At 36.4% G+C, this 72,089-nt stretch overlaps 1 protein-coding gene and 1 pseudogene across 1 annotated transcript; one reads left to right on the top strand and one right to left on the bottom strand.

Moving 5' to 3' along the window:
• Positions 1-35,251: 35,251 nt before the first annotated feature.
• LOC149204164 (uncharacterized) lies at positions 35,252-38,038 on the bottom strand. The gene is made up of 2 exons (XM_089397061.1): positions 36,123-38,038; positions 35,252-35,975 (listed from the first exon to the last, which is right to left on the bottom strand). Exons 1-2 carry the CDS (start codon positions 38,036-38,038, stop codon positions 35,252-35,254), a joined length of 2,640 nt encoding a protein of 879 aa, XP_089253187.1.
• A 7,943-nt stretch (positions 38,039-45,981) lies between these two features.
• Positions 45,982-48,024, top strand: LOC149204163 (L-type lectin-domain containing receptor kinase S.4 pseudogene; annotated as a pseudogene).
• The last annotated feature ends 24,065 nt before the right edge of the window (positions 48,025-72,089 follow it).

Below are 72,089 nucleotides of genomic sequence, written 5' to 3'. Positions count from 1 at the left end.
GTGTGATATCCTCAAAATCATAGCAACAAAAATGTCATCGGCCCTACCCGTTATAGCTCCTTTTCATCAAATTTTCCCAAGTCAGGATGTACTTGAAAAGAACCAACCAAGAAAAGAACTTGATCTTCAAGGGAGCTTCCCATCTCCACATAGACACAGTCCACTCGCCATTAGGGCAGGAACAAGGGGAACCAGATATTTATGAATACATCTCACTAGCATCAATATTTCCATTAGTGGCACGTCCACACCAGACAAGAGAATCAAACCTCTCAAACAACACTATCCCTACCTCGATGAGTTTTAGCCTATAGGACTCCCATTCGACTTAGAAAGCCACGCTGAGACCCAAATCCCAAGAATGAGGCCAAGAAGTGGAGGGAAGCTGATTAGGGAACTATTGCTTAAGATCACCAAGATGACAAATACCCATACGGTGAAGGGAAAGGATGATTTGTGGGGATAGAGTTTGATCACCAAACAAGAATTTAATAGCATCCAGTCCAATAAGGATCTTGTCGCTGTTACCTACAAGCCACCTGAGGTTTCCACAAAACCAAGAACTAGTAGCCATCAAGCTACTCCAAATATATAATTTCCTCCGCTTGAATGGGGCTCCCATAGCAATCCTTTCTTCCAAACTTTGTTGAAATAGGTATTTATCGTGGATGATTTGACTCCAGATACCTTGCTCATTTAAAAACCTCCATAGATTACGAGTGAGAAGAGCTAGATTGAAATGATTCATATGCCTCATACCCCACCCGCTAGCATCTAAAGGGTGAGTGATTGAATCCAACTTGACCAGGTGAATTTTTCTAGAAGTTCATGTTCCGGACCCCAAAAACTTGGCAATCATAGCATTCATTTTATTGATTATTTTCAAAGGCACAAGAAAAAGGTTCATCCAAAACACGAAGATGCCTTGAAGGAATAATTTTATTATGATAAACCTTCCTCCAAGGCCCGACCACCTATGATCCCATTGAGACAGCTTCTTCTGGATTTTAATAACCAGTCACTCCCAGTCCAAAATCCTTTAGTTGTCAAGCTTGAGGAAACAAACCAAATATTTGAAACTAAAGGATAAAGAAATAGTTTTAATCCAAAATAGGGTTGCAATTTGTTGGTTGGCCACTACATCCTCCCCATCAATGATAAGCTCAGTCTTATCTTTATTAATAACAAGTCCAGAGGCCCTTCTGAATTGAGTTAAAATTTGATGTAAAGTTTCCCATTCAGAAAGCTTAGCAGCTCCAAAACCAAGGACATCATCCACAAAAAGTAAGTGAGTAGTTGAGATAGTGGAAGAGGCCCTATATCCAGAGATATTACCCCTTGATTAAGTTGCACTTACACTTCTGCTAAACGATTCCATTACCAAGATAAAGAGTAACGGGAAGAGAGCACATCCTTGTCTCAAACCCCTGTATATTTTAAAGAAATATGTAGGGAACCCATTGATTAAAACTGCCATTGATGTCAATGTCACACAGGCCATTATCCATCTTACATGTTGGAAGAGAAACCTAATTTTATGAAGAATCAGTCACAAGAATTCCCAATCTATTCGATGATATGCCCGTAGAAGATCTATTTTCATGAGGCATGTTTTTTGCTTTTTTTATTTGATCGAGTGTATGCACTCTTGGGAAATTGTAACATGTTGAATTTTTTTCTTAGGAAGAAAACCAAATTTCTTTGGACTTTTATATGGAGAAAGGATTTTTTTAACTCAGTTAGTTATAATTTTAGAAATCAAATTGTATACAGAGTTGCATAAATAAATAGTTTTAAAGCCTAAAAGGGGCAAGAGTTTGATTTATTTTGAATTAAAGCAAGGAAGGTAGCATTTATAGCACCTAATATATATCCGAAACTACGAGATTCTTCTACCACTTGTAGTAGCTCAGTCCCCATGATTCTTATGAAGTTTATTATTAAGCCTCCAAAGGGTGTTTTTCATAAGTCTTCTTTCAAACCTCGTCCCAGGGCTACTCAGAATTATAATTTAATTGAGGACCTTCTCGGTCTCCATCATCTATGTTGACCCTTGAGTTGTTGCAAAACTACCCTGCCCAAAAAAAGGCTTTTCTTTTAGTTATCGGATGTGTGGATACATCATATTCCAACCTAGTTGTTTTCAGTCATGAGAACTATACTCCTTGCCTTCCAGCCTAATTTTATTTTTTATATCATTCAGGTCATCATCCGTAGTAAGAACATTCATCGCTCTATTATGGACAAGGGAGCGTGATTGGTTCACCTCAACTGACTCAGTCACCTATCACATTCAAGTCTTTTGACAAGAGAACATATAATCCTTATGGTATTCTAAATTCCTTACAAGTAGAATTAGTTGGAAAGATTATATCCATAGAAGTGGAAGTTATTTATGAACCTCTTGATTATAATCTTCTATTAGGTCATGCATGGTTTTATGCCATGGCCTCAGTCATTTCAACTTATTTCCGTATGATCACCCTTCCTCATAAGTGAAGTATTATGGCCATTAACCAACTCATCTTTTTCACCATTGATTCTCATGTTACTAGATGTGCCCCACTTGTAGGGGAAGCTCTACATTCCTATTAGCATGTCGGCATTGGATTATTGAAGGATTCCTTGCTCATGGGAACCTTTTTGGTTCCTCCTCCTCCTCTTCCCAAAAAATCATCTTTGGTTGCTTACATCAATATGATATTAGCTTATATTTTCCAGACTGATCCATGGATCGTACCAAATGAAAATAGCATCCATAGTTTTCTCGACCGAATCTTTCTTAGCCCTATTGAACTAGAGTATGAATCTATCTATTCCGCTTGTGTAGCCCATACATTTTCTTTGATCAATTGGGTTGATCAATCATTGGATTATGGCATGTCTTCTCATCCATTCTCTTGTGTATTCTCTACCGATGAGATCGTCATGGAGTTCAAAATGCCAGATGATGCGTCATGGGAGAATCATCACCATCATTCCTCCTTACCAGATTCCATCGAGAATAATCTCAATGATGTGTATCTACCCAATTTCTTCGAATCTTTTACGAGTTCCATTTATATCCGCAAATTCAATTCGGAGAAGAATATCTTGAATATCAAAGAGACTATACCTATTGATATCTATGTTAAACTAGATATTGTCAAAAATCTACACATTTCATCTGAGATCAAGACTTATAAATCCCTATTTTAGGAGTTTCATGATGTCTTTTCCTGGACTTATGAAAAAATTCTAGGTATCGATTGAAAAATTGTAGTGCACGAGATTAAAATGTATCTTGATGCTAAATGAGTCTGACATCGCCTCCATCCGATCCATTGAAAGAAGGCTATCAGGATAAAGAGTGAAGTTGAAAAACTCCTTCGTGTTGGTTTCATCTACCTCGTTCCTCTCACTTATTGTGTATTGACTATTGTCCCCGTGATGAAGAAACAGGGGACAATCCGTGTATGCGTTGATTATCAGGATGTGAATAGTGCTTCTCTAAAGGACAATTACCCGACCCTTTTCATCGACCATATTGTTTATGACTATGTTAGTTGTGAATTTATTCGTTCATGTATGGCTTCTCTAGATATAATCAAATCATCATTCTCCCATCAGATCAAACTGAGACTGCATTTTTTTGTCCCCGGGGTACATTTTCCTATCGTTAACTCCCATTTGGTCGGAGGAATTTTGGGGCCACATTTCAACAGGAAATCTATTATGTTTTTCATGATATTAAACATATCGTGCAAACCTATTTAGATGATCTCCCTACTCATTCAAAGTATCAAACTAATTATCCGATGCATCTTAGGACTATTTTCCTACGATGTAGACACTATAATATTTAACTGAATCGACACAAATGTGTGTTATGTGTTAGTTCTAGTCAAATTCTCAGTTTTTTTATTTCGAAACGTGGATTTCGTATTGATCGTCTGAAAGTATAGTAAATCATCGACTTTTCTACACCTTCTTCACTTGTTCAGTTACAACGAATTCAAGAGAAAGCGAACTTCTTGCAATGTTTCATCCCGAATTACGAAAATTTGACCAAAGAATTCACTTGCCTACTTACGAAAGGGGTTTCCTTCCATTTGGATAATGCAACTCATAAAGTGTTAGATTCCCTAAAAGATATTCTGATTCGGGCATCTCTATTATATCCCCCTAATCACCTATGCGACTATTTCATGTATCTTACTATTTCTATTTCTACTATAGCAATGGTTCTGGTCCAAGAATATTATGTACAGATAGAACACCCCATTTACTATATGATTTGAAATCTCAATAATACCGAGATCAGGTATACCCACGTAGAAAAGTTAGCTTTTGCGGTCTTTCAAGTTGTTCAAAGGTTCCACCATTACATTTTTCTCCAGAAAGCTATGATAGTTTCAGATTGTAACCTTATGACATAAATTTTGTCACATCAATTTTTTAGGGGGAAATACTCTAAATGGATCATCATCATGCAAGAGTTTGACCTTAAATTCATCAAATCCAAGTCAAAGAAACGTTAGTTTTCATTTAGCTTATATGCGACCTTTCTTTCCCTACTACTGAATCGACATCTGACAATTATATCCTTGACAAGTAGTTGTTTCTTATTTCGTCATCTGACCCATGCTATGGAGATATTCTTATTTATCTCCAGACCCAAACTTTCTTCTCTAATACCTCTAACTCTGAGAAATGACATATTAGATACCAAGCCAAGTATTCCATTATCATTGGTGACACTCTTTATAGTCGTGGTATTGATATGATTTTACAAAGGTGCCTCACGCATGAGGAAGTCAAGAAAGTCTTGAATGAATGCTACTCAGGGGCATGTGGTAGTCATTTATCTCACTACTCTACTACAAAGAAGATATTATGTGTTGGTTAATTTTGGCCTGCCATTTTTTGAGACTACATTATTGTTGTACATAAGTGTTATGCATGCCAAAGTTATGATCATAAGACCCGTGCTCCACCCACTCAATTGCATCCCATTATCACCATCGGACCGTTAGTGAAATCAGCTATCAACTTCATGACATATAACCCTCACTCGACCGAGGGACATGGTTATATCATTTTCGTAGTAGATTATTTTACTAAGTGAGTAAAGGCGATGCCTACATTTAACAACATTGGCAAAACAGTTGCATACTTATTTTTCAATCACATTATTGCATGGTTTGGTGTTCTGCAAGCCATAGTTAAGGATCATGGAAAGAGTTTCCATAATAATAAGATGGTCGAACTAACTGCTAATTTGGGACTCTCCCATGAAATTTCCACTCCCTACTATCCTCAGGCTAATGGACAAGTTGAAGTTATTAATAAAGTTCTTAAAACTATGATTCAACGTATGGTAGGAGTCAATAAATCAGACTGACATCTGATCCTTTATGCTTCCTTGTGGGCATACCGAACCTTAGTAAGGAATACTACCATAATTACACCCTTTCATTTGGTTTATGGTCTAGAAGCAATCATTCCAATCGAATGTGAGATTCCATCGCTGAAACTAGCTATCGAACTTCTTCCTGCCACTTCTGTAGAAGAGGAACATCTTTTACATCTGGTTTGATTAAATGAGACACAACATGATGCTGCTAAGGCTAATGAAGCTCATAAAGGACATATCAAGGCGCAATATGACAAAAGTATCAAGCCTTGTGTCTTCTCAAAAGGATACCTTGCTCTTTTATATGACCAAGAATCTGATAAGTTAGGCTCATGAAAGTTCTAACCTATGTGGCCAGGTCCATATATTGTCAAGTGTGTCCTTGAAAAATGGGCCTATGAGTTAGTCAATTTCCATGGGATTCCACTAGCATAGCCTAAGAATGGGTTGTACCTTAAAAAAAAACTATGCTTCATCTCATGCATAGTAACACTGTGTACATACTATCTATAGGTGTGGTGTGTGTGTGTGTGTGTTTGCAGTGTGTCTCTTTAGAGTTTCCTAAGGTTTTTGATGATTCCTTTTACGTTTGGTTTTCATATGTTGGCATCCCTTGAACCAAATTTTAGTTATACTGATGGTGTTAGTCGTAGTACTCAAAAACTATCCTCTGCGGGATGGGCTATCTTTTCTCCAAGTGGCGAGTTAGTGATTCAACAAGGGATTTATTTTGGTCACTCTACCAACAATGTCGTTGAGTATAGCGTAGTGGTCAAACTACTATATGATGTTATTTCACATGGTATCCATTGTTTAGTCGTCACACTTGACTCACAACTCATGGTACTACAAATTGCTAATATTTATTCACATAGAAGTCCTACCATCTTGCGTATGTTTTTAAGGGTTCATCTTCTAGAAAGACATTTCAATTTCATACAATATGAAGACATTTCTAGAAATATGAATACATTGACAAATGCACTTTCTAATCATGTTTTAGATAAACATTTTCAACAAATGTAAATAAATTTCAATACACATCACATCCTTGAAACTACAATAAGAACACAGAAACACTCAAGATATACATATACATACATATATATATACAAACTTTGGTTTTACAAAATTTGTTCCTGAGAGACATATGGCCACACGGCCCATATACAAACTACATGAAAATATATAAGTAGAGTAATCAAGTGGTCATGTAAACAAACCACTACATGAGCTATCTTGTGTAATAGTCGACGAATACGGCTAGGCACTTCGAAGGTGTGTTGTTGAATTCACAATGGAACCTAGTCGATCGCGGTCTCATCAATCCCGTGAGTCGACCCCTCCATGTCACACTCCACCTTAGTTAGGATCTCGGCTACATTTAGATCTCATAGCACATCACATCCTACTCCAATAACCTGTGTTGTCTCTACTACTCCTTGTGTCTATTATTATGTACAATGGAGATATGAAGCACCTATTGGTTGAACAGGCCCAATATTTGCATGATTAATCAATAGTTTAAGTCTTAGAAACATCAAAAACACCAACAAAAAAAATTAAAACTTTCAAAACTTCAAATGGTCGAAATATCTCAGCTATGACATCCTATCGCTCACCCTCAGGAAGCACGAGCTCAGGGTCATCACGGAAGCCCATCCTTGTGTATGGATAATCATTGACCATAATGAACTATATGCGTAGCCATCCAAAGAAGGTTGGTGAAAATACAATTGTCAATGAACCTGCATGTCGGGATATATGATCTATCCACCTCCTCATCTATGGTACCCTCAGATCAATGGGCTCAAGTGTAATATGTTGAGGCTGAAGTAGTGGAATCTATTCTAGGGCAAAAGAGACTAAGATGGAATTGTATCAAACTTTTTTCAACTTTCCCTCTCTTGCTTAAGTAAGTTGTTCTTTCATATTGACCAATACCCCTCACTCCAGTTGAATATTTTTTTCTCTAAGCACTGCAATCTGGGCATAATGAACAAGATCATTCATAAGGGAAAATAGGTTACATGTTTTTTACCGATCTTTCCATCTCTAGTTGGTTTGGATTAAGGTTTTCAATAGTAATGATATATTCTTTCACTATTTCTCCACCCCTTTTCCCACCTAGCAGAGAGATGGGGGCACCTCTCCTAGATAAACTAGTTAGAAAATATGTCATCTATTGTGATCTTGAGAATATGTTCTCCAAACTGGAATTCCTGTGCTTGCGCATCCCATGAATGAACAAGATATTCTAGTAGCTCCATTTTTTTCCTCATACGAGGAAGCCAGAAGAATTTCAACAATCCACAATCCTTTAGTGTCTGATGGTAGTAGGATCATTAGTTGACCTTAAATCCTATTATTTGTATTCTCTTTCTCTCCAAATGAAAGCCATTTTATACTAATGAATACCTCAAACATCAAAGAGAGACTCATTAGGATCCTTTCCATGCAACAAAACTTAGAAAATTTGAAGGGAAACTGGAAAATAAATTTGGTATTTGTGCTTAACGCACCCCAAAGGAAGAAGATAGAGTGTTGCACCTCCTACCTACAATGTATCCTCACGTAGGTGCAAAGTAGTTTTCTACTCCCTAGGCCTGTGTTGGTCCTAGGGAAATTTTTTAGACCCCCATGGCCCTCAAAAATACCAAAAAATTGCATGAAATCATAAAATGGGACCATGAATTGAAAGAGAAAGGTCTTATCTCCTACCTGAAAGTGACGACACCTGAAATGATCAACCAAATGAGCACAATTAGTTGTAGAAGATCGAGGGAAAAAACTACTCAAAAATCTCATTGTTGAAGGTGATTCTGAAATGGTAAATCTGAATAGTCATTTTGGGTATTCATGGTTGTTTCTTCCATTATTTTATTTGCATTTAATGTTTTGACTTAGTAACAAACTATTTTTAGCATGAAACAGGTATGTTTAATCCTTTTGTGATGTTCTGAGCAGGTCAACAACTTTTTGATGGATTTTGCCATGTTTTGAACATATCATTTTGACCAAGGAGTATACTTTTATCACTTTTTTGGACTCCATAGATAGGCTAACTACGAAAAAGGAATACCTTAGTCAAACATGGCTAAGAGGTTCTCTTGGGTATTATTTTCTACCTTTTTGGACCTAAGGGACTATCTACGAAAAGGAACATCTGGAGTTTTCTTTTTTGCCTCTTTTTCAAACTCTATAAACATGAAAAATATGTTGAGTTATACCTTCGCTAGACTCGTTAAAACATAAAACAATGATGGACTCGTCATTCATGACAGGACCAAACCACTCCTTCTCTAGGTTCGTTAAATATTCTCAGATGGATTCATACGAACAATGGACTTACAGATCAAGAATATGTTATCCTCCTCAAGCTTCTTAAAAAATAAAGAGGAATTTACGAGTATGGTTGGGGAAATTGGGAAAACAAGGTACTCCATTTTTCTAATGGCAGTGAGTCGCTCTTGAAAACGACACTCTTCCACTTCATCTCCTTAGTTGTTGGGTTGGGAAATCTACTTGTCTTTTGGTTTATCATACCATTTTCAAAGCCTCCACTTTTGGTTTTGGGTTAATCTTTCCAACTCCACTCAGTGTTGCCACTGTGTTCAAGAGCGGTCATTCAGTTGATATCTGTTATAATACTCTTAAACCTTCATTCCATGTTTGTCTTTCCTGATCCAGTTTTGTATCAACATCATTTTTATCATTCTGTCTCAAATCATCACACTTGTTTCATGTCGTTGATGGCGAAATACATCAAGGACCTCTTGCTATGGGTCACTTCCTATTGACATTAGTTCATTATCTAGGAACCTGACTTAGAAACACCCTTTGGTACCTTGGTTCTTTCATATATCAATGGCAAGTTTCCTCGCTCTCGGTGACAGGTTTTCATCATTGGCCTTCGACTGAAATATTTTGTGTGGTGTTTGACATCAACTCATTTATTCACACCATATAGATTGTATTAGAGTACCTTGTGAGCCATTAACATCATCGTTTGTTTCTCTCACGTCTGTTAACGGCTTACATCATTAGCCGATGGTGTCTACAATGTTCGACTCCAGCTCGTTGATTCACATGGTTAGACACGTACATTGTTTGGTCGTGTGAACAAGATAGAAGACCCCAAATCTAGTTTCATCCATTGGGACTATGATTTCAGGAGTAATTCAAGATCACAATGTATGATGGATATGATCATACAAACATTCATCCAGCCATGGGTCCACCATTAGTCTTCCGTGGACATTTTTGTCATTGTACATGTAATGATTAGCTTATGTGCTGAGTATGGGTATGCCTCCCTCAAAAAATATCCCATGACATAAATGTATTGTAATAGATAATGATCTCTCTAGTTGTTCTTGATCTCGACTTGTCACAAGGTTAAGCATTTCAGTCATTAGTTATCGTTTCTGACTTTGTGCTTTAGGGGGAAATATATTATAGGCCATTTTGTCACATTTGATCAATAGGCCTTCAATTAGATCAATCAAAATCCTGTTATCTCCTTCTCATAATCATACCACAAATCCCTAATCATGACTCATTATTATTCCTGAGTTTATGCCTGGAAACACTTTGATTCAGTCATTCTAAGGACCAACGCTCCCTGGCCTCCTACTGGACAACGTTGATAGCCAATCTACTCCAATGTGTATTGTGTTGATCACCTACAAGTTGCTCCATTATGCAATTCCGTTGGTTCTACAAATTTGGGGAAAAGACAGAGAATATTGAAGCCTCTTCTTCTAGAAGCTTCCAGGATTTTTTGTAACTATTTACCTCACGTAAAACTCTCGAATCCTATCCTATCCTACATTTTAGTTTTCATCCCTTATCCCTTGATCTCATCCTCCCATCAAGAGTGGATCTCAAGCCCTAATTGGTAAAAGGATAAGAATTCATGAACTACCTCCTTCACCTATATATTTACTACCATCCATAGGCAAGCGGTTCAATTTTGGAGAGTGATTCTACCCTTATGTTGCTGATGTGAGAGATATCTTCCCATGCATTAGGGTGATTAGAGGTGAACTTTGTGACAAGGAAAGGACAAGTCAACTTCGAAGAACTCTTTTAGAGGATCAACACCTATTTTTGGTTGAAACTCACTCCATTTATATTAATGACAAGATTTCTTTGTTTTCCTACATATGATGTTATGGTTTCATACATTTCAATACCATGTTCATCTATTGAATAAAGTGATTAGATGATGCTATATATATTATGTGGATTGTTGGCTTGTGTTATCTAACTGTCCATGTTCTAATAATAACATTTAGAGCTAGGATTGGATCATTCAAGCCAAGGAAGGAGTGAAGAATGCGAAGGATCCTAGGTAAGTTTCATCCCATTATCTATTTACTTTTCGGAAAACAATAGTGCCTTTGTCTTTCTGTTGTTCTAGGTCAGTCCACCAAGACTAGAGAAGATCAAGACTAGAGAAGATACTTCTATCCACATTTGTACATTCTGCATAACAGTATTTAAATAATAGACTAAAGATAAGGAAAAGAAATATTCCTTAAATTCTGGATTTAAGAGATTTGTGGTTTGTAAGGACAAAATATTGATAAAGAAATAACGATATAAAAAAATAATTATAATCATAAATGGTTTTTGTGATATTACTACTATGGATTGATACTTCCAATGTTTGGAATTTACAACAAAATCACATAATGAGTCCTTATTGATTGATAAATTGTAACAATATTGCTAACTCTTTTTGAGTGTAGGTTTCTAACCCTTGACGGGTCGTGATACATGATGATCACCCATACATGATGCCTATAAAAATTATTAAATGATATAATAGATATATGTTTGTTTTAAGAAGATGATTGAGGAAAAATATTGTCATCCCTAATAAATGTTGAAGTAGGTCAAGCTAGACAAAGTGTTCCATATCCAATTCTTGCGCATTCTCTACCAGAGAAAAAAATCAGGCCACAGAGGCATGTAATCACCCAGGTTAGAGGGAGGTGGAAGTATTTCAACCCAAAAAAGGCTACCAAGGAGAATGAATATTCTACGTGTGAGGCATGTTCTAATCTTATTTGAAGGCCAAGAAACACCGAGGATGATATTTCCCTTGAAAGGGGGAAGATGTAACACCCCTCGATAAAAAGTTGTAAATATTTTGTTTTACCACATTATTTTGGTAAAATTGTGGGCCATGTGAAAGGTCATAGATGGATAATAAATATTGTTTTATTTTTCTTAAGTAATATTAACTATGATTAGCCAAAAATATGGGAAAGAGTGCTAAAAGAGAGTTTCACTTACCAGATAGTTAGAATATAGTTATTCCTCTCCCTAGAGATAAATAATCCCATTTTGGACAAGGAAGCCAAGAGGGGAGAGGGAATAGAACCTAACGAAACCTTGAAGACTTGGTACTTGGTTGGAGGAGGTCCAAGAGAGGAATTAAAGCTTTAAGCTTTGAACCTGAGATAGGATGCTATTGAGGTAGGAAGGACGCTACCAAGTGAAGGATTCTTGAGTTGCTTGGAGCCTTGTTCTCAGTCGAATTTCAGACCAAGCCTAATTGGGATCAAGAAAAGGGTCTTGAAATAACTTGTAAAGGTTACTACTCAGAAAATTTCTCTGGATGTGTTAACTAGCTCAGGGGGAGTTATGGTGTTAAAAACCATGCTCATTGGTTGGGTGGAGCACTCTTGACCCAGTTGTTTTTGCAGATTAACCAAAAATTTGCAGAAAAGATAAGTAAATCGATCTATTATTGTTTATGTTCTTCTCTTTAAAGCAAAAATTTTCCTATCTATAAGTGATTTGAGTTATCTACCGATCATTTATTATTGTAAAAGTAAGAGCCTCTTTGTGTAATAATGTGTATGTCCATTATTTTCTATAAGATTAAGAAGTTGACACATAATAGTTGTAGAATGTGAAATATGTATAGAAGACTTTAATCTCAAAATTTGTGAAATATGTTCAAGCTGATTTCCTAGTAGTCTAGTCTAGAAGTCCTGAGATTCTAGAGAAAAGTAACTGAAACAGTTCTATTTTCATAAATGAATAAATAAATCTAAGATTGAAGACAACCTTTTAATTACTCGGAAAACTATTTATATATAAATAGTTTTACCAAAGAATTTATATAGCACTAAAAATAAAGACCCAGGATGAGATTTTCTAAAGCATTACCATGGACTATATATGTGCTCCATAAACTTTACTTCAAAAATATAGGCTACATCACCAAACCATAGAAAATAGCTTAGAGAGAAGGAATGTATTATATAAAAAACAATAAAATAACAGATTGTATAGAGATTCCACAATTAAAAGCAAAGGAAGGGATCGTTCCTTGGAACCTCAATGAAAAATAAATTCCAAAAATGGACTTGGAAAGAAAATTTCGGCAGACAGTTGCTTAGGACACTACAGGCATAGACTAATAGAATGGAAATTTTGTTTTCAGTAGGCCACGATGGCATACTCAATTCATGTAAAAATATACATATATACATGTATATATTCTGCTTGAGACTAAGCGGCAAATGCGTACCTTTGGACAAGGATAAGGTAAAATAAATAAAACCCTGGAACAATTCTCCCACAACCATATGGAACCCTTAGGTAAATACCATAGGAGTATACTGGTCAAAGCACACGTAAACCTTCAAGGTTCATACAACTGCAAATCCAATCGGATGATAATAAAATATTGGAGATGGTTTATCTCTTACCTTTAAAACCCTACTATCCATAAAACAAAATAATAATCTATCGGAACCCTGTACCAGGCACCAATGGAGAAAGGTTACCAAAATGATGAGGAAGAAAGTGTATGAGTCGACTCGCTCAGAGAAGGAAAGTTGAAATACATGATCTAGCTTTAACGAGATGATGTTCAAACCTTTTGATTCAGCGTCAGAAAAGCAAAAAAAGATAATTACCGAAACGAGGCAAGTGTGGAAGCCCATCAAGAAAGATGACTGGGAAACCTACAACAAAAAGGGTGTTTGAGTGAGTAGCGAAAAAAGAACTTTGCACTTAAGAGGTTCTTTTTTCGCCTTGAAGTATGAATACAATTTAGTACAAACCCGTGAATGGGAATTTCTTAGTCACACAATAAACTACACGAACCTAATACACTGACCCATAAGCATAACAATTAGAACAATTTTTTTTTTTGCATATCTTAAAACATCATTACTCATGTATATCCTAAAGTCATATAAAGGAGGAAACTTGAATAGAACTTGCTACCAAGGAACAACAGTTGGCTTCGTCACTGTCAATCCTTTTGAGAAATAAATTTAATCTATAAACTTCAATGATAAATTGTTAGAAGATTGGGTATGAGTCAATAAAATATGGACAAGGGTGATTGTACATTTACTTGTAGGGTAGTTGTATAAGAGGTTAAAAACTCCATGATCTAATACAAAAAAAGACAGTTTCAAGAATGCCTCTAACAATTGAATACAATTTAAATCAAGGATAAACCCTTGAGTGTACATAGATTTACCTAATAGAATCGGAGTGGGCGTTGGAATATTAAAGGGACATTTTCCTAAGATATCATTGAGAAGGTCTTTCAAACAAATGGTGATTTCCCATGCCTATCTATAAATTGGTAAGATCATAAGGAATTCATGACCAAGCTTAAAAATAGAACAACAAAAATAGTAGAAAAACCTTTACCCTAGAACGAAATATGGGAAATTAATTCCATAGTTGTTGTAAATGGAATACTCGCAACACATAAGCCATGGAAATTGTAGAATGAGGTTGTAGAGACCGCCTCACCGCCGAAAGAGGCAAATTATGTTTGTCGGTGTTGTGGGAAGGGAGGTAGTTGTTTCCATAATTGTCAGGTTTCTCCATAACCCTAGATGTAATCCCTCATAATTTAGCTTCGTTGAACTATATAGCTGGAAAGTCAAGATGGTGCAGGGAACAAATGTTAACACAGTTATAGTAGATTTAACCACGTGAAATATCAATTGGGTCCAAATACACTCAAAGTGATGAGACCAAAGTTTATGCATAATGCTGGAAACCTAACTTATAAATGATAGGATAACCCTCATGTGAACCATGTGTACTTGTATACCTAGGCGAACGAAAGACCCAACAGCATCAATTTAATGAAGACAAAAGTAAAATGCATGACCACACCTAAATATCCCTAAACCAATTAAAGAATAACGAGGAAATTTAATAGGTGGCTTGGTAATAGATTTTACCCCTCTCAACACAAGTTGAATTTGTGCTTAAAATGGATGTATACTACTAACTACATATTAAAATATAAATGAAGAGATAATCACTTTATATAGTTGGAGAAAATATTATCTAAACAATTTTCATCACCTCATCTTTTATTTTAAATTGATTTAAACATATTGTTGTATTTAAATTTAAGAAATTATGATATATCAAAGAATTAGAAGAGTAATAACTTATTATTAACAGGTGCTAAATGGTAGCTAGTACTTGCCACTTAGTTTAAATATAGCTAATTGGAGTCTAAGTTATCGATAGTCTGTGAGATGATCAATTAAATCGTTCATAAAAAAATAGAAATGAAAGTGAAAATGTTGCGGTAAAATGGTGCTTTTTGGTGAGCACCCTACCTCATTAATTGTAATGGAACTTTATGACTTTATTTCTTTGGCGGTATTTCATTCAAATTGATAAGGATAAACTTAGCTTCAACTGAATGAGATGTTAATTCCAACTATTTGTCTTTTACAATGAGATGTCAATTCCAAGAAACTTATTTTGAACAACCATTTGTATCCTACAAAATTCATGGACATTGTAGATGATTGATATAGAGTTGAAAGCAATTGTGTTTGTAGTAGTGAAGGTAGGGGAATATGGAACAAAACTTTTATTGTTATCTCTTAAATGGTGTCTTGTTCTAAATAGAACTTCTTTCTTTTGCAAAGTTGTAACGTACCTCTATTCATACCCATTTGTTTTTCATTGATACTATATTTATATCACAGATTATACCTAATAAAAGTGACACTCAAGTTAGTCATAATCACAAGGGTAAAATCACTTCATTGTATTTGTAAGTTTTTATTCAATTTTATCCCTCTTATATTTTCAATTAAATCTTTTCACTTTAATATGATCCAATTATGAAACTTATCGATAGCTTATATTACTCACACATCTTTACAAAGGTGTCATATCCATTTTTAATACATATATCTAAAATTAATATATTAAATATTTTGGTACTATCACGCCTTATACAGTAAGTTTTGGTAAAAGAAGTATGACCTTCCCACTTCATGATATTCATTATTTCCAACATACACATCTAATATTAATACCCCTCAATGAACTGTTCACTACCTGTCACATCCTCGGTGTGGTACCCCCCTTTTCTTTTCCTTTTTTGTTTTCTAATTCTTCATGTTTAATATACTTCTTTTATGGTCACTATTTTCTATGTAAACCTAGCTATTAACTTCTATAGTGTGTCCCCTTATAGTTATCATTACACTTAAATTAATACTTTATAGAACCCTCTAAAATTAATCCTATAGAAACGATTTTATCTAAGTCAATGTATCAGTCCTCCTTCCAATGCACCCCACATAAATTCCCAGGATTATTTAGGTTCTCATTTATTTGTGGGTACTTAGCTCTTTCCCTTGAGTATCTCTAAGTTTTGAAATCCTGTTATGTGCCCTGTGATCCATGGTTGACTTGTGAAAAACTTTGTATTTATTTCCCCTTCTTTAATCCATTGCACTCTTGATTTCTGTCTCCAGAAGATCTCCTCTTACTGGCATTTGTTTTCCCATTGTTGTTGAAGAGAGTTAGCTTGCATTTTCCTTTCCTTGGTAAAGCCATCTATGATGAGGATTTGGTTAATTCCCTGTAGTTTCTATTCAACTTCTCTTTTGGCTTTGAAAATATTGTCAAACTCATTTTTGTTCCATTCTTTAAGCCTAAGTTTGATGTGTTTCAGTCTCTGTTGCAGTAGGAACATCTTCGTGCCTTGAACAAGCATGTCTTCCACCCACCAATTTCAAATATTAGTGATGAATTCAGGGTGAGTGAGCCAGACATTTTCAAACCTGAAAGGTCTGTTCCTCGGAGTGCCTATAAAAGAAGCTTCAAGTTGGATAGGCCAGTGATCCAAACCTCCAAAAGGAAGGATTAAAGCAGTCAAGTCAAGGCCAGTGAGACGGGGGTCCTCCGAGATTATGAATCTGTCTAGTTTAGAGGCAACTTGAGAAGCCCCTCCCCTCTTATTGTTCCAGGTGAAGGTGCCATTTATTGTCTCCATATCCACCAGCCTCATGTCGTTTAGGAAGTTCTAGAAGGCAATGGAGTCTCTGCCTAGTATTTTGGTCCCGCCGTTTTTTTCTGTAAGAGATCTGATCATATTAAAGTCCCCTCCCAGAATCCAGGGCATAACAGGATGTCTCTCTCAGCTCCTCCAGTGAGGTGAGAAGCCTAAGTTTATCTTCAAGTTTTTGAGGACCATAGACATTTGTGATCATATAGAGTTCATTGTCACCCAAAGGTTCGATTACCATCGAAGCATCCAGGATTCCAAGTTTCTGGGGATTCCAAAGAGTGAGAATCCCGCCTACTGTGTTGTTTGCTTTAACTTCTAGAGACTCGTACTTCATGAGCCATTTGCTATGTATCTCTCTGATTTTGTCTATTGAACATTTTGTGTCATGTATAAACACCATATCTGGTTTTTCTTCTTTTATTCTGTTGCTGAGATTTCTTTGTTTTCTTTTACTTACTAGACCCCTAATGTTCCAGGTTGTGAGCTTCATTATGAAAGGTTTGTAAATGAGTAGCTAGTAAGATCTTTCATCTTGCCTGAGTTAATCATGTGATTCCCACACTCTATCAGCAGCTCATTCTGTCTCTTCCTTTCTCCTTTCCGGCCTAGGTTCTTGGAAGAGTGACCTGATGTTACCTCCATTGGTTTTACCCCTCTATTTTCCTATCTATCATGGTTCCTTTTGACTCCATAACCCTTTGCTTGAGATCTACAAAGGAAGAGCTGTTGCACTCCATCAAACTCCTCTTGTGGTAGAGAATCAACACCTTTGGTGGTTCCATACTCCAGGAACTTTTCTAGATCGAGATTCTCCCTCTCAAGAATCTCCTGTAGTTCATGGTCCTCCATACCAACTTCACTTGGGGTCATCTCATGGTCCTTGCCAAGTTCCATAGTGCTTGCCAGATCCTCATTTAGTTTGTTGTTCTCATTTATGTCCTCCATGCTAGCATCTTTTTCCTTCTCTACAGGATTATCCTTCGGTGCCTAGTTCGTTCCATTGTTCCCACCTTCTTCTTCTAAAATCTTGAAACTTTTATGACTTGGTTGCTTATCGTTAGTTTTATTCTGGTACTTTTTTCCTCCTTTCCCTTTACCTCCCAACTTGGTAAAGCCTTCAGGATCTTTGCCTATGTTGGTTTTCATATTGTCCTCCAGTTTGTTTAGTGGGCAGTCTCTGAAGAGGTGCCCGTGTTCATGACATTTACGGCATCTGAATGGGACATGTTCATAGTCCACCGCCTGCATCCATTCTTCATCATATACTTCTATAATGATTTCATCCGGAAGTGTTCCCGATAGATCCATTTTTACACATATGCGAGCGAAGGAGGTATATTTACCTCGTAGAGTCGTATCTGATATTTTTAAAAAATGACCTAATTTATTGCCTATGGCTTTTAAGGATTCTGGAAGCCAATAATCTAAAGGTAGAGAGTAGAGTCTTATCCATACCGGTACCAATGTGAATGTTTCTCGTTCCGAGACAAAATTCATCACCCATGGTCGCATGTAGAGGCCTACAGCAATGTAGAAATATGGTCCTCCTTCGAACACTCTATCTTTATCCTCTAGGTTTGTGAACACCACTGGGAAGAATCCCTTGGACCCAAGATGAAGGTTTATATCTCCCTTTGGTTTCCAGTGGTTTCTTATCCATGTGTGCAAAGCCTTCTATGTTGGCCATATTCCCATAAATTTGCATATAACCGCGTATGCCGCCATGTGATCCCTGTGCACCTGTAGCACTAGATCATTTAAAACAACCCAGGGTTTACTCGTTGACTTGGGTTTACAGAGTGCTATCACAGTCTTGTGCTCTTGTGCTCAGTTCTCTGACTGTTGTCTCCTATTCTCTTCTCTCTTCTGACTTCCTCGTGATTCTCTTCCTGTTCATGAGATTTGATGCTTTCCGGATTTTTTATGCTTGTCTTCTTCGTTTCTGCCTCCATTAGTTTCTTGAATTGATTCGAACCAGCCTCCTTGCTTCTGTTTACAACTACATGACTGTAGGAGGGAGTGGAGTTCCCCCCTCCTTGCCCCTCCATGGTTACCAGCTCGCACCCATCACTTCCTGTTCAAAACCCTCATTCCGCTTGCCTCCCATGGTTCCCTTCATTTATCTTAAAGTTATAATAAAAATAAGAATAAAAAGAGATGTTTTACTATTAATTTAACAACTAGATAATCATTACATAGTTATAAATCATTAATAAAATTAAATATTTAAATAAACAAAATTTATCATTAGCCGTTTTTAAATATTTTCCAAATACTAAAGGTTTGTCTATGATTTTTAACTTAATATTAAATTGGTTGAATGTTTTAGTTAATATTAAATTGGTTGAATTTGGCACATTCACTTTGAACAAAACTAGGAATAAATTTGGAGTAGAATAAAGAACCTTTAACAAAATTCACATATTAACTTTTACCATAGTAACTGAGATCAATCTTAACTAGGAATAAAGTTGGAGTAGAATAAATAACCTTTAACAAAATTCACACATTAACTTTTTGCATGGTAACTGAGACCAACCTTGCATGTTTGGTTCAAAGAAAAAAATTAAAATAACTTTAACAAACCAATTGAAACAAATGAGAAATTGAAGAATAACATTCCAATAAATGTCTAACCATATTTCGTTTTCGTTTTGTTTGCAGTCAAAATGTCAAATTATACGAAGATTAAATGAAATTTCGTTTTCGTTTTATTCGAAACCTAATTATACGAAGATTAAATCAAACCTGTTTTAACGCAAACATTTAGTCAAAACTCAAACATGCCAAGAGCTTGCGAAAGTTTCCCATCAATCGTATTTGTCATTCAGATTTTCATGTACGAACCAGGAAGACAGGAAATAAAATTAATCCTTTCATACAGAAAGTGAAGAGGGAAGTCTGTGAACACTAGTTTCAAGACAGACTGGGAACACCTAGAAGATTACGAGTTGTGGAAATTGGGAAGTAATTTTAATGTGTCAAACGACGACCCCGTCTCTTCTAGCCAGTCCACAAGACCTGTGTCGTATTGTATTCTTGGTCCATTATTAAATCAGAATTTAGGGGACCTGTGCCATATTTAATCATTAAACCTTGTCCCTTCTGTGTTGTATTGTATGCTTGGAGACCTTTGCCATATTGTAATCATTAAATGCCCTATCTTCTGTGCCATATTGTATTCTTCGAGACCTGTGCCATATTGTATTCTTGGTCAATCATTAAACGAAAAATTTGGGGACCTGTGCCATATTGTATACTTGGTCAATCAATAAACTACATGTCTTCTAACCATTCCAGGAAACCTGTGCTATAGTGTATTCTTGGTCAATCAATAAACTACATGTCTTCTAACCATTCCAGGAGAACTGTGCCATATTATATTGGGTGCTACATATTTCCCAGTTCACAGTTAGATTTAAACAAATATATTATTTAGGGATGGGCATATATAGCCAGACAGTATTGACGAGCTTATTATCTGTTAAATATTACTTACCATTATATTCTTCATCCATAATTACAGGAAAAGTTGGTGGACCCGTGCTATATTGTATTCCTGGTCAATTATTAAATGAAAATTTAGATGTCATTCCATCTTGATAGTCATTATGGCCATAGGCCTCCCTCCTATTGGATTTGGGCATTTTAATCATTTTTCTAATTAATCCTTTTGATCTGATGGTCTAAACTAAAAGATGCCAACATATTCTTCTGGTTGCCACTCATCCATCACTAAAATTAAAAGCCATAACTTCCTTGCATATAAATAATTTTTTACCAAATGAGATTAAAATTTTACTCTGCCTCTCATTTATCTCCAGATATAAGGATTAACAAAAATAATGTTAAAAAATAAAATAAAAAGAATGAAACGGGCAACCTCCCAACATGCAATTATCCCATCATTTAATCATGAAAGGCTTCACTGTTGGCATTCTCCCAAGCTATATGGGGCTAGGAAAAATGATAAGAAAAAATGAAATTAAAAAATTAATGCCAAAAAGGTTTTGAAACTGATGTCTTTTTGCATTCTCACACGTATGAAACCAGGTTATGCTGTCTCTTTGCATTCTAAAACGTATGAAACCAGGTTATGCGACTACTTGTTATAATATTCTAATTGTGCACCTTTTTCATAAATGTGGCTGTGTAATGGCCCCGTGTTCATATTATCTTTGCGTCCCATGGTCTATTTCAAAAGATCAAAAGTCAGTTTCAATTTCTCAAGATCAACATGTCACGGAGAGTGTCATCGATACATCACAGCATTTCAAGAGATCAAAAGTCAGTTTCAATTTCTCAAGATCAACATGTCACGGAGAGTGTCATCAATACATCATGGCAGGCCACCTTTACCTTGCAAATTCTATTTAAGATTTATGGCCTCATTTTTTTGTCTTCCTCACGTAACTCATAAGCCTCCAGGAATCATGGAATAAAACTGGTCATGTTGTAGGTATTCATTTTGCGAATTTGATTTAAGATTTATTGCCTCATTTTAGTCCTTACTCACTTACTGAGGTAGCTCATAGGCCTTCACGAATCGTGGAAATAAAATTTGTCATATTGTAAGAATTTTTAAAAAGTCGAAAGTCTACACTATTGCAGTGATCACAACAATTGAATGGTTATCGATATGGAATCAATTCCATGTCCCGAGGGTAGTTGATATCTATATGGAATCGAATTAAATGGTTATCCACCAAAATCAGCAACAGCGATTTTAATTATCCAGCAACCGCACCAGCATCCTCGTTTGCAGAGATGGCATCTACAGGGTTTGACCAGCATCCTCATTTGCGGGGTTTGACCCAGGGATTTTATCATAACCCACAACTTAGCATCCCCAATTTTATTATGTTAATCAACGCCATTGTCGAGGCCTATATAGCTACGAATGATACTCATAGTTGCTCAAAGTCAAACTCATTGAAAGTAGCCAACCACATAACTTTTCTAACATTCAGAACGAACCTCTTGCCAATAAGATAATGTCTCCACATCTTCAATGCATGGAACTACCAACTCAAGATCATGAGTCACATAGTTCTGCTCATGCCAATTCAACTTCCTTGACTCATAACATACCACTTGTCCTTCTTGCATCAAGACTCCAGTAAGTCCTTCCCTTCAAGCATATGTACACACGATGAACTCCTTATCAGGATCTACAATCTTCAAGACTAGAGCATTTGTAAGAAAATGGTTCAATTTCTCAAAGCTAGCTACACACTTCTCTATCCATTCAAACTTCTTTTGTTTTCTCTGCAAATATGTGATAGGATAGCCAATCTTTGATAAGTTCCTGAAGAACATCTTGTAATAACCAACTAGTCCCTTGAATGATCTCACCTCATCCACATTCCTAGGATTTGGCCACTCCATGATAGATTTAATCTTTTTCTGAATCCAATGCTATCCCTTCCTTTGAAAAAACATGTCGTAAGCAATGAAATTCAGTTTGAAAGAAACTGCACTTGCTAAGCTTGACATACAATTGGTTCTCTGTCAGCAATATCAATACTTCTACTAGGTGTTCTACATCCTCTTCCTCATTTTTAGAATATATCAATATGTCATCAATAAACACTATCACAAACTTGTCTAGATAAGGATGCAACTCACTGTTCATTAAACACATGAAAGTAGCTGGAGCATTAGTAAGACCAAAAGGAACCACTACAAAGTCATATTACCCATACACGGTATAGAATGTGATCTTGTAGATATCTTCTTCTTTAATGTGCGCTTAATAATATCTGGATCTCAGATCAATATTTGAAAACACTACTTCTCCCTTCAACTAATCAACCAAGTCATCAATCCATGGAAAAGGATACGTGTTCTTGATCGTTGCCTTGTTCAACTTCCTGTAATTAATGCACAATATGAGAGTACCATTCTTCTCCTTCACAAACAACATTGGTGCACCCCAAGGTGATACACTTGGCCTTATGTATCCCTTATCAAGTATTTCCATAAGCTGCCACTTCAATTCCACCAATTCCAGAGTGCTCATCCTGTAAGGTGCCTTTGATGTTGGTGTTTCTCCTACCATAAACTCAATAGAGAATTCCACTTCCCTATAAGGAGGAAACTCTGGAATTTCTACTACAAGCACATATTGAAATTGCTGCAAAACATGATACTTCTTCATAACTTCCTCATTATCATCATCCTTCCCTTTGTCACTAGATATGTGTACTGCAAATAAAAAAAAATATTTCCCGCGGTTGTATTTTGCTTGCATATATGTGACCATTCTTATTGATGTAGAATTCGTTTTTCCCTGCAAGATTCTTCTTTCCCCATCATCATCTAGGCACTCAATAACCTTGCCATAGCAATCCAATTTAGTCATGTAAATGAATAACTAGTCCATGCCCAAAATCATACTATATGAACCCAAAGGAAGAACATTTAGATGTGTTGATGTAGTAATACCATTAAGCTCAAATGCACATATCTCATCCAATGATGAGCTCTTCTCTTGGTCCTTGTATCCAACTATACTAACCAATATTCTGTGTGCACTTTTCTACTTAAGAAACACTTACCCATTAGGTCAGGACTTATATAGCTATAGTTAGATATAGGATCAATTAAAATAGAAACAACTTGATTACAAAGCTTACCTTCGACCTCAATAATAGATTCGTAATGATAAACCTGCCTATTATCCACCATTCCATAGATCTTACGAATACTATGACTAACGTCTCCAATTGTCTGTGCCTCTTGAGCACTGTAAATTTGAGATATTCCACCTTGATGTTGTGGAAAATCTCTCCTATGATGCCCTCCACCACAAGTCCAACACCTCAAAGGTTGTCTACCATCTGCCTTGTGCTACTCCTTAGGTTGAGACCCATGTCCTCTGTCAACTGCATTAAACTTCTTCTGTGATGCTACATTCTCCTTATCACCTGCATATGGAAGTCTTCCCCTCTTTTTGGCCTACTTTCCTTTATTCTTCTCATTCCCTTTCCAATATTTCTTAGACTCGGATTTGTGTTTTGACTGCTCATAATAATGCTTCAAATTTTTTATGGCTTCCTCCAATGATCTAGGCTCATCAAACTTAGTCCTACATCTGAATGCTACTGACAACCCACCAATGAACCTTTGAATATTTTCTTTCTCCTCTTTGAGGTAAGGAAAATACCTCAAGAACTCCAAAAATATGCTAGTGCACTCATCATCGGTCATAGTGTCCATCTTCAACTCATATAACTACTTAGCCATGTCATCATAGTACCTTTTAGACAAGTACTTCTTCTTGAAGAGTCTCTCGAATTCATTCCAAGTCAACTCTTCCTCTTGAATGCCTATGAAATTCTTCACATCTTCCCATCAAATATATGATTTCCCTTTAACACTAAAGGTAGCTATTTTGGATTTTCTATTCTCTGAATACTCATGTAGTTTGAATAACTTCTTCATCCCAAGAAACCACACTTCTTCATCTTGTGACCCCTTCATCTCTCCATCAAATGTAGGAGGCTTTTCTTTCTTAAAATCTTCTGCCAAATATTGCTTCTCACTCATCCTATATGGATGATGATGGTGATGGCGATGATTTATCTCAGAAAAATAACTAGAATATAACCCATAAGTACTACCCCTCCTCTCAGGTGTATCCAATTCTCTGCCACCTCTGACTATATCATATTTTTCCAATCTATGTCTAGATTGAATCCTGTTGCCATATGCCCCATTAGTCCTTTCCTCATGTCCATGAATGATCCTCAACTATCCTTGTCTCTACAAATCTGAAACACTCTGAAGGATAACTGAATTGACTTCTAATTGCTTTTCCTGAGCTATGGAAAGCCTATCTTGTACCTTAATCAACCTGCTATTATCTACCTTGCAACTTTTGAATTCCACCTTCAATCTTCTTAGTGTATATGCTATATCAGGAGAATACTCATCTCCTTGTTGCTCATATGATTTGTAAGGAGAGTCACGCGAACTATAGCCCACCATTCTGCTCGTCATCTTTGGCCTTCTATCTCTGAAAAACATGCCATTTTAGATAGGATAATAGAAACATAATCAAATCATACCTCAGAGGATTTTAGGGGAGGCTATCACATCTACACAAGTCAGTCTAGATTAGCACGATACATATATAATGACACCAAGATATCAACACCATGCATGATGATACAAAATTGCAGACTATATGATGACCATAACCACTACAATGCATGCATATTAAACACGTATTTAACTTACATGCATGCATAATGACCATGTTTACCCATAGTCCAATGTTGCTACCTCACTCTAATACCAATATGTAACCACCTCCTCCCACATTTACCCAATTTCACATCTAGCCAAGGTAAACATGAGACAAGCGTCACTATGATATGATCTTACCTCCATGTTCCAATTATGGAAGTGGGGATGAAATACGGATAACTTACAAACACCCCTCAAGAACTAGAGACCACTTAAGGGCTTGCAAACCATCCCAGGTGCTCAATCCTTGAGTGGGGTTCTTTTCACCAAAGAAACTCACCAACTGCATGCACAACATTGCATGTGTGTAGTTATGAGGTCTTAACCACATGCATAGGCTTGCCTCCATGCAGTTATGACCGAAATCCTCCAGTTCTGAGCCAATGATCTCGAAATCTGAGCCACTTTTCAGGCTAGCCTCCATACCACTTCCTAGTACAAAACGTAACTTTCTTAAATGCAATCAAATATTTTGATAATGCCAACAAATCAAAACCCAAGCATGAACTTGACCTAGACATGCCTAACCTATGACATGTATTTTTTCAAACATATGGTAAACATGAAATTTATAGGTCATGAATGCATATCTAATCATAGACTGATAATATTCATATGAGAATCATCAATAAGTCTCCAAGCCCTCTCTAGCTAGCTGCAATAGCACTTTTCTGACAATGCATTCATTAGCCATTCAAATACTTATGAAAACTTGTCAAGAGTCATAGATAGAATACATCATATAAATAACATATAACCATCATATCGATAGTATAGAAGCATGGAAAATCAGACATAACATCACCATCATAATCAATACAAATGCTCATAGATCACAAAAGGGAAATAAATCTAATTAACTTATTTAAAATTGAACCAAGTCATGGACTTCAACATATCACTCGACCATAGATTTGGTTGATCTAAATCTCTCTTTTAGACAATCACCCCCACACCATGTTCCAAGCATGAACATGAGATCTCATGGAATATACCAAACCAGGGCTTCTAGAGGCCAAACCACCTCAACCCTCAACCACAGTGATTCCACTTCTAATGTCCGGAAATCACTAACATCAACCAGATCAGTCTCTACCCAAGCTGTCCAGGGGTCCAAGAACTAGTGTCTCAATCCACAATCTTTCAGGGCTCAAGAGCATTTGTTCCAACCACGACTCTAGGAACTAGTAACTCAACCCACCAAGGGCTCCAGAGCGTTTGTCTCAACCCATGACTCCGGGAACTAGTAATTCAACCCAATTTGTTCTGGGGCTTACAGAGTGTTTGTCCCAAACCAAAACCATAGGGAAAATGAGCATGAATTATAAAAACAAGTGGGAAACCCACAACACCATTGATATTAAGGAAATTACAAATCAAGGTTGAAACCACTGTCAATCTAGACAAATCTCCATGCCAATGATGACACATAACTTGGGAACCACATGCATATATCATGCATCGATAAACTAGCAAAGAAATCACACACGCAAATTGTTATACCTACAAAGTATCCCTATTGTAGCTGTTGATCCAACTATTCCCTTGCACTTCCTTTCACTTCTTTGCTTGTCCTTTACTTGCTTTCTCCAAATCCAAGTGAATACTAGAGTGCTCCAACCATGCTCCAAGAATTCTCTAAGTGTAAAAGAGTATGAGAGAGAGATTGGACAAGATATCAAACCAAAACTATAAAAAATCTAGCAACTATTTCTCTGAAGCATTTTTATCATTGAGACCTCTATTTTCTTCAATTTTCTTCATTTTTCCTCTAATTTCCATCTCATACATATTTGTGTCTCTTCTCATTCGTTTTCTCCTATTTTCGTTTATTTTCATAATTAAATGTCATTTATTGCCTCCTTACCTTTACCAATGCCTTTGCCAATTTCCATAGCCATTAATAAACAACAAGTGACACCCACTATTGCGTTTTTCCCACCATTCACCTTGGAATACGTGTCCCATGACCTTGTTTTTATTCTCTTTACATGGAAATCAACTAGGGATTGTTACACCATGATTGATCTTGGTTGACCATGGTTGATTATGGATGACCATTATGGTTGACATTAGTAAATTTGGTTGGATAATCATGGTTGACCAGGGATTTCCATGGATGAACATGATTGACCATGGTTGACCATGTTTGATAATGATTGCATTGCTACATTGGATAATTTATGTATATTCCAACATAACAATATTATTTTTAGTAGTTAACTTTATAAATATTGATATTGTTATTATTAAACACTTTTAAATCTTGATTGTGACTAACCAAGGGTGACCATAGTTGACTAAGGTTGACAATGAATAACTTTGGCCAACCATGGTTGACTATAATCAAATAAGGTTGAGTCGTGTTGACCGAGGATGAATTTGAGTGAACAAGGTTGACTATTGTTAAATACGATAAACAACGGGTTGACCAAGTTTGTTCATGGTCAACTATTTAAACAGTCTCTACAAAGGGTGACATTGTTATACCCAATATTGATGAACCATGGTGTATACAAACCACATTAGTAAACGTGGTTGTGCTAGTTACAACCGACATGTGTGGGATTGATTAATTGACTATGTATGAGCATGGTTGATGAGAGTGGATGAGGTTGATCGATGTATATCAATTGTGTTAGTAATTGTCGTTGGCCATGGTTGATCTTGGCTAACCATTATTGTTGTCCATGATTAACCATAGTTGATTATGGATGACCATTATGGTAGACATTAGTGAATGTGGTTCATCTTGGTTGACCATTATGGTTGGCCATGGTTGAACATTCTAATCATGTTCGACCATTCAATCATGTTTATCATGGTTGCCCTTGATTGACCATATTTGACCATTCTAACCATAGAGATCTTGATTGATGACCATAGTTGTTCATGAATGACCATTATATTTTTTTAATATCATTTACATAACTACTATTATTAATAATATGTACATATTTGTAATAATATTATTATTATTATTATTAATTTTAATATCAATGCTCATACTAATATTATTGTTTATATTACATATTCTATTATATTTTTAATAACACAACATATTAAATGTTACTAATAAAATTAATATTAAACTAAAGTTTAATACATATCTTTATTACCTTAATAATGCATTATTGTTATTGTTATAATTAATGTAATAAAGTATTAATGAAACATTATTATAATTACTAATAATAATATTATTAATGTTATTATTTTAATATAAAACTAAAACAATTATAAAATTAACTTATGTAAAAAAAGGTAAGAGAATTTAATATTATTATAAACTTAATAAAACTTATTATTAATATTATGAAAGTAGTAATAAAGCATCATATTATTATAAATGGAATAAAATTGAATATTATTTTTATATGACTCTTTTTTTTTTTAAGTTTGAGTGAGACTACATCATCCTCATGTTCGATATATTACCCCTATAGAGGTGAGCAATTGAACAAGTAACTTCATATTAAAGAGTGACTTAATAGACCACCGGATGACCATCTATCCAAGACCTATTATATTAAAACCTAATAATAATAAAAGAAAAACCTAAAAACTTTATAAAACCAACCTATATATCAAAACATTAAAAACCTAAAAGATATAATGAAATCAAAGCAACCTAATATATTACACCTTTTACTAAACAATAAGTTATTAGGTTTTACCATGATTTATATTAGTATATATTGTCATGTTACATTAAAACAATTATATATATTATTATTATTATCTAATTTTAAGCTATGTTTATGAAGACATACATATTTTATCTTTTGGATTTAAACCCATAACTTCTTAACAGGAAACACGTAATTTTAAGCATTAAAATATATATTAAATGTATATAAGATATTTATATATTTTTTTATTTATTATTTATTTATTTATTATGTGTGGCTTGCAGGTTGTTGCACCTAGCCTAGGTTTATAGTGGCAGCCAGTTGGATTTGATCCTGGGCCTGCTCAGGATAACTCTCACCAGTTACCGATTATCCTAGTTGTTAAAAAAATAAAAAATAAAGTTAAGAGGCACACGTGATCCTGGGCCTGCTCAGGATAACTCACCAATTACCGATTATCCTAGTTGTTAAAAAAATAAAATAAAAAAGTTAAGAGGCACACGTTTTAGTTAACATTAGACACGTTTCAATGTATTTTTTTTTTAAATCCTCCTACTTGTTTTTATTTATTTTTATCCTCATACATGGTGATAAATAAAAGCACCATAAAATTTTAATTTTAATTGGGTAAAAAAATAATAAAAATATTTTAAAGATAGTTTAAATATCTGATTTATATATGTAAAGAAGATATCATTTTCAAATTTAAACTCTTGATTTAGAAATACAAGAAAATTATTATTTTCAATTTTATTCATTGATAAAGTAATAATAATGAAAATAAATTAACATCTTTCATTTTAAATCATATGACAAAAAAAATTAATTAGTAAAATGATTAAAATACACTCTTTCAATAAAATGTAACTGAAAAATAATGTTTTTTTAATTTTAAACTAAAAAACTAATGTTGTTTTTCTTTTTTTTTCATATATAAAAATAAATTAAATTTATAATAATTTTGTTTTCTTCTATAAAATTGTGAAATTATATATTTAAATTACATTTTAAAATTTTAAAATTTTAAAATTTATTATTAAATTATATCTTTTATCATTAAATAATATTCAATTACTTTATATACTAAAAATATACTTGTTTTAATTTTTTTTTAAACTATAATTTTATTTATCTTTTTAAAATTTATAATAATAATAATTTTATATTTTAAATAATAATTTTATTTAATAAATAATTTTATGTAAAATATTTAATTTCAATAAAATATTAAAAAATCAATATCATTTCTTTTATGTATTCACTTCTCTGACTAATTCGAATATATGATTTTATAAAATCTACTATGTATATATTTATGTTATATAAATTTTAATTTTAATTTTTATTTATAAAATCTTATATTATGTATATTATTATAAATATATTCATTTTTTTTTTTTTTTTTTTTTGTAAGCTGGGGTGGGACTCATACATCATACTCGCCTGCCTCGGCAGGATTTGAACCTGGGTGGGGGGTGCTACAGCGCACCGCCCTCACCATTACATCATGCACCGAAGTGCTTTATAAATATATTCATTAAGTTTTATAATATTATTATTTTGTTTTTCTACATATTATTATTTTTGTTTTTCTATATATATATATATATATGATTTATTCCATTTGGCTTAATTGTGAAACCTTCCGGTAATTGCGAGATCTCGTAATAACTATTTTGTCTTGCACATTATTCATGTGCGAGTTTTCATTTCGTACCCATTTATGTCACACCTCTATTTCTAAATACATAACAAAAAAAATTTATTATAGGTCAATCCACCTATAATTAACCACATCAGGTATAAAATCATTTGGGTATTTAACTCTTTACAGCATATTATATAAATGTTTAGCATTCGGTCCATATTGCACTTATTATAATTGTTGACATAAGACGCATATGGTTTTGGTCCACACAGCTGTACTTGACATGCACCCGTTACATATATATATGCATCAAAGGCTATTCAACTGACTTGTTTATATTCCAATGTTTAACACTATATGCGCATGAGTCAGAAACATGCATATGTCTTTTTCCATAATTATTTGCCATGTGTAAAGGTAAACTCCGGTTTCATGTAGTTAGGCACATATTTATGTTACGTTACAGGGTTGGTAACATCAGTCTATTATAAAATCTATGTGTTAATGTGGCGTGACCTGTGATGGTCCGACCACAGTCACTCCAACCACTGCTGTATGATCGACTTAAAGGCACCCGTCCGGAGAGGTTTAGGTGGCAGTCGCAGGCTGCTCCAGCCATGTGACTTCTTGGGAGCGGGGATCTCGGTTTTGACGATCCCTATTCCCGCCTTAACTCAACAGCTCAGATCTAATCCTTCAATCCGACGGATGGCATTCGGTCAAGGGTTTAAGGGGATATTTATGCCCCTTCCTAATCCTCCGGGTTCATTTGTTTGTTCACTTGCATTCGGCTCCGGCTCTGCACACCAGACCAGGGTTTCTTCCATCAACACTGCCGTTTTGCTCCACGATTGTCCAGCAGTTAACAAATTCTGTCCACTGGTCTCTACATGTAAGCATTTCGGTTTTAATGGTTATGAGATTCACAGTTCGTTCTGCTACTTTGAGTTACAAAGTTTACAATCCGCTACAGTAACGTCTAACTCTTAATGTTTGGTCTCAGCTGGCGTTCGCGGGTTATTTCATGGAACGTGTCTGGGTTCCTATGGAAATTCGACCCCCTGTTTCCCAGGTAAGCTACACTGTCCCACTGCCTGTTATCTATCCGCAGCGTTTTGTAGCTATTGAGATAGGGTTTTGGAATGTGCAGGCCATCGCCTCCACGCAGGCCTTCTTGCTTTATGTGCAGAGGTACTCTCTGTTGAGAACCCTCCTGGTTGCATACTCCTACTCTTAGGTTCTTTAACAGGATGCTATGGTTATCTGATTACATTCATAGACCTTCGTCCAGTTCCGGAGTTTATCTCTGTTCGGTCCACCGAGACCTTTGTATAGTTTTTCTTTGAGTTTTGCATGCGGGTTGAGCCTCCGCGCTCAAGCCCTGCATCGGGCTCACCGAAGCCTAAGATTGTCATAAGTTTGTTGTTAATACTCCAGGGTTTGTTTTACCCCCTGTGTTTCGATTTTTGTCCGGTAGCCGAGGTAATGGACCAGGTTATTGACTCGGTGTTGTATAAACAAATTAAAGACTTATACAGTCCAAACATTAATTTCTGTGGAGTAGTAATACTCGGTTCTCCTTTTCTTGAAATCGTGAATGTTCATAGGGTTTATCCATGTGTTGGTCATTAGAGTTATTAATACTTGTTACAAGGCGGAAAACCCTCGCCGTTTATGCTGCTAATATATATAACGTTGCTCAGTTATTTACTTCTGTTTTTCGGCTGTAATACATGTATGCCGACTCTGTTGTTTTTACTATTCATTAATCTTATATTGCATGCACAGGATAAATGTACTATGTGGGGTTTGATCCATCCGTTTACATGCTTAATGTTACATACGACTATGCGTATTTCCACAGTGATGTAAATAGTTATCTACATTTATGATTTACAGCCGCATGCACTGGATAAATGTACTATTTGTATCTCTGTCACATTTTAACATAAATGCACAGTTTTGTATTTATGCATAGTTAATAACATAACCATGACGCCCTTTTCAGTTCTATGCTTGTGGGTTGCAAGAATGCATATGGTTTTCCTTCTAAGTTATACCCGAGCTAGCTACTCTGCTATGAGCTCGTGACTCACCCCTGACCGCAGTCGAGGGGTAACGGCGTCCACTTCTAGACGCAACTCTACAGTTAACACTGTTACCCGTGTGTATCCGTGGGTTACAGAATCTGTTTCGACTCTCTGTGCATAGTCTTTCGATAGGGTTTCCAAGCTTCTTGCTTTCAATTCCTTTCTCTACAGTACCGCTATACCTATCTCAGCGGTTCACTCTTACGGAGTTTTGTTTTTCATGCAGTCCTTGATATTCGATTATTTCTAACAGAATCCAGATTGCAACCCGTGAGGGTGTTTTATCTCTGTCTCTGGAATCAGTGCTCAGTAATTTTCTCTCTGAATATAATACCCTAAAACATTGGTATTCTGCAACGATCCTCTTTCGTTAAAGACATTACGTCATGCAGAGAGGAGTCTTTCCTGTTTAATCTCATTAAGTTACAGCTTCTAGAGAAATCATAACACATAATTTCCTATTAACTCTTTAATGTTTAAAGCAAATATAACTACTGTTCAGGGGCTTCCACAGTTTTGAGACCATACCTGGTTCACCCGAACTGGATTTGGTTTCAAAAAAATAAGTCACCTGAACTTTGGTTCTGCTCGTCCACCCAGCCTTGAGACTCATCACTCAGATGCAGTTCTCCCCCCGAGCCATCCTGCAGGCCTTCAGCCCTCAACAGGTTCTGTGCACTTCAGTGCCAGGTTATCTGATCCCCATCAGACTTAACCATTCATTTCATTTCTTCTTCTTTTTTTTCCAAGAAGATTTTCTCTCCTTTCCTTCTGTCTGTCCCTACAGCACAGAAACCCCTCAGCCAGGACTTTTCCTGCTTTGGAGGGTAGTTCCATCAGTTATCACAACTGATCCTTTTCTTTCAATCTCACCTCTTAGAGGCTGCCAACAATTTCAAGAAGTATTTAATTTACTTTATTAAAATAGTAGTCACAGTTTTGTTTAACATAACAACAACTGATTACTGTCTTTTACCACAGTAAACTTTTCAATATTACATGTTTTGGGGTTATTACATCTCCCCCTCCTGAGATTGGACATCGTCCCGATGTCTATCTCTCTTAAACAAGTTTGGGTACGCTTCTCTAAGGAGTTCCTCGTCCTCCCAAGTAGCTTCTTCTGGACCATAGTGCTGCCACTGCACTTTAGCTTGCGAAATAACTCGTTTCCGCAGCTGCACCTCTCTCCGATCTAGGATGGTCAGTGGTTCGACCAGAACCTCGCCTTCCGGCTCGACCTGCAATCAGCAATAAATTTAATTATTTTTCAGTTTAAAAACAGTGCTTATTCATAGTGACCAGATTAATCCTTACCCGAACATTCTGCCATTGAATCACATGTTTAGGATCGTAAACGTATTGCTTTAATACGGATACGTGAAACACATTGTGAATCTTAATATGGCTTGGTAGGGCGAGTTGGTAAGCCACCGGCCCCACTTTTGCCAAGATCTGAAAAGGTCCAAAGTAGCGGGGTGCCAATTTGGCACATCCACTCCACTGCAAGGTACTCCTTCTTGGTTGGATTCTTACGAACACATGATCCCCAACCTGAAATTCCTTGAATCTTCTCTTTCGATCAGCGAAGCTTTTCTGTCGATCCTGAGCGGCTTTCAAGTTGGCACGCACCCTCTTTATTGTATCCTCCATTTCCTTGAGCATGTCTGGACCAATTCGCAACTTGTCTTCTGGTCCACCCCAGCTTGCAGGTGTGCGGCACTTTCGCCCGTACATGACCTCAAAAGGACTCATCTGGGTTGAGGAGTGATACCCATTGTTATAGGCGAACTCGACTAGGTGGAGGTAATCCTCCCACTGGGTTGGCTTCATCATAACGCAAGCCCTCAACATATCCTCCACAACCTGATTTACTCGTTCAGTTTGGCCGTCTGTTTGGGGATGGTAAGCGGTGCTAAAGTTAAGCTGGGTTCCCAGCTCCGCAAACAATGTCCTCCAAAAGGCTGATGTAAACTTGACATCCCGGTCAGAGATAATCACCTTCGGAAGTCCATGCAATTTGAAAATATTTTGCATGAAAACATGTGCAATCTGCACAGCTTTATATGTCGATTGCACCGGTATGAAGTGTGCTGCCTTACTTAGCTTATCCACTACTACCATAATGGAATCATTATTTTTCTTTGTTTTAGGCAGCCCTGTTATAAAATCCATGGAGATCGTCTCCCACTTCCATTCTGGAATAGGTAGGGGTTGTAACAGCCCAGCTGGATGCAAATGTTCTGCCTTAATCTGTTGGCATTCTAGACATCGTGCTAGATACTCAGCCACCTCCTTCTTCATTTTTGGCCAATAGAATTCTTTGCGAAGGGCGGTAACCATTTTCTGGTAGCCCGGATGCCCGGCATAATGGCTGGTGTGAAACTCATCTAGAATCAAATTCTTAACATTATCTTCATTGGGTACATATAGCTTATTGTTAAAATATAACATTCCAGCATCATCTAGCCTATGCCCCTGTTGTGATTCTTTACCAGGGAGTTGTTGTATTTGCTGTTTAATTTGCTGATACACAGCATCACATTCAGCTGCTGTTTTTATTCTTTCCAACAAAGTATTTTTCCATTTACTAACTGAAATTTTGCACAAGCATTGTACCTTTCGACTTAATGCATCAGCCACGCGGTTCTCCCTTCCCTTTAAATGCTTAATTTCAAAGTCAAATCCACTTAAAAAGTCAGCCCAACGAGCTTGCCTTGTATTTAAAGTTGGTTGACTGAAATAATTTGTTAGGCTGTGATGGTCTGTTAGTAACAGAAATTTTCTGCCCAAAAGGTAGTGCCGCCACATTTTCAGGGCATGAATGACAGCAGCCAGTTCCATGTCGTAGGCAGAGTATTTCTGCTCGTGCTCCTTCAACTTTCTAGATTCATAAGCAATGACTCTTCCCTCCTACATCAGCACTCCTCCCACACCTTCCTTACTTGCATCCATGCAAACTACATAATCCTTATTAGGATCAGCTATGCTTAGTACAGGTGCGGTGGTAAGTAAGTGTTTGAGCTGTTCAAAGCTCTTCTGGCACTCTGAGGTCCACTTGAATGCTTTTCCCTTCTTTTGCAAAGAGGTAATAGGGTATGCTACCCTCGAGAAGCCTTCAACAAATCGTCGATAATAACCTGCTAACCCCATAAAGGACCTAATATCCGCCACATCCTTTGGTGTAGGCCACTCCATTATGGTTCTGATCTTCTCGGGGTCTACTGCGATTCCTTCCTTAGTGATCACATGGCCCAAATATTGTATCTCTTCCTTGTAAAAGTCACATTTGCTAAACTTTGCATATAATTGATGTTCCCGCAAAGTTTGCAATACCAATCTAAGATGTTCTTCGTGCTCCTTCCTCGATTTGCTGTAAATCAGAATATCATCTATGAAGATCAGCACAAATTTGTCTAGAAACTGATGAAACACACTGTTCATCAGACACATGAAAGTAGCAGGTGCGTTGGTCAGCCCAAAAGGTAGCACCACGAATTCATAATGCCCGTACCGCGTTCTGAAGGCGGTTTTAGCAATATCTTCCTCTTTTATTCTGATCTGATGGTAACCAGATCGCAGGTCAATTTTAGAAAACACCGTGGCTCCCTTCACCTGATCAAAAAGTTCGTCAATCCTAGGCAAAGGATACTTGTTTTTGATCGTGAGCTTATTCAGCTGACGATAATCAATACACATCCGGAAGGTTCCATCTTTCTTTTTGACGAACAGCACCGGGGCTCCCCAGGGTGATACGCTAGGTCGGATGTAATTTTTATCCAACAGTTCCTGCAATTGCATCTTCAATTCCGTCAGTTCTGGCACACTCATACGATAGGGTGCCCGTGACACCGGTGCTGCCCCTGGAATCAGCTCAATCGTAAAATCCACATCCCGCTTTGGTGGTAGTCCCGGCACTTCCTCGGGAAAGACATCCGCAAACTCTTGTACTATCGGAATACCACCTAGCGTAGTAGTTTTATCCTTCTGATTCACGTACCCCACCTGAATAGCGTAGATTTGACATTTCTTCTTGATGCACTTAGCTAGCTGAGTTGCTGTAATAGGTCGAATTTGCACCGGGTGTCTGATTCCTTGCAACTCCCGTTGTTCTCCAAGGTCATCTTTGTAATAGATGGTCTTGGTTTTACAGTTCACTAAGGACCAGTGTTTCTCTAGCCAGTCCATCCCAATCAAGATGTCATAAGAACCCAAGGGTAGTACATTCAGATCTGCCACTATAGCCTGTCCAGCCATAACTAAGGAGCAGTTATTCACTTTGGACAAGACTCGTCTCTTGGCTCCTGTGGCTAGTTGGACCAGCCACGGGTTCTTGAACTTTTCAGCTTGTAGTTTACACTGTTCCACTACTTTCAGGCTAATATAACTTAAAGTAGCCCCAGGGTCTATAAGAACAGCTATGGAAAAGTTTGAGATTTTACCTTCAAATTCGATCATAGATGGCTGGTACTCCGCTTGTCGGTCCTCCAGTGCAGCGTTGATTCTTGGTACACTACGCGCCACGTCCCCAACAGTCGACGCCTCATGAATCTGAGATATTTGGTCTGTACCCTTCCTTTGTGGGCAATTCTTGACATAGTGAGGTCCTCCACAACCCCAGCACTGCACTGGTGGTCTGGTCGTCCCCTCACCTTCTGGTCTAACATACTGTTCGTTTTCCTTAGATTCGCTCATCGGTCTGGGTCGGGGCGCATTCCTTGCCACCGGTCTGTTTTTTAGTCCTTTACCAGCACCCTTGTTCCCACTGCTGTGATTTCCTTTGCTGCTTCCAACCATTCGACCTCCTCTTTTCTCATTCCATCTTTTGCTGGAGGTGTCCCCCTTTTGTTTGCTCTGCTGGTAACAGATTCTCGCCTTACGGATAGCCTCGTCCATGGTTCTAGGATTGTCAAATTCAATCCTTTCCCTTATGTATGAAGGTAAACTGCTCACAAACCTTTGGACCTTGGCTTTCTCCTCCTTGATGTAGGGTACATAACGTAGCAGCGAAGTAAAACGGTTAATAAACTCGTCCATGGTCTGCTGTCCCAGTCTCAGATCGTGAAATTCCCATGCTTTTTCATCACAAAAACGCTCAGTCAGGTACCTTTCTTTAAAATATCTCTGGAACTTTTCCCAGGTAATGGTCCGTTCACTGACCCCCTTAACGATCTTGATTTCTTCCCACCACAAGGTTGCCTTACCTTGTAACTGGAAAATTGCCAATCTTGCCTTTAGATTGTGGTCATACTCGTATAACTGAAAGTACTTATTCATATTGATTAACCAGGCTTCTGCAGCTTCCTCCTGCTCACCATCAAAATGTGGAGGTTTAATCTTTCGAAATTCTCCTTGTAGTTCCACTTTCTGACGCTTCGAAGTTTGCTGTTGAGGCGCATTATCAGAGTGGTCTTCCTTGTCTTCAGAGTTCTCTGGTTCCATTTGGTAGTCCTGTTCTTCTGTCACCCTCTGCTGCTCTGCACTGGGATTAGACAGGGGTGGGTTCTGCCTGTCCGACAGGCTCTTCAAAATCTTTTCCTGCTCAACTGTTAAGCGAGCATTATCCTCTCTCAATCGCGCCATTTCATTCTTCAATTCCTGGACAGTTTCCAGGATCGCAAGGTTGGTACTTCGTGATTCTGCATCCAATTGCACCCACAACCCTGCATTTTCTTGTGGATTACTGCTGGGTCCCTGCATCTTGTCTTTTCCTGGTTTAGCTGCTAACTTTGCAATTCTGGTTCATTCCAAATAAACAGAACACAGTTAAGCACATTATTAACCTGCATATGTTGTTTGGTGTGCCCTTCTGCATACTGAAATATGTTTTTCTTTTAAGGCCACAGTGTTGAAACTTGGCTCTGATACCAATTTGTCACACCTCTATTTCTAAATACATAACAAAAAAAATTTATTATAGGTCAATCCACCTATAATTAACCACATCAGGTATAAAATCATTTGGGTATTTAACTCTTTACAGCATATTATATAAATGTTTAGCATTCGGTCCATATTGCACTTATTATAATTGTTGACATAAGACGCATATGGTTTTGGTCCACACAGCTGTACTTGACATGCACCCGTTACATATATATATGCATCAAAGGCTATTCAACTGACTTGTTTATATTCCAATGTTTAACACTATATGCGCATGAGTCAGAAACATGCATATGTCTTTTGCCATAATTATTTGCCATGTGTAAAGGTAAACTGCGGTTTCATGTAGTTAGGCACATATATATGTTACGTTACAGGGTTGGTAACAACAGTCTATTATAAAATCTATGTGTTAATGTGGCGTGACCTGTGATGGTCCGACCACAGTCACTCCAACCACCGCTGTATGATCGACTTAAAGGCACCCGTCCGGAGAGGTTTAGGTGGCAGTCGCAGGCTGCTCCAGCCATGTGACTTCTTGGGAGCGGGGATCTCGGTTTTGACGATCCCTATTCCCGCCTTAACTCAACGGCTCGGATCTAATCCTTCAATCCGACGGATGGCATTCGGTCAAGGGTTTAAGGGGATATTTATGCCCCTTCCTAATCCTCCGGGTTCATTTGTTTGTTCACTTGCATTCGGCTCCGGCTCTGCACACCAGACCAGGGTTTCTTCCATCAACACTGCCGTTCTGCTCCACGATTGTCCAGCAGTTAACAAATTCCGTCCACTGGTCTCTACAGGTAAGCATTGCGGTTTTAATGGTTATGAGATTCACAGTTCGTTCTGCTACTTTGAGTTACAAAGTTTACAATCCGCTACAGTAACGTCTAACTCTTAATGTTTGGTCTCAGCTGGCGTTCGCGGGTTATTTCATGGAACGTGTCTGGGTTCCTATGGAAATTCGACCCCCTGTTTCCCAGGTAAGCTACACTATCCCACTGCCTGTTATCTATCCGCAGCGTTTTGTAGCTATTGAGACAGGGTTTTGGAATGTGCAGGCCATCGCCTCCACGCAGGCCTTCTTGCTTTATGTGCAGAGGTACTCTCTGTTGAGAACCCTCCTGGTTGCATACTCCTACTCTTAGGTTCTTTAACAGGATGCTATGGTTATCTGATTACATTCATAGACCTTCGTCCAGTTCCGGAGTTTATCTCTGTTCGGTCCACCGAGACCTTTGTATAGTTTTTCTTTGAGTTTTGCATGCGGGTTGAGCCTCCGCGCTCAAGCCCTGCATCGGGCTCACCGAAGCCTAAGATTGTCATAAGTTTGTTGTTAATACTCCAGGGTTTGTTTTACCCCCTGTGTTTCGATTTTTGTCCGGTAGCCGAGGTAATGGACCAGGTTATTGACTCGGTGTTGTATAAACAAATTAAAGACTTATACAGTCCAAACATTAATTTATGCGAAGTAGTAATACTCGGTTCTCCTTTTCTTGAAATCGTGAATGTTCATAGGGTTTATCCATGTGTTGGTCATTAGAGTTATTAATACTTGTTACAAGGCGGAAAACCCTCGCCGTTTATGCTGCTAATATATATAACGTTGCTCAGTTATTTACTTCTGTTTTTCGGCTGTAATACATGTATGCCGACTCTGTTGTTTTTACTATTCATTAATCTTATATTGCATGCACAGGATAAATGTACTATGTGGGGTTTGATCCATCCGTTTACATGCTTAATGTTACATACGACTATGCGTATTTCCACAGTGATGTAAATAGTTATCTACATTTATGATTTACAGCCGCATGCACTGGATAAATGTACTGTTTGTATCTCTGTCACGTTTTAATATAAATGCACAGTTTTGTATTTATGCATAGTTAATAACATAACCATGATGCCCTTTTCAGTTCTATGCTTGTGGGTTGCAAGAATGCATATGGTTTTCCTTCTAAGTTATACCCGAGCTAGCTACTCTGCTATGAGCTCGTGACTCACCCCTGACTGCAGTCGAGGGGTAACGGCGTCCCCTTCTAGACGCAACTCTACAGTTAACACTGTTACCCGTGTGTATCCGTGGGTTACAGAATCTATTTCGACTCTCTGTGCATAGTCTTTCGATAGGGTTTCCAAGCTTCTTACTTTCAATTCCTTTCTCTACAGTACCGTTATACCTATCTCAGCGGTTCACTCTTACGGAGTTTTGTTTTCCATGCAGTCCTTGATATTCGATTATTTCTAACAGAATCCAGATTGCAACCCGTGAGGGTGTTTTATCTCTGTCTCTGGAATCAGTGCTCAGTAATTTTCTCTCTGAATATAATACCCTAAAACATTGGTATTCTGCAACGATCCTCTTTCATTAAAGACATTACGTCATGCAGAGAGGAGTCTTTCCTGTTTAATCTCATTAAGTTACAGCTTCTAGAGAAATCATAACACATAATTTCCTATTAACTCTTTAATGTTTAAAGCAAATATAACTACTGTTCAGGGGCTTCCACAGTTTTGAGACCATACCTGGTTCACCCGAACTGGATTTGGTTTCAAACAAATAAGTCACCTGAACTTTGGTTCTGCTCGTCCACCCAGCCTTGAGACTCATCACTCAGATGCAGTTCTCCCCCCGAGCCATCCTGCAGGCCTTCAGCCCTCAACAGGTTCTGTGCACTTCAGTGCCAGGTTATCTGATCCCCATCAGACTTAACCATTCATTTCATTTCTTCTTCTTTTTTTTCCAAGAAGATTTTCTCTCCTTTCCTTCTGTCTGTCCCTACAGCACAGAAACCCCTCAGCCAGGACTTTTCCTGCTTTGGAGGGTAGTTCCATCAGTTATCACAACTGATCCTTTTCTTTCAATCTCACCTCTTAGAGGCTGCCAACAATTTCAAGAAGTATTTAATTTACTTTATTAAAATAGTAGTCACATTTTTGTTTAACATAACAACAACTAATTACTCTCTTTTACCACAGTAAACTTTTCAATATTACATGTTCTAGGGTTATTACAATTTACTCCTCTGTTTTCTTTGCCAGAGTGAACGTTGATAATGATGCAATCGACTGTTCCAAAATATAAATTCAATGTGCAGCGTCCTCGCGAAATTGTGGAAATGTATGTTGAGGTTGTCCTATTTTCATCCCCATTTATTTTACTTAGAAAGTGAAAGGTGATATTAATGGAATATAATTCCACGATATTGTGTCAAAGGTTGTGTCAAAGGTAATTCAATGTTGTTTTTTGTTTTTTGGTTTTTTGTTTTTCTTTAACAGTTAAGCGTTTTAATTAGATTTTAATTAGATTTTCATAAAGGTTATAAAGGATGTTTTAATTTTTAATTTTTTTTTCATTTTAACTAGATTAGTTGGATATGGGGTTGGAGGATGTCACACATAAGTTTTTATATGCATTATTTTTTCCAGGGTTAGAAGCCATACATTGTTTAAGGGAGACAAAAAGATCACAAAAACTAACAATATATTAAGGAGGGGATGGGGACGGAGTATAGGTGGAGTTGCAAAATAGCCTATACGTTCATGCATATGGAAATCAATATGTTCCACCCAGGCTTCCAGATTATAGAGGTGGTCATTCATTCGGTGATGGCTCTATTAGAGACTATCCAACTGTTCCAATATCTAGTTCTCGCTGAATTGTATATCATTCATATATGCAACCAATTTGTTGTGGTCTTCATACCTGTCATTGTGAATGATTTCCATATTGACCTGGATACCTCGTAGTTGCTCTACGATGGAATCCATGAAGGCTGGAGCAACTATACAGCGAGGAGAGTGGTCTGTCTGAAGTGTGAGCCACTTCACCCTCATGTTCCAAGCTTGCAGAATTTTTAGAAGAAGCGTTGTGGCTATGAGCTAGACAACCTGCATTGAAGTGATGGCCTCCCCCACCGCGAGGCCTCCCTCTTTGGCGTGGCATTGCTTTCAAAGATGAGGAACTGGCCATCGGGGTCTTGGAGCACACCTTAAAACTCCTTCGAGAATAGAAGTAAGAACAAACCCCCAAAGTACAATAAAACTAAAACCTGCTAGTCCTGAGTATAGTATGACAGAAACCACACCAGGGTAGGTTTTGCAACAGGCTGAGAGGGATTGCCCTAAAACCAAACAACTTCCTAGAAAAGACAGTGAAGCCCACAAACCCACAAATGCAAAATTCTACTACCGAGGTGGCCTGAGAGCAAACCCATGAAACACCGACCCCAGAACAACAATAATTCAAATGAATGAAAAGACTTAAAGGAGAAATGGATGACCTCTTGGTTGAATAACAGACGTGGGTGGCAACTAAAAGCGTGCCAAAACTAGGGCACCAACAAGAGCTAGACTTGTGAAACCGAGGACTCAAACTAAGAACAAAGACACAATGATGATGTTTTAAGACTCGCAGGCATAAACTCCATAATTCAAAGGAGTCCCCTTCGCAGAGCTCCCAGAGATTGCTCGAGGGACAGAAGACATACCACCTAGACTAGAAGAAACAATGAGCCATGGTTACCTTCTCGATGCGTGAAGAGAAGACCAAAATGAACCAACAATTCGGAATTGTGTGAGGGTGCTAGGTATTCCAACCAAACGCTAAGCCAAGAACCAAATCGCTGCTCGGGATCTTTCAAGGGTGCCATATACTTGTCTCGCAGCTAAATTACAATCTATTGAAAAATGGTTTTCCACTGTGTATGCCTATAAAACCAACACCCAAACAAGCACCCATGGTTCCCATTTCACTTTCTGCGATGCTCCCCTCCAGGGTTTTAATTTGACGGGTGCCCCTACTTGTCAGAGAATATTTCTATGACGGTTTTACTTTTAAATTGCCCATCACATGACTTGTAATATTTATTTGTACAAGTTTCATTTAATTTCTGCAAATTGTATTTTGCAAAATTTCCATGTTGTGTTGTACCAATCAACTCAAGTGTCATTGCTACACTTTCATTTGAGACTTGTTGATGATATTTCTGTGATTTTTCCAGATAGTTAAAATGTTTAGCCTTTTTCTTTAAGATGGAAATAGTGAGAAAATAAATGGAAAATATGTATCTACATCTCTGTAATTTTTTTATTTCTAAAAAATAACAAAAATATATATTAGAAAGTATATATATATATATATATATATATAATTACTCTCACATGAAAATAGTGAATGTAAATATTGTTCAACTAAAATTAGACAAAAAAAATTCACATAACAGAAATTGAAGCACACATACCATGTTTTCCATTTAAGTCACTTGGATGTCAATCCCATTACAAGAAAAATAGCTCTGAAATAAGTTTCAAACCAAAAAACTAATGTGTATGAACTATGTAAATGTTCACAAATTACATTCAATATCAACATGTACACAAACTAAATTTTGGATAGTTTCACTAGAAGAGGTAATTGTTAAAACACAATAGCATAAACTTGAAGTTAGGGCCATTGAAATCTTAGGTTAACTGAATGGAAAATGTTTGTAAATGGCGGTTGCGTATATAGGTTTACCATTTATTTAGTGGGTTGTTTTGTTTTTGGTTTTTAGAGGGTTCGGGTTTTGAGATGGTACTGTAGAGGCTAGAGCCCTTGTGGCAAAGACATGGTACTGGGTAGTCCTAAATGTAAATTGAATTTTATGAATTGATTTTTACTTCTAATCAATAGTGTTTCATTTGTTACAATTGTAATTTTTTCTTTTAATAATCCATGTGAATAGCGAAAAAGCCTCGCAAGAACAAACACAAGAAGATTATGTTCATATATTAAAATCATGTTTGATAGAGAATGTAAATATATTCAATGGAGTTACTAACTCAAATTTGTTAGAGAAAAACTCAAAAGAATTTTCGGACAAAAACACAAAAGAATTGCGGGCAGAAACCACTTACCTGTGGCGCGAAATCTACTGCCAAAAAGCTTAAGGACAACCGAATAGATTCTTGTTCTCAAACTGTGTGAGTGGTCTGCAATCTATTCTCAAACTGTGATGGCTAAAATGGCTATAATTTGGAACTTGAATTGGAGGATAACCAAACAAATTCATGTTCTCAAACTGTGTGAGTGGTCTGCAATCTTTTCTCAAACTGTGATGGCTAAAATGGCTAGAATTTGGAACTTGAACTGGATTTTGGAGGCTGCGAACATAACTGGTAGGGCGGTAGCTACTCACTAGGAGCCTGGGGTCAGGACCGTACAACTTGAAAATGATGCAGATACAAGTGAGAAACTCAAGCTATTAATATTACATAATTTGCGACCTGCTCTCATGCCGACATAGTTTCTTTGTTTTTGCAACCTCGAATTACTTCTTATTTTCTGTAGGGCTTCTCCGTAAGGTGCCGCTTCTCTATAAGGTGCCAACAGGTCCTCTGTGTAGAGCTTGAATTGGGTATTAAGGTAATTATATGGATTTGAATGCAATTATCATAGATTGTGCTTTCAAATGATAAGAATTCTTGCGCTGAAGAAATGATTTTTATTTCTCTGAATCCTTTACTCTGCAACAAACTTGAAGAATTGGCCAATGATTTGGATTTCTCTGAATCCTTTACCCTGAAACAAACTTGAAGAATTAGCCATACAATTGACAATTCAAAACAACTAAAGTTAATTTCAATGATAACTAAGGATACATACTGAAATGGCCATTTCTTTGGTCGTTATTAAGGTTATCATTGTAACACGCATCTAACTTGGAGTTTCAAGAAAAATTAGAGCGCAAACCATATTTCACGGCGTATTTCACTAGGCAAAGTTTCATGCGAAGAAGATCTATTTGGATTTCAAATTTGTGAAGTAATAGAAAAAGAAGAAGATCTATTTGGATTTCAAAGTTGTGAAGTAATAAATTTTTTAAGATTTGGAAATAGTGATTCATACCAAACAAATATTCAAAATTAATTTTTATTCGCTGACAAAACCATTCCGCATTACCACCCTCATCATCCATGCGGCGTGCCATTAATAGCTCCAGGCTCCAACCTCCAGTGTCTCTCGTTTCTTTGTACCAAGGTGGGATGATTCTCATCCGAGTACCATCATACCATCACTGCAGTATGCAGTGTATGTATATATATATATATATATATATATATATATATATATATATATATATATATATATATATATATATATATATATATATATATATATATATAAAACTGGTCAATTTTGAATACGCTCGTTAATATGATATTTTCAAAAATTATTGGCCAATCAACAATGACGTGTAGATTTAGAAACCAATAATATTTAACGTTTAAAAAAACAAAAAAACAAGTATACATGTGTGAAATTTAACCCCGGCTCCCATCCCAAAATTCATCACTTTAACTTTCGACAATGAAATAAATTCCACCTTTCCTCCTAACATAACCAAAATACCTTTGGAGTAGTCTACCTAGGTGGTAGAATGGCCCGTTTTCCGGCACCGGCCGGAAAATCGTCTGGCTCCGGCCACCGGGAATGTCTCCGCCCTCCGCCATCCTCCTGGAGCTCCACCACCCTCCTTCTCCGCTTCTCCGCCACCCTCCCCTGGCAATCTTGACATTCCCTGCCACGGCCTGACAAAAAATCGGATTCGGATCAGGGAATGGGGCCTGACATCCCCTAATAGGCTACTCCGATCTGGTTCCAATTCGAATTGTCACTCCCGCGCGATTCCACTCTGCTCTGTGATTCCACTGTGCTGGCTTACCACCATCCTGTATCTCATCAGGCAAAGTCGTTTCATCGAATGCCCTAGATGTTTTCATGGCTCTTTTTTCTTTGTTTGAACTCTGTTTTTGCATTGGCCCAATTCGACAATTTTGTTTACAATGGATTCAGAAACAGCAATCTCAACCTGGATGGAATGGCGAACATCAATCCTGCAGGAGTCCTAGAGCTCACAAATGTCACACAGTTGATGTTGGGCCATGCCCTTTATCCGTTTCCTTTACGCTTCAAGAATTTTTCGAATAATTCCACTCTTTCTTTCAGTACGACCTTCGTTATGTCCATTGTCCCACGGTACCCAACTCTTGGAGGTCACGGTATAGCCTTTCTGTTGTCCCCGTTTAAGGAATTGCACAGAACTTTGACCAGTCAGTACCTTGGCCTCTTCAATGCTTCCAGCAATGGGAAGGATTATAATCATACATTTGCGGTGGAGTTTGATACTTCTAAGGATTTTGAGTTTGGGGATATTGATGATAACCATGTGGGTATTGATATCAACAGTCTGATATCAAATATGTCCATGACAGCTGGGTACAAAACTGGTAATGGGACAGTTCAGGGATTTAATCTGAAATATCATAAGAGTATTCAGTGTTGGATAGATTTTGATGGTGCAGAGAATAGGCTTAATGTAAGTTTTGTACCAGGGGGGATGACCAAGCCTAATCGTCCATTGATATCTATTCATGTTAACCTCTCAGATATCCTTCTTGATTATATGTATGTTGGGTTTTCAGCATCCACAGGGCTGCTTTCTAGTGCTCATCGCCTTCTCGGATGGAGTTTCAGGATGAATGGGCCTGCACAGGACCTTGAACTCTCAAAGCTTCCTCAGATTACATCTGCAAATTCTATGGTGAAGACTAGAAGGTTCATAGTTGAGGTATCCATAGCTGCCGTAAGTATCACAGTTCTTGCAAGTCTGGCAGCAGTTTACCTTATTAGGGGGATTCGACAGAGTGAGGTGATTGAAGAATGGGAGCTTGAATATGGTCCTCATAGATTCCCCTACAGTGAAATTAAAGTGGCCACAAAGGGATTTAGGGAAAAACAGTTGTTGGGGTTTGGAGGTTTTGGCAGGGTTTATAAGGGCGTTATTCCCAGCACTGGGCGGGAAGTTGCAGTGAAGTGGGTTTCGCATGAATCCAAGCAAGGGGTGAGGGAATTTATTGCAGAGATTGCAAGCATTGGCCGCCTGAGGCACAGGAACTTAGTTCAGCTTCAAGGTTGGTGTCGGTATAAGGAAGAGCTTCTGCTTATCTATGATTACATGCCAAATGGTAGCCTTGACAAGCTCTTGTTTGAGAGCACACAGAATATGTTGACTTGGTCACAGAGGTATACAATTTTGAAAGGGGTTGCTTCGGCTTTGCTTTATCTTCATGAAGAATGGGAGCAGACAGTAGTCCATAGAGATTTCAAAGCAAGCAATGTATTATTAGATGCATATTTGAATGGCAGGTTAGGGGACTTTGGGCTTGCTCGTTTATATGAACATGGTTCAAATCCTCACACCACCCATGTAGTTGGAACTATTGGATACCTTGCTCCAGAGCTTCCTCATACTGGTAAGGCCACAACAAGCACTGATGTGTTCGGATTTGGGGCTTTATTGCTTGAAGTGGCTTGTGGAAGAAGACCCATTGAGCCGAAGATGTCTCCCGAAGAATTAATTTTGGTTGACTGGGTTCGAGAGTTGCATTCCAAGGGAAAGCTTTTGGAAACAGTTGATCGTAGACTTCTTAATCAGTACCCTATTGAAGAAGTTGGGCTCATTCTTGAACTGGGTTTGCTCGGTTCCCATCCTCATCCCGAAGCTCGACCTAGTATGAGAGAAGTAGTGCAAATGCTTGCAGGCGATAAAGCACATCCTGTGCCACCTTCTGAACCTCCTTCGGCAGACACACCTACAAGAACTGAAAATGTTGATGAATTCATTGTTTCATTTTCTTCATACAAGCATGGTTCATCTATTGCTATCTCACATCCTAACAGAAGCTCAGATGGTAGGCTAGTTTTCACACTGGATAGAACATCACCACTTTCACTGTTAGCAGCAACAGCTTGAAAGGTGTGTGTAATTAAAACAATTCATGGAGTAACTGTTGTTGAAAAAACATATTTATTTTGGTTCGTTGGTGCATGATCCATGTCTTCTTGTTTATTGGACTGGCCAATGATGATTTACTTCCTCTTCAAACAGACTAAGAGCTGGAGTTCCAGAGATACAGAGCTTGGAGTTTTCCTTTTGATATATTAGAAAAAAAGTCTAACAGATCTAAAGTCTATGATTGCTGAGTGTAGACAAACTGTGTGCAGTTTTACTAATCTTCAAAGAGTATTTGATGCAACAAAATGTAGTTATTTTTCTTCAGTTGACCCAGTTTTTCATCTCAGCAAATGGCTTGATTATCTGATACAACAGAGAGTGTAAATTTAGAGGAGAATTTCTTCTCTGATGTTTAAATTATATTTACAAGTCACAAAAAAATAATAGTGTGTGTTGAGTTTCTTTCAAGTGTGAAGATATGCCGAGTTACATTATCTGTGTAACTAGCAGTTTCCATTGTATATGAAATGCATAAAGAAATCTCTGGCTTGCATTCTTGTGCTTCAGAAACAAAGTTGTTTCCCAATTGTATTTCTGATTTTAGGGGCGACATTGTTTCAATGTTTGTACATTCCTTATAGAAAAAAAGGTGAACAATCATCTGTTCCCTCTATATTAAAAAAACAATCCTTGTTGCTTTATGTACTTCTTTGGTATAGTTTTAAATATTTTGAATTTCCTATTTATCTTCACAATTTTTCTGCTGTAGATTCTTCTCTAATTGCTATAGGTTGCTCTCCAGGTAAAACAATTTAGTATCAAGTGGTTGTTGGTTTCAAAGGGGGACATCTTTGTTGCCAAGTTGAAGAAGCTTGGTTTGCAGAATCTTGGGTTCTTGAGGCCTTGTTTTGAGGTCTTGATTAGAAAGCTAGAGAAATCTCATTTTCTAGGTAAAGAAGCTCAAGTTGGCCAATGTTGTGTTGTTGTAGTAGTGATTATTTTGAGGTAGCTAGCTTCAGTGAGAGGCTAATAAGATATATGTGGTAGGAGAAATGACATCTAGACATTTAGAGATCAATAAATTCTATGGCCACAACTTCCATTTATGGAGGTTGAAGATGGAATATTTTCTTATTGAAAGAGAGTAGAAATCAGTATGAAGGACACAAAGTCTGACATCGTGAAGTAGGAGGACTGGGGCAAGATGAATGATAAGGTCATGGCCTTGATTGGTCTTGATATATCAAATTCTATGTTAATGGATGTGTTAGGAGAAGCTACAATAAAGAAGAGTTGGGATAAGCTTGGCTTATTGTATCAGGCTAGACTCCTCATGAATTTGATATTCCCATGGAAGAAGTTATATGCTCTAAAGATGAAGGATGGTGACAGCGTTATATATCAAATTAATGCCTCTAATGGCTTGATCAATCTTCTTGACCATTGGTGATGAAGAAAATGAAGAGAAATGATGCATAGATTTTTCTTTGTAGTCTTCTGAATTCTTGGAAGAGTTTGATAGTTTCGATTGGTGGAGCTACAGAGGTAGAAATCTCAAGATGGATGAGATTATAGGTTAGTGGCTACAAGATGAGATGAGGAGAAGACCTTTTGAAATAAATGTTGATTCAAAAACTTTAATGACTAGGGGTCACTCTAAGGAGTGAAATGATGAGAGATCTAGTGGGAGGAAATTTAAAGCTAGAGGAAGATTGTAATATCCCCAAATAAAGATACTAGAAAATTAACAATATTTTCAATATGACGGGCATAGTAGAATCTAAAATTCCATTTCCAAATAAAAATAAAAAATTAGAAATATGAATATTACTTGTTAAAATAAACACATAGCTTTTCTTTTCACTTAATACATTCCAAAACACCGTTGGTTCATCCGCAGACTTTATCAAATCCTTTGACAGTCTATTACCCACTACAACACTGTTTGTTCCTCTGAAGATTCATTTGCATATTTCAAGAATCTGTTCACTTCTATTCCTGCCCTTCCAGAGATGTAGTGTATAGATACAAAAGGAAGTTACAAATTTACAACATACACTTTTTAAGCTTGAAATGAAGCCATAGAAAATGGATGCACCGTTAGAATTATTATTCAAAATTTCTCATTTTGTGACCAAATCACTCTCTTTGTTTAATGCTTTAGAAAAGAAAATAACCGTATTTTATTACCATGCCACAACTAAATGATATACAGACAAAATCAATAAGAGCCATGCTAAATATGAGCTATAACTCATTCATATAGTTGAATTACCAATGTCAAGCCATTCATAGGCAAATATAAAAGAGATCAATGCTGGTCCATAAGGCAAAGTAGAAAAGAAAAGAAAAGGTACCTTAGATCACTAATTCATTCACTGAATGCTAAAAGGGAGTAAAACAAGTATATAAGCAATGGGTGAAACTGTACACAGAATTGAACATCTTCATTTAATCTCAATCTAATTCTCACATTTAGGTTTCTAAAATATGTGAACATGTCTTTGATCAACCAGAGTTTGTTGATGGAGAGGCAAATCACTTCAACAATTTCATAAAGGTGACTTAGACACTATAACCTTGATATGAGATTCAATCAATATTTAACAAAATATATTTTCTATATTTCCCAATCATTTGTGTCATGAGATGATATAAAACTATGATGATGTCAACATTGTAGTATGTTACTATGCCAAGAAATTTGAGGCTGGAGGCCTATAACCCTCCTCAATGTCTCCCACAAGGTTATTACAAACATTTTAAGAAAATGATTCAAGTCGCAAGCTTCCAAAATCATAAGAAAGAATATTATCACCTTGCAGAGCATCAAATTGGCCAGGGAGATGAGTAAGAAGGCTCACTTCCTTGAATTTGATCTTGACAAGTCATATAATATAATTAAGTGAGGATTTATTGTAAGCATGCTACATGGGTTAGATTTTGTTTAGCAAAGCAATCAACACCCTTTTCTTTGATTTTTGGTAGACTACTCCCTTTGGCCCGAAAGCCAACCCCTATTACATTGAAAATGATCAACTTTACAGAGAAATAAAGCTACTAGCTTTAAGGAATGAAATCCTAACAATAAACTAAAATAAAACAATCTCTGGCATGTTACAGGAAATCTGGAAATGATGAAATGGAATGCTTCAAATCTGAATTAGATCCACAGTTGATTGCTGACCCAACGCCTTGAAATCTGATATATACTCCACAGTTGGTAATTCTTCTCCATAAAATCTGAGACATGAAGTTGTTCCCTGAAAATCTGTCAGAGATCCTTTAAACAACGCAAATTTTTCCACCTATCTATTGTCACACAACACCTTTTTCTTTTACCAGGAGGAGTATTCTCCCTTGAGAAAGAGTAACTCAAATTAAATCTCGAGCATTTTGCTTGTTTAAAGCATCAGGTGATTTTGAAACATGAACTACAAAATGAGTGCCCAAAGGAGTAGATTCAAAATACATAGAGGCGCCACGGGTTTGTGTGTCTAGCTTTCGATGGCTCCCCTCCGGCTCACATAGCTTTGCTTTTCACTTAATACATTCCAAAACATTGTTGGTTCATCCGCAGACTTTATCAAATCCTTTGACAGTCTATTACCCACTACAACACTGTTTGTTCCTCTGAAGATTCATTTGCAGATTTCAAGAATCTGTTCACTTCCATTCCTACCCTTCCAGAGATGTAGGGTATAGATACAAAAGGAAGTTACAAATTTACAACATACACTTTTTAAGCTTGAAATGAAGCCATAGAAAATGGATGCACCGTTAGAATTATTATTCAAAATTTCTCATTTATTGACCAAATCACTCTCTTTGTTTAATGCTTTAGAAAAGAAAATAACTGTATTCTATTACCATGCCACAACTAAATGATATACAGACAAAATCAATAAGAGCCATGCTAAATATGAGCTATAACTCATTCATATAGTTGAATTACCAATGTCAAGCCATTCATAGGAAAATATAAAAGAGATCAATGCTGGTCCATAAGGCAAAGTAGAAAAGAAAAGAAAAGGTACCTTAGATCACTAATTCACTCACTGAATGCTAAAAAGGACTAAAACAAGTATATAAGCAACGGGTGAAACTGTACACAGAATTGAACATCTTCATTTAATCTCAATCTAGTTCTCACATTTAGGTTTCTAAAATATGTGAACATGTCTTTGATCAACCAGAGTTTGTTGATGGAGAGGCAAATCACTTCAACAATTTCATAAAGGTGACTTAGACACTATAACCTTGATATGAGATTCAATCAATATTTAACAAAATATATTTTCTATATTTCCCAATCATTTGTGTCAGGAGATGATATAAAACTATGATGATGTCAACATTGTAGTATGTTACTATGCCAAGAAATTTGAGGCTAGAGGCCTATAACCCTCCTCAATGTCTCCCACAAGGTTATTACTAACATTTTAAGAAAATGATTCAAGTCGCAAGCTTCCAAAATCATAAGAAATAATATTATCCAGGGAGATGAGTAAGAAGGCTCACTTCCTTGAATTTGATCTTGACAAGTCATATAATATAATTAAGTGAGGATTTATTGTAAGCATGCTACATGGGTTAGATTTTGTTTAGCAAAGCAATCAACACCCTTTTCTTTGATTTTTGGTAGACTACTCCCTTTGGCCGGAAAGCCAACCCCTATTACATTGAAAATGATCAACTTTACAGAGAAATAAAGCTACTAGCTTTAAGGAATGAAATCCTAACAATAAACTAAAAATAAAACAATCTCTGGCGTGTTATAGGAAATCTGGAAATGATGAAATGGAATGCTTCAAATCTGAATTAGATCCACAGTTGATTGCTGACCCAATGCCTTGAAATCTGATATATACTCCACAGTTGCTAATTCTTCTCCATAAAATATGAGACATATACAGTGCTTGTATACTCTGCATATACAGTGCAGAGTATACTCTGCATATACAGTGCTTGCATATACAGTGCTTGTATACATCAGTTCCTCATTTTCTGAAGAAGTTAGATAAAAATGTCATAGTGCACAATGAAGCAGTGTCAAGTTAGTGGTTCAAGTCATTAATTGACAAGAGGATGGATCATCTACAGCACAAATGACAGGAGGAATGCATCAAAAGCATGGACAGCACCATGATTTCTTATGTAAAGGAGACAACTGTGTTGGTTGGTATGGAAATATTTTTTATTTGTGTACCTTATAAAACTACAAACTTGTATTTATGTAAGCATTGAAGGTTATAGAGTAAGGACAGGTTGCATAATGTATTGGTTGGTATGGATGTAAGGGTTTATTTGTTTACAAGGAGAAAAAAGAAATTGTAGCCTCTAGAAGTGATTCATTATGTCCATCTGAACAAAGATATGATATGCAGATCCATGATGTTAAGATAATAAATTCACACAAGCACCCAATTATCAAACATTGACACTTGAATATGCAATACCAAGCTTTCAAGTGGTATCAGACCTGGGCATGGGCAAGTTTGTAATCTTCTTCAAAAGTACCAAATCAGGCTTCATAGAATAGAAACTATTTGCTTTTGATTATTAGAACTTACAGCCAAATTTTTCTTCCCTAAAATTGTTTTTTGTCAATTAGTTGTAGCATAAGTTATAAAGCCACTAATGCCCTAAACTCTGCATATACGGTGCTTGCATACAGTGCTTGTATACTCTGCATATATAGTGCTTGCATATACAGTGCTTGTATACATTAGTTCCTCATTTTTCGAAGAAGTTAGATAAAAATGTCATAGTGCACAATGAAGCAGTGTCAAGTTAGTGGTTCAAGTCATTAATTGACAAGAGGATGGATCATCTACAGCACAAATGACAGGAGGAATGCATCAAAAGCATGGACAGCACCATGATTTCTTATGTAAAGGAGACAAATGTGTTGGTTGGTATGGACATATTTTTTATTTGTGTACTTTATAAAACTTCAAACTTTTATTTATGTAACTATTGAAGGTTATAGAGTAAGGACAGGATGCATAATGTATTGGTTGGTATGGATGTAAGGGTTTATTTGTTTACAAGGAGAAAAAAGAAATTGTAGCCTCTAGAAGTGATTCATTATGTCCATCTAAACAAATATATGATACGCAGATCCATGATGTTAAGATAATAAATTCACACAAGCACCCAATTATCAAACATTGACACTTGAATATGCAATACCAAGCTTTCAAGTGGTATCATACCTGGGCATGGGCAAGTTTGTAATCTTCTTCAAAAGTACCAAATCAGGCTTCAAAATTCCAAATAAGGAGTTTGATTTGTGTCTTGTTTGCTTCATGTTTTTAGAACTCATGGAAAAGTTGGTTGTGCAGTTGGTAACAGAGTTCATAATTGAAGCATTAGAATAAATAAGAATGCACGTTTCAGGTTGACTTGGTTCAAAAGCAACAGGTTCAGAAAACTGCACATCAAGATGCTATGAACCCAAGAGCTTCTTTCTTAAATATGAACACCGTAAATAAAATTAGATTTTTTTTGATCATATAACAGATCTAACATTTGAGAATATATTTGAAGAACAATTTAGATTGATGTTCAAAACACTAATTCATTCACAAATTGTGGTGTGTATACAAAATTGTTACAGCTTAGTTTGCAGTGTTAGACCAATTACGTGAGAAAATATAGAAACATTGCAATAAAATGAACCAACAATTCAATTTTTCGAACAATTACAGAGTCATGTGAATTAACTCGACATTCTATGTCAAAGTTCAAAATTTCATGAAACTTCAGGAGAGTAGTGGCATATAATTGAACTTTTACTTTTGCATTGATGAGGGCTCAAACATTCCTCGGTGCTCATGAGGCACCCATATTTTTAATATTGCACTGATGAAGGCTCAAACTTTCCTCAAATTTTGCAGGCACCCATGTTCTCAATGTACCTAGAACCTTCTGAAACAATCCAACATTCCATGTCAAAACACAAAGTTTCATGAACTTTAGGAGAACAGATTATGTCCATGAACAGATTATGAAAAAGGTATTTTTATAACAACATAACAATGGGAAAACATAAATATACTTATCATATGATAAAGGGCCACCTCACGATGCCATAATAACCTAGCTTATCTATTCTTTGTGCATACCTCATTGATTCCCACTAGAGTTGATGTCCTTCTCTAGATGATCAGTCATGGTAGAAGATGATGCTTCTCCACTTATTCTATAGTTACCTAGAAAAATATCAAATGTTATCGCAAAGAAATTTTCTAGAGCATCAAGATATATGTGCACACACAATGAAAGAGTGTCAAATGTACCTGGCATGGCAAGTAAGGTTGGATGGTCTTGCATCTCCCTTTGGTCTTGGGTTATCGCCATGGTTGGGGATTTTTGCATTGCTGTAAAAATAAACATACCACATGTTAAATTATAGTGATGATTAAATACTTAAATCTAAAATCATGACTCTATTCAACAAATGAAACTAACCTGGAACCATAGAGACGACATTATTTGATCTATGACGTCCTCGCTTATTGAGGTACCGAAACTCAAATGGTTCATATTCTGATGGATCAACATTTAAATCAATTTCCAAACCATTGTTTTTTCTGTTGCTTCTTCTTTTCTTTGTGGGGCTAAGGAAACTCTTCTTCCTCTTCAAAGATGGATCAAGATATTCCAATCTAGGTGTGAAGTCAAAATCAGTAATGTGCAAATTATTGGCTTCATTCAACATTTTGTAAAGCATATCAGTCAACTGGATTGTCTTCGCCAAAGTAATAGGAGGATTATCTAAAATGAGATATGTATAGCTAAACAACTCCTCCCTTGCTAAATGAAGTGCCTCGTCATCTGCATCAACAACATTTGTGGCCATAAGAGTAGCATCGACATCTTCATCATGGTTTTGAGGCTCTATATTGATCTCAGGTGGTTCATTGCATATGTTATCCTCTGCATGCTGATGAAGCAATGGATTTGAATTATCCGATTGGAAATACAACCAATTAACCTTTATGGCATGCTTGCAAATGTTTCCACGGATAGACCATGGACATTCACACGTTATAAAATCCTTACGATACCAGGTGACAAGGTATTTTTTACCTCGATCTGTCTGACTTCTCACCCAATAAGAATGGGTTATGTTCTCATGAGGACAACAATCAGTATCCATAATTTTTCTTGCTCGTTCCACTGATGATTCTAGCTGCTTTTCTCTCTTGTAGTTGTTTAGAAATCCTTCTTCTTTTAAGATTTCCTTGAACCGATAACAAGTTTCAACTGTTGTTAGTAGCATATGCAATAACCAATCCATCCTCCGGGCACATTTTTTCCTTCTGTCAGATAGAAATGTTGTTTTTAGGTAACAATGGTATGACTCAACAGCAATATTGGTCTCCTGATTTGCATGAGGAAACTCCCGACAACCTTTCACCCACATACCTAATTGCAAATAGAACGATGTCAGTCTCACTATATCACCTTTATAAAAGAAAAAAATGCATATAATATGAAAAAAATGTTTACTTACGAATCTTATCTCCAGTGACCCAATTCTTGTTGAAATAGTCTAAGAACTTCTCTTCATCTGCAAACTTGATAAAAAATTGATTGATTGCATCTTCCACTTCATAATTGAGAGTGTGTTTCATGATGAAACCTAACTCACTGAACATCTCTTTGGCTTTTATGGAACTAGTGGCCAACCGATTGACATTTTTCAACCAAGCCCTCCGTACATGCCAAACGCATAAGATCACATCACAACCTGTGATCCTCCTGCCATATTCAATGCATTTTAGTGTGGTATTTTTAGAAAAAATTCAAGTTTGGTTATATCATGACAATGTTAAAGTTACCTCAAGGCATTGATTTCAGCCAGTGCATCATCAACCATGATAGCATTGACTTTCCAATCAGGACGGGTTTGGAAACACTTGCGCATGAGCTGCTCCAACCATATTGAAATATCATCTGATGTGTTTCGTGATGCCACGACCCATGCAACAGGCACCCCGCTTTGTTGTTCATCAAATGCCACGAGTGTATACAACTGATACTGTCATTTTCAACATTACATAAATTCAAATACAAGTTATTAATCATTTTGAATGGATACAACTTAAATAAATATATTCAATAAATCATTGGCATCTGACTTACCCCATATTTGTTTGTGTTAAATGTTGAATCCATGGCTATTAAGCTATTGTGCAATAGCTTGACCATTGTCTCCAACATCCACTTTGTTTGAATCCCTATTATAAAAGGGACCTCCACACCATTGGGCTTTTGGTAAAAGAAAAAATCTTCACGATGCTTTTGATACCAAAGGTTTACACTCATTTCATCCTTTTTGTGAAGTTGATAATTTCCCTTCGCTAACCTATTATAAATGTTTACAATATCTTTCCTGCATAAGAAGAAATCTCTATCTCAAGTTGCCACATCGATGTCAACATATCTCTTAATGTGTGTTCTATACACTACATCAATAGGCACTCCCAAAAAGAAACAACTCTCTACATATGCAACAATGTCCCTCGAAAGCTTTGGCCTAAGCAAGGCCCTGGTCTCACCTGAAGTGTCACATTGACCATGACAAGCCCAACCTTCCCCATCTTCATGTTCATACATAATGAAAGTTAATATTTCTCTATCAGGAATTTCATGCATAACTTTCACAATAAAGTGGCATTGGCAACCCCTCTTCTGCACAAATGAGGTCCTTCGTTTAGCTGAAAGATTTCCTCATTTGTCCTCTAGGCCAAATGAACAATGATAACTAAACCAAAAATTTAAATTGTTAGTACATACAAAGAAAGATAACCGTGGTTTCAAAAGATCTAAACAATATATATTTTAAATACTCACATATCATATTGCAATGCAACAGTAAATCTTTCTTTTGGTTTACCCTTTGTTTTTCGTACGAATTTACATGGAGCCATAAGATTTTCTTCCTCTCCTTTGATAAAGTCAGCAACTCGTCGTAACGGGATTACAGCAACACGATCAATACCATTGTTTTTTGTATTTATTTCTGCCCAAACCAAGTCTTTACTAGAAAAAGTCATTTTGCCTTTGAGGTCTTGCACCTCAAGATCCATGATATATTGCCATTTTTTTCGCTTGCCCATTTTGAACTAATCTGGTAATACAATATGCAAGGACATCAAAACCAAAATTTCAATCTTAGCAAGTTATTCAACATATATGTAAATATAAAACCTCTTTTATGCTTTTTTTGAGGTCTAAAATATCAATCACTCAATAATGACAAAAATAAATAGCACAAAAGGATGCAAAAAATTTGGGATGCAAGCATTTCCTTTAAGATGTTGCTTCTTGCCTCATTCACTTTCAACAAGGTATTCCTTAAAGGAAATATTCCTTTGATAACATGAATTCATGCAATCCAATGAATGTTGGCCATGTTTTTTGAGGGTCACCATTCGCTAAGCAAGACTAGACTTGAATGAAAGGGCTTTCTACAATGTACATTTACATCACAACTCTACAAACATGAAGCAAAGAAGACATAAATCAAACCCCTTCACGTCACCACTCTTATGCATTTTGATTGGCATGCGAATTAAGACTACTACTCCTCTCATTGTACTACTTGCACCTCATTTTATATCTTCTATTAGCTAGACACTTAGATTTAAACTAGTCTCTTAGTTCTTTATTGTTAATTTTAGGCAACAATGGTATGTTCTATGCTTTACAGCAATTTTACTTCAATTTCTTTATTAGCCCAACATCAATATGCAGATTAGCAATCACATCAAGTAATGTGTCTTTATATGCAAGTATAAGTAATGGCATGCTGAGATATATGGTAAAATAGAATGAGTATTGTTTGTGTTCTATGAGAATAACTAGCTAGATTTAATGGCTCCTAGAGGGAGCGGAACTCCGAGCATGGAGATGGTTACAAGGGGCCTTGAGGAGTTTCATACAGGCCAATGGAGTTCCATCTTTCCTTCTGGAAAAGCAAGAGAACTGAAGAAAGATCCCCTGGTTTGTAAAGACGACTGGCACATTTTAGTCTTCACAGAGCACCTGAAACAGAATTCATATTAAGCCACTTATGAAACACAAATCCACTCTGAGTCTTTGCACTGGAATGATAGCTATGGGCTATCAGTTCAATAAGTTGAAACCTCAGGCTTCATTTTGGACTGTAGCCATTCTGGACAGCTCTGACTGATCAGGGAAGTATACCAGGTATAATGGAGAATGGAATTATATCTCTTCAATTTGTTTTCATGACTGCTATAGGTATTGATGTAAAAGCAATGACATGAGCTTAGATGCATCCCTTACTCTTTATAAAAAGGAGACTGTGTGTGTACTTGGAAAGATACCCGTAACCTCAATGGAGTAGAAAGGGTACTTGGTACTCTACACACAGGGGTTCCAGGTTACAAGTTAAGGAGCATTTGGTATTTAGGTTGATTACATCTCTTTATGGTTTAAAACAAGTTCCAAGGACCCACTATAAAATATTTGACAAATATCTTATACTATCAAGATCCAAATCTCTAAAGAGGCGATGTTTTTGCCCTAAAAATAATGGAAATTCCTTGGTTGCTTGAACTCTTGTTGCTTGAAATTCCTTGGTTGCTTGAGAATATCCCTGCAAAAGTGAAGGGTTGTTCAACGAGTATAGAGACAACATGCAATGACTTTCCAAATGGATTGCCACCAAAGAGGAAGACTGCACATGAGATGGACTTGATTCTAGGCGTGACATTGCCAAATCAAGCACTGCACAAGATGAGTACATTGAAAAGCATGGAATTATATCAGCAAGTTGGTGAGTTGTTGTCAAAGGGCTTTAATGGAGATATTGTGAGCCTGAGCACGTTATCAGGTCTGATGACATCGAAGAAAGATGGGCAGTGTAAGATGTGTACAAACTCTAATTCCATTACGAATTCTGAGCTTGGCAGAAAAATTATAAAGCATGCTGAACTAATGATCCATGTATCAGAAAAACCAGCAAAACTAGCAGAATCAGAACAACACAATGTTGAAGGTTTGGATGAAATCTTGGTTGAAAAGATCCATGTGCCAGAAAGAGAACAGTTAACTCCCACAGGAGAAAAATATACAAAGATGCATCAGCCAAAATCAGGATTGTCCAAGAAACAAAGCATGGAAATTGATTTGAATCCATTAGATGGTATTGACACTGAATATGATAAAGAGAACAGAGATACAAATGTATTTTCAACTGAGAATAAGACACTCGAAATGAAGAGCAAATTTGATATTCTGAACATCAACAGCCTGGATAGTGACCTCATTATTATTCCCCTAGAGCATGTAACTGAGCTTGAACAAGAGATTCTTGCAGTGAAGAATGCCTCCGACGTTGTTGAGCCAGTGCAGAGAAAGCAAAACCACCATAATGAAAATAGTGAGGAAGGTCTAGGTAAGATTTTGGTCAAACGTGTCTCAAAACTTGAGAAAGAGAAGTTGGCAGTAGCAGCAATGTCAAATGAAGCATTTGGTAGTCCGCAGTGAAAGAAACAACTTCATTTTGTTTCTTTCGAAACTCACACTTGATTGTGCTCTCCTGTAAAAGATTTACAGGCATCAGTCTTTTTGAATCTGAAATCACTGACACATGTAACTATGCTTTGTCCCAGGTTCTGTAACATAAATGTTATTACCAATGAGAATACTTTTCCATTTTTCTTTTTCTTTTCTAAATGGGGAAAGTGATGCGTCATTACAGACTTAAGGTTCTTAAATTACATGGAAGTTGATTCATGATTTTCATATTTACTACAATTCTTGTTTCTGAAATGTTTGAGGAATGCCCAAACCCTCTCGTCTTGTAAATGAATGATTTCCTTCTTTCCCGACCCTCCTACAAAATGAAGGTTATTCTTTTTGCCAATTACTTAATTTATGTAATTACAGAAGGCGCGAGAAGATTCTGGTGAAAATTTTAAATAGTGTTCTACTGGGACATCTTCTTCAAAAAGAAGCTGCGCAGCTGAAGTTCACAATTTATCAGAAAAGGTTCGACTGTCGTACCCAACCCCATTTCTATTTTCGTTGAGAGAATACATCTTACATTCAAAAGAATATGTTCAAAATTTACAGGGGATAATCTAGCACAATAAAGCATCTCTGCTTTTTTGGTCAGATTAAGGTTATAATAAGGTCAGGGTAAACCCGAGTGAGATATCCTTTGCGTCTCTAACAACGGTTCACTCTCTGATCAGGCCACGCTGCCTTCTAGCTTCTTGTCTCTATTTCATTGCAGCGGATGCTCTCGGTTATCCTGTATCAGGGACTGCCTTTGACTGTTATACTTCATTTTTATTTCAATGTAATTATTCTGGATCTGATATTTGCTTTATTGTGTGTAACACAGAGGCGGAGGAATAGAATCAACGAAAAAATGAAAGCCCTTCAGAATCTCATTCCGAACTCTAATAAGGTTAGTTTCAGTTTGCCTATAGAATTTAAAAAATAAGCGTAAGAAACAACTTTAATTCATGAAGGTCCTTCACGTGGTTTTTTGGTCCAGTGTAGCAGGATACTTGTTCACAACCCAACTATTACAGATAAGATGAGAGATTTAGGATTGCAATTTTTAATATAGATCCTCAAGATTTTGTGGATTAAGATAAATCTGACTTGATAATGGAATTAGGCTAACTGCCTCTAATGGGATTTTTTGTTCTGGCAGACTGACAAAGCCTCCATGCTTGACGAAGCAATCAAGAATCTTAAGAAGTTTCAATTTAAAGTGCAGGCAAGTATTTTCCTTAGTGCTAAGTGATGGATAGGCTTATCACATCTCACATAATTATCAGCTGTGCCAGAAGCCAATTTATAAGTTATTTCAGAGTTTAGATAAGGTCTTGGTTAAGCATCTCTCTCGGCTTGAGAAGGAGAAGCAAAGAGAATCATCAAAAGGTTTTGAAATTCTGCAAGTACAGTCAATCGAATTGCAATGAGACAAACTGAACATACTGATATTTTACTGTCATTCAGGCACGATAATAATAATAACAATGTATAAATGAAAAGAAACCAGAGAAGATGGTATTCCTGACTGAAGTCACGCCTGGTGTTCGTTAAACTAGTTTCAGAAACCAGAATTAGTTGTTCCAGAAGGCTGTTGTAGAATTTCTGACCAGAAGAATTGACCGGCTAAGGTTTGGTTGTTCAATTCAGTTATGGTATATCGCTGATTCTCCGGGTCAGGAATTATGCATTGCAATCTTGGCGATTATGCAACAGGGTTATGATTATGAATACCAGCGCGCGGGTGACAATTCGAATTGGAACCGGAATAAGGAGCTCCCCGAACAATACACCGCGGCTGCAATAGCTAGTCTGTCAGGGGATGTCAGGCCCCATTCCCTGCGATTCGAATCCGATATCTTGTCAGGCCCTGGCAGGGAATGTCAGGATTGCCAGGGAGGGTGGTGGAGAAGCGGAGAAGGAGGGTGGCAGAGCTCCAAGAGGGTGGTGGAGGGTGGAGACATTCCCGGTGGCCGAAGCCGGACGATTTTCCGGCCGGTGCTGGAAAACGGGCCATTCTACCGCCTGGGTAAACTACTCCAATACCTTTTAGATTCCCCTAATAGTACATGATAATGGAGCCTCTCGTCTTTGCGTGCTGCGTGGTGGAGAGATATAACCCCGAGAACCGCCAATTTAACGTTTGTCCACCCCATCTTGAGCAGAATGATCCAATGTTACACTTTTAAAATCTTGGGTTTTAAGGGTTGCATATGGTAGTAACTAAATCTTTTGAATATTATCTGCAACCATTTTTTTGTTTTCGTTTTTTTAATATAGACACTTCAACATCCGTTGTACAACTATCACATGGACACGTAAGAAACGCCTAGAAACATACACTCCCTGCAGCATCCCAGATTTATGAAGCGTGGGGCCGGCAAATACGACCGTCGCAGGAAAAGACGAGTAAAGTGGAGTTGTTGGTCTTTACAAAAATTGCATTTAATGCACAACAAAATTGTATCCTTCGAGGAAAACAAATTAATCGAGTGGCCACACCTAAGTTACTAATTTTGGTAGGAGTTTACATGGATGATTGGGATCGAATCAAAATTGGAGAAATCTTGGTTACATACGAAATTTAAACCCTAGTAAAACTACTATTATATTCTGAAGTTCTGCCCATTCATGTCAATTTTATGGCCAAAAGAGGGCACGCAAGTAATCTTTTTAACAGGATTAGCTTACTCCGCGTCCTGGTTTATGTAGCTCTGGAATTTTCCGCACCGCGCACCATGAAAAGACTATAATCTTATCTGAGCTTCATCCGTGTTTCATATGCTACTACACGTGGTTCATGTTTGTGGGTCGCTGCTACCTTGTCTATATATATAGCGCATGTCTCACCTGCGTTACTCATGCATAAATGCATAAAAACTGAGCAAGCTCATTTGCTATCCGTGCATAAAAGCCAAGCAAGCTCATTTGCAATTGATTGCGCTGTGTTGGAGTAGTGTTGGTTCATTGTATTGTGCTTTGGTAGTGTTTAACTTGCTTTCTAGTCTTAGCAATTGGGGAAGAACGATAACAGTTTCGTTTCAATTGCAGTGTAGCTTTAGGATTAATGGTCTATCTTCAAGGTCAAGGTGTTATTAAATTTTTATCTATTTAATAATTATTAATAATTAAATTAAAATTATAAAAATTTATTCCAAAATAAACATATAAATTAGGCATCATTATTAATAATCATTAAAATAGTTACTAACATAATTATTTTAGAAATTGATTTTAGCATTTGATTTGATCATGGTTGATGAGAGTTGATATGGTTGATAGATGTATATCAATAAAAAGGCCATGAGATTTTAGAGTTAAACTTGTTATACCAGAACATACATAACACACAACATATTTATATGACTTAGACGGCAATAGCAGAGAATAACTCATAGAGACAACAAATGGAGAAACAACAAGATTATTGAGTTAGAAACAACAGAATAGCAGAGTGAGAGGTCTCAAGTTCGAAACACATTGGGCTTGCGTTGGGGGAGAGATTGTTGGCTCCCCGTTAATGGCAGTGTAGAAGGATGATTCAACGTTCCCCGTGTGTTTAGTGGCATGTGCTTAACACTAGCAATGTGTCTGTTCAATAACACTTGTAGGTGCAATAACACTTGTAGGTTTTGGTGTAATGGAAATCGTGACTCCAACAAAAAATTTGTTAACTTTTATTAATAAAGAGGTCATGATTATTAAATTTTAAGTTTTCTAAGTCATTGATTACTAAAAATTTTTGATTATAGAGATTCACTCCATTTAATTTAATAAAGAAAATTTTAACTGGTAAATAGTTATAATACTTTGGATTAATATCATTGTTTAATAATATCACATGTTAATTAATTTTGAAATTGATTTTAGCATTTTATTTTTGTATACTTATAAAAATATTCTAAAATAAACATTAATAACAACAAGTGATGCCCACTATAGTGTTTTTCTCACCACTCACCTTGGAATATGTGTCCCATGATCTTGGTTTTATTTTATTTACATGAAAATCAACTAGGGGTTGTTACACCATGATTGATCTTTGTTGACCATGGTTGATTATGGATGATAATTATGGTTGAGATTAGTAAATTTGGTTGGTCAATCATGGTTGACCATGGCTGACAATGTTTGATAATGGTCACATGTCTACATTAGATAAATTTATGTATATTCCAACATAACAATATTATTATTAGTAGTTAACTTTATAAATATTAATATTGCTATTATTAAACAGATTTAAATCTTGGTTGTGACTGACTAAGGGTGACCATAGTTGACTAAGGTTGATGATGAATGACTTTGGTCAACCATGGTTGACTATAATGGTTGAGTCATGTTGAAGGATGACTTTGAGTGAACAAGGTTGACTATTGTCAAATACAGTAAACAAATGGCTGACCAAGTTTGTCATAGTCAACTATTTAAACAGTCTCTACAAAGGGTGACAAGGTGACATTGTTATACCCAATATTGGTCAACCATGGTGTATACAAACCACATTAGTAAATGTAGTTGTGCTAGTTACAACTAACATGTGTGGGGTTGATTCATTGACCATGTTGTTGGCATTATGGCTAAAGTGTTGTCCTTGATGGCAACCCATTCAGGTGATAGATCACAATACTTCAAGTCAGCAGCAGAGATTGATGATCAGCTATCAAATATTGAAGAAAATAAGGGGTACGCAGGTACACCTTGCATAAGGTGCGTACACGCAGGTCAGTGTTACATAAAGTGCGTACATACCCGCAGTTATCCCGTTTAGGAGGTGCGTACCCCCAGTGCACACATTTCAAGGCAAAGAAATTCACATGTGGGGTTTTCTTATGTTTTACTCTTGGTATTTAGCCGACGGTATTGTGTTATTATGGTGTCGGCTCGTGGTATTGATCCATGTTTTAAGGAAGAGCTTTCCTATATAAAGCCAAGGAGATCATTTGGCTTGAGTATGTTTTTGGTTGAATATCTCATGAGGGCTAGATCTGGTCTAGATCTAAAGAAGGCGAATCTACTGATGGACCGAGATCTCTTCGGCGCATGTTCAGATCTGTAGATCTGACTGTCTGGGTTATTTCTGAAGTCTTGAAATCATCTATGCCCGAAGGTACGCAGGTACAGTGAGAGAAAAGTGCGTACATACGCAGGAACGAAGCGTTTCAAGTGCACCGGTACGCAGGCACAGAAGGGTTTCAGGTGCACCGGTATGCAGGCACAGAAGGGTTTCAGGTGCGCCGGTACGCATGCACAGAAGGGTTGCAGTTGCGCCGGTACGCAGACACAGAAGGGTTGCAGGTGCGGAGGTCCGCAGGCAGTTCAATGGACTCAGAGCGAGGTACGCAGGCTAGCAGTTGAGCAGGGTGCGTACATAAGCAGGCTAGCAGTTGAGAAAGGTGCGTACTGTAAGCAGGCAAGCAGTTGAGCAGGGTGAGTACTGTAAGCAGGCCAGCAGTTGAGAAGGGTGCTTACGTAAGCAGGCTAGCAGTTGAGCAAGGTGCTTACTTCTCTTAAAATCTTTGTTTATCATTGTTGTGTTATGGGTTTGGTCGTATTATTGTTGATCTGGTTACTACAGTTGACTGGGTGATTCTCTTATACTTGATGATTATTTGATGCTTATGGATCTAGTTTGAAAATTTATGAAAGGTGGTCCTTGTAAGAAAAGAAGTAGGGGGTTGTAGCTCCCTTCCAGGAGAGACTGGAAAACGAGAGAGAGAGTTGTAGCTCTCTGCAGGTTGCAGCCTGCGTACTGGTAAAGGACTGCACCAGTACAAAACCATTGTAAAAGGAGTTTCTAATTTGAAAGAAGATAGAGACATATTGCAGTAGGTGGTTTTCACCCACATTGGGTTTCCACCTTACATCTTGTGTTCTTTGGTGTGACTATATGTTTTGTTTTGTTCATGCTCATTATTTTATGGTACTGACATGCAAAAACAATTCAAAGAACAAATAAAGAAGATTTATTAAAAGAATTAGATAATACTGATTCACCCCCCCTCTCAGTATTATTTCCTACACATGTTTGACCATGATTGATGAGAGTGGATGAGATTAATCGATGTATATCAATTGCGTTAGTAAATGTCATTGACCATGGTTGATCTTGGCTCACCATTACTGTTGTCCATGGTTGACCATGGTTGATTATGGATGACCATTATGGTTGCCCATGGTTGATTATGGATGACCATTATGGTTGGCCATGGTTGACCATTCTAACCATGTTTATCATGGTTTCCCTTGGTTGACCATATTCAATCATTCTAACCATAGAGATCTTGATTGATGGTCGTAGTTGTTCATGAATGACAATTATATTTTTTAAATATTATTTACATAAATATTATTATTAATAATATGTATATTTGTAATAATAATATGATTATTCTTAATAATTTTAATAGCAATGCTCATACTAACATTATTCTATTATATTATATTTTTAATAACACAAGATATTAAATGTTACTAATAAAATTAATATTAATATATTGTTATTGTTATTGTTATAATTAAAGTAATAAAGTATTAATGCAACATTATTATAATTACTAATAATATTATTATTAATGTTATAAAACGTAGTAATAAAGCATCAAATTATTATAAATTGAATAAATCATATATCTTGCGGGGAATTGAACAAGTGACTTCATATCAAGGAGTGCCTAAACAAAAAACCGATCACCATCTATCCAAGACCTATTATAATAAAATCTAATAATAAAAAAAACCTATGTTTTTTTATAAAACCAACTTATATATCAAAACACTAAAAACCTAAAAGATATAGTGAAATCAAAACAACCTAATATATTACACCTTTTACTAAAGAATAAACTATTATGTTTTACCATGATTTATAGTATTATACATTGTCATGTTACATTATAACAATTATATGTATTAATATTATTATCTAATTTTAAACTATGTCTATGAAGACATACATATTCTAGTCCTCTGTTTTGAACTTCTAACTTCTTAAAAAGACACACATACTCTTAAACATATATATATATATATATATATATATATAATTTATTTATTACTTTTTTACTTTAAAAATTCAACTTAATATATAAAAATTAAAACATAAATCTTGAAATTTCATTTAATATATATAAAACCTCCCACCATCTTTTTACACTAAAACCACTTGCTATTATAATTACATTAAAAATAAACCTAAATAATCTTTAGGGAGCATTACAACTATGGTTGCAAAAGTTCAACCGTCATGACACTATTTAAATTGTAGCTCATGCTTCAAGTCAAGAGGCACACGTTTTAGTTAACATCACACACGTTTTGTTTGTGTTTGTTTGTTCATTTGTTTTCTTTTATTAAGTTTAATTTATTTTTTTTTTTTAATTCTTATATATGTTTTTATTTTTTTCTGGTTCTCGGTGAGAAATGAAAAGCACGGTAAATTTTTAATACTTTAAATAAGTATGGTAAAAATGTTTAAATAAGTATGGTAAAAATGTTTTAAATATGATTTAAATACTTGATTTATATGTGTAAGGAAGATATTATTTTAAGATTTTTATTTAGATAGCAAGAAGGTTATTATTTTTAGTTTTATTTATTAATAAAATAGTAATAACTAAAAAAATGTATTGAAATTTTTTATTTTAGATCATATAATAAAAAAAAATTAATAAAATGATTAAAATACCCAATTCCAATAGAAAATAAATAAATTTTTTTAATATATGAGAATAAATTAAATTTATAATAATTTTGTTTTTTATAAAGTTGTGATATTATATGTTTAAATTAACTTTAAAAAAATTATTAAATTTATTATTAAATTATGTTTTTATAATTAAAATTATTATTAAATTATATGTTTTATAAATAAATAATATTTAATTATTTTATAGATAAAAAATAATTATTTTTTTCCTGAACTATAGGTTTATTTACCTTTTTAAAATTTGCAATTATTATTATTTTATATTTTAAATAATATAATTTTATTTAATAAATAATTTTATGTAAAATATTTTAATTTCAATAAAAAATAAAAATAAAAAAATATCATTTCTGTCCGGTATTCACTTCTCTATCTAATTCGAATATATTCACTTCTCTATCTAATTCGAATAGATGATTTTATAAAACACATTATATATATAATTATTACTTTTGCTTTTCTATATATTAAGAAACAAATTAATTTTATATAAATTTTAATTTTAATTAAAAAATTCTTCTTCTCGATTCAATTAATTTAATTTAATTATACCCAAGGTTAATCTTTATTCTTAATTCTTTTGATTTAATCTAGACCACATATTATTATAAATATATTCATTAAATTTTATAATATTATTGTTTTTCTACATATATATGATTTATTCCCTTTGGCATAATTGTGAAACCTTCCGATAATTGCGAGATATCGTAGTAACTATTTTGTCTTCGGCATTATTCATGTGCGAGTTTTCATTTCGTATGACCTCTTGGTCGAGAAACAGATGAGGGTGGAAACTAAAGGGCGTCCCAAAATTAGGGCACCAACAAGAGCCAGACTTGTGAAACGGAGGACTCAAACTAAGAACAAAGACACAATGATGATCTTTTAATATTTGCAGGCATAAAATCCATAATTCAAAGGAGTCCCCTTCACAGAGCTCCCAGAGATTGCTCGAGGGACAGAAGAAAGACCACCTAGACCAGAAGAAACAATGACCACAATGACCCAAGGTTACCTTCTCAGTCCCTGAAGAGAAGACTAAGACCAACGTGAACCAACAATTCGGAATTGGGCAAGGGTTCCAAGTATTCCAACCATATGCTAAGCTAAGAACCAAATTGTCAGGATCTTTTGAGGATGCCATATACTTGTCTAAGTGCCAAACTCATTCCAATCAACTGCGAGATGGTCTTCCACTATGCATGCCTACAGAGCCAACACCCAAACAAGCACCCATAATTCCTGTTACTTTTTACAATGCTCCCTCCTCCTAAAATTCATAGCTTAAACTTCCAATTGTAAAATAAATTCCGCTTTCCCTCTTAACATAACCGAAGTACCTTCTAAATTCTCCTCCCGACCAACATACATAATAATGGAGCCTCTCATACAGATGAACATGTGTGCTGCGTCGTGGTGGAATCAGAGATCGTACATCAAAACACATGAACAAAACTTAGAACTTCTTTCCATTTGATGATTGAACAGGTATTTATACATATCAGAGATCTTTCTGGAGTCGGTGGAGCAGTGGCTTCTCCAGGAAGCTTGCCCATTTTTCAATGCATCCGCCAAATTCTAGAAACTACCTGCTGAATTCTCTAGAGATGGCCAGTTACTGCATTAATGGCAGTGGTTGGAATTATCATTGTTTTCCAACACTCCCCCTTAATTCCAACCATATAACAAGTATACAATACATTGTAAACATACTCTTAATTGTCATGCCTGCTGGTCTAAGTCTCAGCTAGGCTTACAATATAATCTTGATTTTCTACAACACATAACTTACTTCTACAAAACTCAAATTTTGCCTTCCCAAAAGGCTTAGGGAATATGTCAGCTACATTCTCATTTGTATTACAATACATTAGAGAAATTTCTTTTGATTGGACCTTTTCTCTTACAAAATGATATTGTGTGTCTATATGCTTTGAGCTTGCATGATATACAAGATTGTTCCCCAGTTTGATGGTGCTTTGATTGTCACATCTGATCACTGTAGGTTCTTGTTGACCTTCACCAACATCTTCAAGTATTCTTCTAAGCAATATAGCCTCACAGGCGCCACTACATAATGCTTTATATTCTGCTTTAGTTGATGACAAGGAAATTGTTGCATGTTTCTTATTGCTCCATGATATAGCTCCCGATCCTATGTTGAAGACATATCCAGTGGTGGATTTCCTGTCATCTGGATTTCCAACCCAGTCAGAATCAAAATGACTTGTCAATTCAACATTACAAGCATTAGTATATTCAATACCAAAATTGATAGTTCCCTTTAAATATCAAAGGACCCTTTTTGGAGCTATCCAATGGCTTTCATGAGGCTTAGCCATGAATTGACCAAGTATGCTCATTGCATAAGCAATGTCTAGTCTGGTGGTAGTGAGATAATTCATACCTCCCACTAATTGTCGATACAATGTTCCATTCACCTCTTTTGTTCCATCATCACTTCTTAATTTGATATTTTGTTCCAATGGAGTACTCACTACTTTACATCCATTCATATGAAATCTCTTTAGTACTTCATTTGTATATTTGCTTTGTGTGATTAAGGTTCTTCCATCATTTCTCCATACTTCAAGACCTAGACAATAATGCATCTCACCAAGATCCTTCATCTCGAATTCCTATGATAACTTCATTTTTATATTTATAATTAATTTATCAGCACTCCCTGTTATTAGTAGATCATCAACATATATAGAAAGTAATGCACTAACCCCATTTCTGTCTGTTTTGACATACAAATTAGGATCATTTTTGCTCCTTTTAAATCCTTGCTGAAAGAAGAATTTGTCAATTTTCTCATAACAATATCTAGGAGCCTCTTTTAGTCCATATAAGGCCTTTTTTAACTTGCATACAAGATGTTCTTGTCCCTTCTTTACAAATCCTTCTGGTTGAACAAGATAAATATCTTCTTTTAAGTCACCATTTAGAAAAGCTAACTTTACATCTAATTGATGTAGCTTCCAATCATATTTAGTTGCCAATGCTATCATTATTCTGAGTGTATTCATTTTTGCAACCGAAGCAAAAGTATCTTCATAATATATACCTTCTTTTTGTGAATAACCTTTTGCAACCAATCTTGCCTTATACTTGTCTATGCTATCATCTCCATTAAATTTTGTCTTGTACAACCATTTTGATCCTATAGGGACTTTATTTTCATGTAATTCTGTGAATTCCCAAGTTTCATTTTTCATTATAGAGTCATATTCTTCTTTCATAGCTTCCATCCATTCTTTATGATTTTTGGCTTGTTCATAATTTAAGGGTTCAAAAAACAATCATTACTTGAGACATTAAAGCATAATATTTATACCTGATGGGGGCTTGAATCTGTCGTGTTGACCTTCTTAGAGGTTCAGTACTTTGTGGAGTGCCTACATCACTTCTTTGTGGACTTTGATCCCTTGATGTGTCTTTTGGAATGTCCATGTGTTCTAGTTCTTGGGTTTATTCCACAACTTCTTCTTCTTCCTTAAAGTTTTCATAAGAAGACTTCCATGTATTATGTTCATCTTCTTTTACTTTTTTATCTACATGCTCATGAAATATAACATCTCTACTTGCAAAGACCTTGTGAGTACTTGGATCATACCTTTTATATGCTTTTTTATTAGTGCAATATCCAATAAAAATACATTTGATGGCTTTGGTATCTAACTTTCTTCTATCCTCTTTAGGAATATGAGCAAAGGCCTTGCATCCAAATATCCTTAAATAAATAACTTTAGGTTTAAAACCATACAATGCTTCAAATGGTGTTTTGTGCTCAAGATACTTAGTAGGGCTTCTGTTT

The sequence above is a fragment of the Pinus tabuliformis genome, chromosome 1_2, assembly GCF_031772625.1.
Source record: "Pinus tabuliformis cultivar Carrire ecotype Pingquan chromosome 1_2, CPIR1, whole genome shotgun sequence".
Lineage (NCBI taxonomy): Eukaryota > Viridiplantae > Streptophyta > Pinopsida > Pinales > Pinaceae > Pinus > Pinus tabuliformis.
The sequence above is the reverse complement of the archived record's forward strand: the minus strand, read 5'-3'. Positions and strand labels throughout refer to the sequence as shown.

Bases quoted from the DNA above. Each gene is read 5' to 3' on its own strand.
- LOC149204164 (XM_089397061.1), bottom strand. From the start codon at position 38,038: ATGCAGGGACCCAGCAGTAATCCACAAGAAAATGCAGGGTTGTGGGTG. The intron at 35,976-36,122 runs GTTGGATAAAAA...TCCTTTGCCTAG, and splicing joins AAGATGCAATTGCAGGAACT to GATTGACGAACTTTTTGATC.